Source organism: Cynocephalus volans, chromosome 11 (assembly GCF_027409185.1).
Source record: "Cynocephalus volans isolate mCynVol1 chromosome 11, mCynVol1.pri, whole genome shotgun sequence".
Taxonomy (NCBI): Eukaryota; Metazoa; Chordata; class Mammalia; order Dermoptera; family Cynocephalidae; genus Cynocephalus; species Cynocephalus volans.
The window spans coordinates 103,665,384-103,737,472 of NC_084470.1; the positions used below are offsets into that span (position 1 = coordinate 103,665,384).

At 38.7% G+C, this 72,089-nt stretch overlaps 2 pseudogenes; both read right to left on the reverse strand.

The window, feature by feature from the left end:
• Positions 1 to 11,115: 11,115 nt before the first annotated feature.
• LOC134390201 (mortality factor 4-like protein 2) lies at positions 11,116 to 11,922 on the reverse strand (annotated as a pseudogene).
• A 15,296-nt stretch (positions 11,923 to 27,218) lies between these two features.
• Positions 27,219 to 47,652, reverse strand: LOC134390203 (transport and Golgi organization protein 1 homolog; annotated as a pseudogene).
• Positions 47,653 to 72,089: the final 24,437 nt, after the last annotated feature.

The window sequence follows — 72,089 nt, forward strand, 5'->3', positions numbered from 1 at the left end:
ACCAGGAAAACTGTCCTGACAGTAGTAAAAATAACCAGCTGCCCTGAAAGAGCACCCAAAAACACAGGCTCTTTGCCTTCTCCATAAAGACATTTTTTATGTTGCTACCAGTATTCAAAGTGCAAATGTCACAGTGCTCTTTCTTTCTGAGTTGACCCCAAAGCCATTTGGCCCTTCATCTTGGTAACAGATGAGGGAGGTCTGTTTGGTGGTGCTCGAGCCCCACCTGGGGCAGCCTCAGGCGCGGGAGGCTCTGCCTCTCCTGTTGTCGGTGCTGCTGCTGGCCTCCCCGCTCTGTCCTGCCTGGTGCTGGGTCCTGGGAAGTGTGCCTGGGCAGAGTCTCTGTTCTCTGGTCCCACGTACTGCTTGGCATGTCCCTCTGCAGCTGGCGCCTGGGACCTCAGCAGAAAGGGGGCACTCCTTCCAGGGTCCTTGGGAGCCCAGGGCCAGGGACAGGTGGTGCGGATCCCGTCCTCGCTCTTCTGCCTGTGGTGGTGACAAAGCCCCAGCCCTGCTTCCTCTCATGAACTTGAGCCCTTGGATGCCCATGACCCCAGTCCTCAGGATGGCCTCTTCAGTGGCTGAGTGGGGTGACACAAGTGTGGGGTCCCCAGGTTGGGTGACTGGCAAGCAGACTGCGAGAATATCCAGGGGGAAGTGACAAATCCATGGTGAGATTGCAGGTCCTGGTTGGGGCTTGGCCAGAACCATGGGCTCTCTTGGCTTGCATTAGCGAATCTTGCCCGTGTGGAGGGCCAGGACCCCTGCCGCTGGTCCGTGGAGGCCATGGCCTGCCTGGTGCTGCATGGTCAGGGGCTGCAGTGGGCTCACTATGCCTCACTGACCACACCAGTGCGTTTTGCCATGACACTGAGGCTCCTGAAGTCGGGTTTCTAGGCACTGCTGGCGCCTCGTGCACATGTGGTCACTGGCTGGTTGTGGTTGGGATGCTGCCTTACCTGACCCTCAGCCCACACTCTGGGAGAAAGCCTGTCAGAATCTTGGGCTGGCACCATGGGCTCTGGCCCCTGGTCTCAGTGGCTGCCATGTTCCCTACATGCCACAGCGAGCACCTTTGCACATGCGTGAATCTGATCAGGCTGCGTCCCTGACGTGGGCTTGGGGTCAAGTTGGTGCATGTGCAGGTGGGTAGGGGGCATCCACCTGCACCAGGCAGCATCACCTCTAGAAGATGCCTGTAGAGGTCAAGGGTTTGGACCCCAGTACCCACCAGGCACAGCTCTTCCAAACACTGTTAGTGTTGTGCTAATTAGGTGACTAATGGTGTCATTCGCTGGAGCTTGTGGGCTGGGCATGTTCCATCTTCCAAGGCCGGCCATCTTCTCCTGGCTGTGGCCTCTCCATGTGACAGTGACAGCGAGTGAAACTTGTGTCTGTGAATGGAAGGGAAAAGTAAGAGGACTGTCAAAGGTTATCAATGGAGATGACTCCTGATTAATAAAGAAGCCACACCACACACACTGTGATGTCCCTCTAAGGCAGTCACTCCCTCCATTCACCACAGTAGCTCTTTATTTCCATATTTAAAATGCAGAGAATAAAAAGGAATGAAAAATTCATTCTTACTGTGTTTACTTCAAACAAAAATGACTGGTTAATGTGCTGAGAAGCTGTCATTACTGCTTTTGTGAAGTTTAGTTGTGAAGTAACGACTCCACAGAGATTTCTCAGCCTACAAATTGTGACTGTACATTTCTGAAATTGTCTGCCAAATAAACAGGGCATTTAGCAAAAAAAAAAAAAAAAGAAGAAGAAATACTTCTCATGAGTTAGATCGTTTAATTTTCCCAGGCCACTATAAACAGTGATCATACATCTGACAGGGAAGGGAAGACTGCTAGAGCATAATGCACAAGAGACAAGAGAAATAACAGGTAATGTCTTTCTAAAAGGGCAAAAACTAAATCACCCCCTGAAGACAGCTGAAAATTTACAGCATAATAAAATCCAAGCAGTAACTAATCAAAAAAAAAAAAAAAATACTACTACATTTCTTTAGAACTCCAAATACATTTCCCCTTTCAAATGTTATAAATGGTGATGGGATTTTCAGACCAGTCCACAAAATCATCGATAGTATCTCATTATTACTACAGTATCTAAACACCACTTACAATAATGCTGTTCCAGGAAAATGCATTCAGAAAATTCCAACATGGAAAGAAATGACTATTTCTCTACTGTCACAGCCTAGCTAATGAGAGAGTAAGCTTCCTTTGTTCCCTTTCACCCAAACTAAAAGTCACATAGGGACCAGGCTTCAAAAAGGCAAATGCTAAGGCTGAGAAGCAACAGGATAAAGAGACTACATAACATTGTGCAAATCAAAACAGGTGTTAGGGTTTTTATAAATGGGAGAGAGAAAAGTAGGAAATATAAAATGTTTTCACCTTTTCCCCTTCTGTTCACACTTTTATTCTCCCCTTTTCCTTTTATCTAAGGAAAAACCTCATGAGGCTAGAGAATCCAGGCAAAAGAAATCCTTCTTTTAGGAGTGATTTTACAATCAATTAGGCAAGGAGAGGAAACTTATTAATAATAATATGTCCAATGTAATATAATTAAGAAATTAATAAAACAATACAGTACCCAGTTTTAGAAAGAATTGCATTCAGTGCTTTTGGCCACATTAACTGTTAAGTTTCAAATGAAAGCTTTTCATTTGCACAGTTCATTTACACAGAATAATTTCCCCCAATTATGTGAAACAAGTGTGAAGCAGAACGACATACAGTATGAGAAAATGTATGTAGGAGTATACACACATATACATACATATATATGTCTGAAAGTTAAATTCTGTATAGAAAAAAAAGGATAAAAAAATTTAATAGTGTCTGAAAATTATATAACCTGTATTTCCAAATAAGATATTTTCTGAGCACGTGATCAAATCAGAAAATCTGGCAAACACTTGTATATGTCAGGGGAAAAAACTGAAAAATTACTTCATCTCGTAGATATGAGAATTTTTATCCTTCTATTGTATTTCCTTGCAGCATTTTTTCTGTGTGTGTGTGTGTGTATACATATGTGTTTTATATAACACACAGCTTACCTGTACTTTAAAGTTTTGGTTTCTGCTTTTTTCCACTTCACGTTAAATTGAGAGCACTTTCTGTGCTCCAGTGTCTTTGAAATATGTAAAGCCACCTTATATCCCATTATATGGATATACAATAATTTAACAATTCCCCTACCATAGGGATCATTTAGGTTGTGACAGGTTTTCAGTCTAATAAGTACTTTTCCACTGAATGCCCTTGTATTTGATCTTTAATATATGATTGGTAATTTCTTTAGGACAGATAATTAGACATGATATTATACTATATAAAAGGATATGACCATTTGTAAGGCTTCTTATACATATCACTAAACGACTTTTCAGAGTGGCTGTATGAATTCCCAATTCTAATAGTGCATACGTGCACCCTCCTCATTCTTAATCTTTAGGTTTTGATATAAGGGATTCATAAATTGAACTTTTCCTATTGAGTTTATACATGTTATCTTATTCACTTAAGTCTAAAAGACAAATTTTAGAACACTATTTTATAAGGTTAGATTGAAGTATAATCATTAATTTGCACTTATGTTACTGAAAAAGAAGCAAATAAAAGGGCCAGTGATTATAAAACATCCCTTGCATTTATGAGTTAAAGTATAAATTAATTTACTCACAACAAGGACAGTTCTCCAGAATAATACACCAAATGAAACAATTCCCAGGAAGGCTGTTATAAGTACAGGTTCCCATGGCAGTCCATAGAAATCCGACCCAGGCTGAACATCATCAGGCAATGTATGAACAAACTGAAATAGACATATTAGAAATAATGGGAAGCCTTAAAGAAATTTGCAATAATGCACTCACAAAGAGTCAGCCATAGAAATTCTATGCCAAACTCCACCAGATAACTACCCCCTAAAAAGCTTCAATAGCTCTTACTGCTTCAAGAAAGACAGGATGTTGGCAGTCTCCTTTCTTGTTTGACTCATAGTGTTTTTAAATATTACCAGTCTAAACATCTTTAAGTTGGGCATATATTTCCAGTTAACAGAGACCCTTCCACATCATTTCGTCCAACACATAGCTAGAGTCCCTCTGGATCATACTTTTCTCTTGGTAAATTGGTTCTTATTACTTTAAAAAAAAAACCACATAAGACAAAAAATTTAAATATAGTATAAGTAAGCAAGTTTCATGGCTGCAAATAAAACCAATATGATGGTAATGGATGTCTTATTCCTCTAAAAATTTAAACTTTAATTTTGGTCTACTCTTATGTAAACAAGGGCACATGCTAAATCAGATAGCTCATGGTAACTGGTCTAGATAATCCCTGAATTTAACTGTCTTCTATAAAACTTGGTGCCTTAATTTTAAATGTTTCCTGGGTTGTAGTCCATTGAACACCTGCCAGCTGCACACTGTTTTTGCTGCCCTCTACAAGTACCCGAGTTAACTACCATACTGACTCCATCCCTCAACAGTGCCAGGGGCCACTGGGAAAAGACACGCTGGCTCTCAGTGTTTGGATAGTGGCTTTAAAGATAACACAGCACCTGTCACTTCTAACTGTTCTGTAAGAAATGAGCAAGTGATGACACTTCAAATACACTCCCACTAGCCTCCCTAAACAGCACAGCAACATCCTGCGTGCCTCGGGCCTGACACGCTCCATTTCCTTGGCCAGGTCGGTCAGGGCATCCACTCCGCTCAGAACTCATCCACTTTCCTGCCAGAACTAGGGTCCCTCTGTGGGAACGGGGATCGTCATCTCCAGCAGCTTGGCTGTGAGGGCTGTGTACAGCACCGACAGGGGTCCCCAAAGCGCCCTGTCCGACGTGGCAACAGAAGGCACAATGGCAGCGACTGCCAACATCACGTATGGACAGGTAGGGGGTGAGACGCTTCCCTGCTGAACGGCACAGGACTTGTCTCCTTCACTGCTTCTTCTCACGGTGACTGTCTCGCTCAAGGCACAGAACTCTTCTTTTTCATCATCTCCTCTCATGAACAATATCCTTCTTACAGCATAGGACTCATCTCCTTCACCTTCTCCTCTCACAGAGATCATCCAGCCCAAGGCACAGGACTTGTCTCATTCACCATCTCCTTTAATGGAGACCGTCTGTCTCATGGCAAAGGACTCGTCTCCTTCACCATCTCCTCTAATGGAGACCGTCCGGCTCACGGAGTAGACTGAAATCCGTCTGTCCCGTGGCCGGCTCTTCGGCCACCGAACACTGAGAACACTGTAATCAATGAGATGATAGTGAACACTGTGCACAAGTCAGACGGCGCTGCGTGGACGGGGCCTGCGTGGGCAGCGGAGCAGAAGCATCCAAGCAGGGGGAGGTGAAGAATGGGGCTCACTCACCGTAGGAGCTAAGAGAAAGGATGACACAAGGGGCTGGAGTGAGGCGGCCAGTTGGCTACTGGGAGAGAACCATGGGCCAGGGACGGGGGACAGGAGGAAGGCAGGCCTCTTCAGCTGCTCAGAGCTGGCCCCGTATGTCACAAAGTGCTGAGACCCCTGGCCGCCCTCCCATCTGGACAGGAAAGGAGTGGCCCCGTGCCCTCCATCCTCTGCTTACTCCGCCCCGCCCAAGCTCCAGCTGCTCACGCGGCCTCCCATTCTGGTGACACCCCTCTAAAAAACCTTATCCTGCGCAGTCATGCCATCATCACCCCTATGCCAGTGGGTCCAGTTCTAGGTCCCACATGTTAAGGTTACTTGACTCATGGAAATAAACAGGGAGAATGAATGGTCTGGAAATCACTTTCCAAAAGTTGAGGAAACTGGGAACATTACTGAACTGCAGAAAGAAAAAGAAAGCATTTGTAGAACTTTAAAGAGATGTCTTTGAGTTGAATCTAAAGTCAATTCAGAAGAACAATCAAGCATGAAGCAGGGAAAGCTTAAGGAGAAGAGCAATGAAGGGCGCAGTGAGAGGGCAGGGCAGGCCCTGTCATTACTCAGTAGGGTACCAGCCCAAGGACACAGACCAACCACAGGATGGGACAGAAATCCAGATTCAGACCCCAGTGCAGTGGATATCGGGGATACAATAAAAGGCAGCTGAAGAAAAAGACTTTTTTTTTTTTTTTTTGCCCGGTAAGGAGATCGCGACCCTCAGCACGGTGTTGTTGGCAACACGCTCAGCCAGCGAACGCCCCAGCCATCCATGTATAGGATCTGAACCCGCGGCCTCGGCGCTACCAGCACCGCACTCTCCCGAGTGAGCCAAGGGGCTGGCCTGAAAAACAGCCTTTTTAATACGTGGTATTGGCATATCTAGATAACTATATGGAAAACGATAAAATTGATCTTTTTCTCATTGTTCACAAGGATAAGTTCCAAATGGACCAGAAACCTGAATGGAAAAAATGAAAATGAAAAAGCGGTGTACTAGAAAATAATTTCTATGTCTCATGCATTGAGAAATCCTAATTATGTCTCAAAATCTAGGAGCAACAAGGGAAGAGATTTGTAAACTTGATTACTTAAATATAAAAAAAACTTGCCCAGTCCCCCACCCCAAAAATTGCAAAATAAGCAAAATTTGACGGTGACAACCTGAGAAAATATATTTGTAACAAATTAAAAGGGATTAATATTTCTAAAATATAAAAAGCTTCACAAATAGAGAAGAAAGTGGCCAGCAAACCTATGGAAAAATGGGCTGAAAGAATGAACGGATCTGGGTAAAGAAATATAAATAGCTTGTAGACATAAGGAAACACACTCTGCCCTGTTCATAATAAAAGAAATACAAATAAAGCCTACACTGAGATGCCATTTCTCACTTACCTTGGCCAGATCCAAATCTGTGACCACATATGAGGATACTTCAAAAAGTCTGTGGAAAAACAGAATTAAAAGATAATACGAATCTTTCCATAAGCTTTTTGAAATACCTTGTACTCTGCTGGTGAGTGAATGTGGTGAAAATAGCCACTCTCATGCATTGCTGATCACTATGCAAAATGATACAACCCCTAAGAATGGGAATTTTGCAACATCGCCCAAAGTTAAGTGTGTATTTACCCATTGACTCAACAATCCCACTTCTAAAGCTCTATCTCAAAGATATTGGAGAACAACGAATGTTGAAAATATATATGCACAAAACTATGTTAATCCAGTATTATTTATAGTAACAAGAGTGGAAATAAAATGTCCATCAATAAAAGAGACATTGAATAAACCAAAGAATACTGTGCAGCTATAAAAAAGAAACAAAATAATTTTTATACTGTTATATATAAAATATGGTTTCCAGAATATTAAACAACAAAACAAAACGTGGCACTTGGTATAATCAGTCTTTCAAATTTTAGCTATTCTAATAAATGTGTAGTGGTAACTCATTGTGGTTTAAATTGGACAATTAATGATGCTGAGCATTTTAAAATGTGCTTCTTTGCTACCCACAAATCTTTGGTAAAGTGTTTATTTTACTGTTATGTTTTTCTGGGCTTTTTTCTCAAATGAGCTTTAAGAGTTCTTTATATATTTTGGATACAAGCCCTTTATTAAACAGATGCTCTGTAGTGAATTTTTCCCAGTCTGTGGTTTGTATTTATCATTTAGTTTGAAAAGTGTTTGTTTTGATAAAGTCCAAATTATCAACTTTCACTTTCATGAATCATGCTTCTGATGTCAAATCTAAGAAATCTTTGCCTAACCCAAGTTCAACAGAAATTTTCTCTTGTTTTGCCTACAACTTTTATAGTTTTAGGTTTTACATTAAAGTCTATAACCCATTTTGAATGAGTTTATGAATATGACACGAGGTATCGGTGATTGTTTGCACAGAAATAGCCAATAGTTCCATTTGTTGAAAAGACATTCTTTTCTCCATTTAATTTTCTTTCCACCTTTGTCAGAAGTTTATTGCCAGATATGTGTGGATCTATTTCTGGATTCTCTGTTCTGTTTCATTGATCTATTTGTCAGCTGTCCTGATTACTTATAAAGTCTTGAAATTATGTAATGTTTGGTCTACTCTAGGACCTTTCTATTTTCCATAAGAACTGTAGAATCAGCTTCACATTTTTTTTTTTCTGTCTTTTTTGTGACCAGTCCTCAGCCAGTGAGTGCACCGGCCATTCCTATATAAGATCCAAACCAGCGGCAGGAGTGTCGCTGCGCTCCCTGCGCCGCACTCTCCCGAGTGCGCCACAGGCTCGGCCCCACATTTTCTATAAAAAAAAAAAAAATCCTGCGGGGAATTTGAATGTAATTATGTTGATTCTAGTGATCAAACTGGATAACTGACAACTTAACAATATATTTAGTCTTCTGAATTATAAACAAGATATATTTCTCTATAAATTTCGGTCTTCCTTAATTTCAGCAGTATTTTATAGTTTTCAATGTATATGTCTTACACATTTTTTGACATACTTATCTTTAGGTACTGCATTCTTTTTATACTGTTGTACTTGGAAATTTCTTAAAATTTCAATTCCCAATTATTTATTGCTAGTATGTAGAAATAAAATTGCTTTAGATGTAAATCTTTTTCTGGCAACTTTACAAAACTCCTTTATTAGCTCTAGTAGCTTTTTTGTAGGTCACACCATATTTTATGCATAGATGTTCATGTTTTCTGCAAATAAACAATTTTACTTCTTCCTCCCCAATCTGGGTGCATTTTATTTCTTTTTCTTACCTTAATGTACTGGCTCTTGCCTTACTGAACCTCAGCATGATGTCTAATAGATGTGATGAGAGTAGACATCCATGTTTTGCTTTCTGATTGTGGGAAAAAGCATTCAATCATTCACCATTAAATATGATATTATCATAAGATTTTCATAGAGCCTATTTAAGTTCTCTTCTATTCCTAGTTTGTTGACTTTCTTTTTCCAGCAGTAATGCATGTTGGATTATTTTTTCAAATTCTTTTTCTGTGTCTATTGAGCTGTACATATGGATTGTCTTTTCTAAGTTTGTCATCATGGTGAATTACACTGATTTTGTTTTGTCTTTTTTTTTTTTTTTTTTTTTTTTTTTTTTGCAGCTGCTTGGTACAGGGCTCTGAACCCTTGACCTCAGTGTTATAACAACATGCTTTATCCAACTGAACTAACTGGCTAGCCAGTTTAATTAATTTATTTTTAATTTAGACACATTTGTACATATTTATGGAGCACAGTGTGATGTTTTAATACATGTATAAAGTATGTAGTAATTAAATTATGGTAATTAGCACCTCAGACATTTATCATTTCCTTGAGGTGAGAGCATTCAAATTCTAGCTATTTTGAAATATATAATATATTACTGTTAACTAGAGTCACCCTACTGTGTAATGGAACAGTAAAACTTATTCCTCCTACTTAACTGTAACTTTTCAAATGTTAGATGAAACTTGCATTCTTGGGATAAAACCTATGTGATCATAATGTATTTTCCTTTTTATATACTGTTAAATTTGATCTGCTAAAATTTTGTTTAGACTTTTTGTTCCTATGTTCATGAGAGATACTGGTCTGTGTTTTTTTTTTCTTGTTTGTCTTGTTTTCATATCATAACACTGGTTTCACTTAGATAGGAAGTATTTTCTGTTCTTCAATTTTCTAGAAGAGTTTGTGTAGAATTAGTATTATTTCTTCCTTATAGGTTTAATAGAATTTACCAGTGAAGCCATATGCGCTGGAGTTTTCTTTGTGGAAAAGTTTTTAAGTATGAATTCAATTTCTTTTATACTTACAAGGTTATTGAGGTCGCCTATTTCTTCATGAGTGAGCGTTTCCAATTTGTGTATTAGATGGAATTCCTTCATCTAAATTGTCAAGTTAATTGGCCTAAGTTGTTCGTAGCGTTCCCTTGTTATCATTGAATATCGGTAGAACCTAGGGTGATGCTCCTCAGTGACTGCTGATATTGGTAATCTGTGTCGCCTCTCCTTTTCCTGATCACTTTGGCTAGAAGTTGATCAATTTTATTACTCTCAAAGAACCAGCTTTTGGTTTCATTGATTTTCTCTATGTTCCTTTTGTTTTCTATTCCATTGACTTATGCTCTTATCTGTATTATTTCTTTTCTTCTCCTTACTTGGGAATCACTTTATGCTTCTTTTTCTAGTCTGCTTTGGTGAAAACTGAGGTCACTGATTTGAGATTTTCTTTTTACCTAATATAGGTAGTGCTATAAATTTCCAAGCAGTGCTTTAGTGGCATTGTACAAATTTGACATGTTGTGATTTCACTCTCATTCAGCTCAAAATACTAATTTCCCCATTGACTTTAACTCATAAGTTATTTAAAGTGTATCATTTAGTTTCCAAATATTTGAGGATTTTCCAGATTTTTTCATTGATTCCTAATTTAATTTTGTTATGGTCACAGAACGTACTTAGTATGCTTTGAATCCTTTCACATTTATTGAGACCTGTTTTATGGCCAGAATAGGGTTTATTTTGGTAAAAGCTCCATGTACACTAAAAAGAATATGCTTTTCACTCTTCTGTAAATGTCAATAGTAATAAGATGGTTGATGATGTTCACACCTTCTAGATTCTTACTGTTCTATTAATTATTGAGAGGTGAGTATTGAAATCTCTAATTATAATTGTAAATTCATTTTTTCCTGGTAGTTCTATCAATTTTTACTTCATGTATATTAGTTTTTTGCTGCTTTGAAATTTAGAAACAAATTTTATTGAAGATCTGAAATACAATTCCTAAAATATCAACTTTTCCCCAAAAGCTTGGTTACACAATAATGCATTGCCTCTATCATGTTAGAATGTGCATTAGAATCAAATACAAAAACCATTAAACAAACCACCATCCTTCAGCAACTTAAAGATAGTATACCTAAGAAACAGCATAGATGGACTAGCAGACAGGATGGGCTGTTTCACTTCAAGCACCATTTAAAAAAAAGAGCACAAATGCATGGGTTTTCAAGTATGTACATTAAGTTGAATCATTTGGCACTAGGAATCAGGGTAGTAACTGGGATTAATCGTGCATTAATAAGCATGATTGATCAGGACATTAAGTCAGTAGCATTAACACATATAGAAAATTGTGTAGTGTCAAAGGGATAGAACCACCAAGGAATATGGTCAACTAGTGTAGGCAACAAAATGTTTTACTGAATGTTTATTCTTTGGCATATTACTGCATATACTAGCAGCAACTTTGAAATGAGAAAAAAAGCTTGCAATCCTTGTGGAATTCCTTGCCAGATATTTTTGGAAATCATGTAAATAGCCCAACAATAACAGAAGGCTCTTCTCACCAAGGGGTGTATATGCCAACATTGCTCCGATTCTTGTAAATAATCTCAGTAGGTGTAGCGCTCTGTAAAACTATGACATTGGTGCATCAGGGTGAGCTGAGAGGATTGCAGCATACTAGAGCCTCTCAAATTTGTCAAGCAGCTGAGTGCCCAACACCATGTTGAAATATTCTTTTATTCCTGCAGCAATTTCATTAACTGGGTATTCATTACTATTGATGTTTCTCTGTGATTTCTTGCAATTCACATACTCCTCCAGAATGGCATATATGTTTCTCTTAGGAGTTGAAAGAGCTGCTTCTGCCTTGTAACTAAGTCCCAGTCCTCAGCAAGCCATGGTTTTAATTCTACAAGAATCTTCACTTTAACTTCCATCCTGTTCTTAAATACCACTTCACTTTCAACAGTATGGTCTGCATGGGCCCTTTTCTTCCGAGGGGGCTGAAGTGCTTTGCTGGCACTGCCACCATCTCCATTTCCAGGAGTCTTCTGTTTGTTTGTTTTTTTGTGTTCCTAATGGATTCTGAAGGGAGGTTGTCTGCTGAGCGACCCCCCAACATCCTGGGAGAGCTGGTTCAAGATTCTTCTGCTGTGGACCAGCTGTCTTCTTTCCTGAACAGGACCCTCTCATCTTACTTCTCTGAGTGTTGCTTCTAGTTGGTTTTTTGAAGTTGAATTGTTGTCCATGAGTTTGAGAACCCTGCTTTCTGGAACTCATTCAACCCTGTATTTATTCCAACCAACAATCTTCCTTTTTTTCCTCCCAAGAACGCCTAGTGAGTTCCCAGATGGACTCTTATAGATCTTCTGGGATGGTCTCAAAGGGTGAAGTAGGAGACATAACCTGGAAAGGAAAGCAGGTTCTGCAAAGTTGAAGAACTTTTGTGAAATCATCCAAGATTCTGCAATCAGGGACGGTTCTGCAATCAAGATCCAATCTGATCCTTACTGTACAGCAAACTTAGCTTTTCTGATGGTGACCTGAAATCCAGTTCTTCCCAGCAGCTGATGTGTGATCTCTGCTGTTCCTACAACTGCCATAGCCTGCTTCATGTATTTTGAAGGTCTATTATTAGGAGCACAAGTATTTAGAATTGTTATATTGTCTTAATTCACTGACTCCTTAAAGAAATAACTTTCTTTATCCCTGGTAATATACTTTGCTCTGGAATCTCCTTTGTCTGGTTTAATATAGTCACTCCAGCTTTCAATGGACTAGGATGAGTGTGGGATATGTTTTTTTATTTGAAGGGTGATCCTGGTAGACATGTAGTTGAGTCATGCTTCTTTACCCAACCTGACAATCTCTGCCTTTTAATTGGGGTATTTAGACAATTTCCACTTACTGTGATTATTGATATGGTTAAGTTTAAACTCAGCATCACCTTTTCTTCCATTTATCCCATTTGTTCTCTGTTCCCTTTTCCCTCTTATTCTGCCTTCCTTTGGATCAGTTGAGTCTTTTTAAAGACTCTAACTTATTTCCTTTGTGGGCTTAGTAGCTATAACTTCCTGTATTGTTATTTTGTGGTTGTTTTAGGGTTTATAGTATATACATCTTTAACTTAATCATAGGCCTCCTTCAAATGACACTGCACTACTTCATGTCTATAATAAGAACTTGATTGTGGAATATACTATATAGAGTATATATACTTCACAGGGCCTGGTTTTCCAAAGCCTTGCAGTTTCAAATATTGACCTTGCAAGGACAGGAAATTTTCCTCAGGGTATAATTCTCTGTTGCAAAATAGGGATTGTGGCACAGCAGTTTGCTGGCTCAAAAGACAGACTAGTTACTGATGGTTATGTAAGGATACTGAGAGATTGCTGTTAAGAAGGAATGTTTGCTAAGATCAAACTTGTTGCTAGGACCATTTACTTGTCTACTGGAATGTCATCTGGCTTGTTTCACTGAAAGTTACCAGCCTATACTGTTAAACTATAACCCCACCTATGTCTCTTCCTGTAACTTCCTGGTCTGGAAAATAAATGCAGGAAGAGAACCCCATGTCAGTGTTAATTTCCCAAGGAAGGGATGCCTCTCTCTTGAGGGTCCCAAAGGGAGATTAACCACTTTGGGGCCTCTCGCTGCACAGTAGAGATGGGCTTTGAGTAATCCTTTGCATCTCCGTCACCCAGGGGAAGTGGGGTGAGAATTCTGTGGGGGCGAAGCAACGCAAAGCAACACTTGATGATAGTTAATACCATTTTCCCCCCTTCTGACCTTTATACTATGGGCATATGTTTTACTTTTATGTATTTTCTAAATCCCATTTACACTGATATTTAAATAATATGAAAACGGTTTTATATATTTACCCATGTGGTCCTCATTTCCGGCATTCTTCACTCCTTTGTGTAGCTCCATAACTTCCATCTGTTGTTATTTCCCTTATGCCTAAAGAACTTCCTTTAACATTTCTTTTTTCTTGGTGACTGCCCCATATGTCCTTTAACATTTCTTATGGCAAGTGTGCTACGGAATTCTTTCCACTATTAGATGTTGTAATATTCTTTGTCTCAACTTTGGTTTTGAAAGATATTTCGCTGGGTATGATACTTTAGGTCAATAATATCGTTCTTCAAATATACTAAAGATATTACTCCACTGTATTCTCTCATGCCTTGTTTATGACGAGAAACCCAAAGTAATCCTTATCTTAGTTCCTCTCTATGTAAAATGTCTTTCTTCTTTGGCTGTTTTTGAGATTGCTCTTTATCACTTGTTTTGAGCAATTTGATTATGATAAACCTTGGTGTAGTTTTCTTCATGCGTCTTGTGCTTGGGTTTCATTGAGCTTCTTAGATCTATGGGTTTATAGTTTTCATAAATTTTGGAAGTCTTTCAGCCATTTTTCCTTCAAATATTTTTCTGAATACCTCTTGTCTCCTCTTCTACAGGGATCCCAGTTACATGTAGGTTGGATTCCATATCCAGCCACGATAGCTTTATAGGTACTGTCTCTACTCTCCAGTTACATTTAGTTGCTTAAAAGTGTCCCACAGCTCGGACTTCCAGTAGTTTTGTCATACTCTTGAGCTGATCAGTACTGTGATGAATGAAGGGGACTCTTAATGGATCTCCAGAGTTTTCTCGGCATGTAGCTCTCTCCTCCTGGTTCTCCATCCTGTGAATTCCAGCTGCCCTCTTCTCTATGGACTCTGACCACTCTCTCAGCTCAGGGTGTCCACTGGCTCCACTTGGTTCTTCCCTTCTGTGCCACAGCCTGGGAACTTTCTTAACACTGTAAGCTGGGACAACTGTACTCACAGCATTTTTTCCTTATCATTCAGACATTACTGTCCTTTGTTGCCTGATGTCCAGTGGCTGAAAAAATGTTATGTTATTTATTTTGCCTGGTATTTTCTTTTTAGTAGTTTCATTTGGGAGGGTAAAGCCAGTAGTTGTAAAGCTATCATGGCTGGATATGGAAATCATTTGCTTATTTTAAAATTAATTTTAAAAGTTACCTATAGAGAAGGGTTAGAACAGACTGAATGGGACTGGGACAAAAGCTAGAGTTCTCCAAATACACCTTGTTTTACAAACTGACTTTGGATCCTGTAAACATCTTAGATAATTATTAAACAAACAAACAAAAACCTTTAAAAGTAGGCTCTAAAACTTGAAAGAAAAATGAAACCACCTATGTATCAAGTTGGTAGCAAGACCACATAAAAGAGTGTTTTTCAAAGTCACCCTAGTGGGATATACCTTAAAGACAAAGGAACTGCTAAACAGTCTTAAAATATTTTCAATCAATTACTGTTTGTGGTAGTGCTGATATGTGTATTTTTAATGCTCATATGACTATTGTAAAATAAGGTAAATATATGTTGATGTCATTGAAAACTGGGATTTCCATCATCAGAGGAAAAACAAATGTTAGATGAAAGAAAAATCTCTCTGGCATCCTGAATTTTGATTGGGAGTAACCATATGACATTCTGATGAATATTCACATAAAAAATCCCACATATTTCCTAGCTTTGTCCTCTGAAAAGGCCTAGAAATGATGGCCAACTCAAAAGCAATAAGCAATCTCAGCACCAGAATGTAGTCTCTAAATACAATTATCCATTAAAAGGAACAAGGGCTGTTTAGAGAAACAGTTCCTTCAAGATCTTGGTAGGAAATGTACAAGATGAGCTGTGATCACTTTGTCATGCTAGGAGGCAAGGAAGGTTACAATGACCAGTAGATGGTGACAAAAAAGGTCGCAAGAGCCAAGCTGAGGAGTCTCGCAGTAGCCAAAGATGAGAGAAATTGAGCATCACTCAGAATGATCAATATCCTTGATTGGACTGAAACACACCAAAGATTTTTAAATCCATAACGACAAAATAAACATAAGAAAAAACAAACAAAACCACCTTTTGGGCATCACTGGATAATGCTGGAAAGACAACTCATTGTTTTGAAAACCGTTTAAGTTAAGAAAAAAAAAAAATTACCCTGCCTTAACTATACATACCAAATCTCAGTGTAAAGAATAGTTGATCGTAGTTTCTCTTTGTAGAATTGTCCCAGACTTTAAATGAAGAAGGAACAATACAATGAGACTATCATCATTTTGCAGCCTGTAATATAGTGACAGGTCTAGTTAATGTCACCGATGATGATTGACATCAGAAAAAAAAAAAAGTAAAAGAGTAACACCCAGATGTTAAATGTTTCCTGATTCTTGCCAAACAAAATTGAATTTGCATCTAACTACTTTCAATCCTCCGACTGAAAGTGACTAGAAAACTTGATAAAATATATGAAAACAACTGTTTTTCAGATAGAGAACAGGCAGCACACCTGTGATCCCTGAGATAAAGAAAACAAATTGGCAAGCCCTGGGACCACCCAGCTTTCTCCCTGGAGGCACTTTCTAGACCTCAGTGCAGGGAGGGAAAACGCAGGCAGAATACATCAATCCCACTGTGGAGGCAGCAATCGGAGTTTGGGGAGACTAAGGTACCTGAAATACACAGGGAAAGGCAACAGAAAGATAGGACTACAAAGGAACAGAGTTTCAGACTTCTGCAAGGGGTTCTTCAGTTCTGGGCTGAATTTTAAGCAATACCTGTGTAGGGTAATTACTTATATCAATAGGTACATTTTAATTATATGTAATTTATATGTGATTAAAGTTGAGTTAAGATACATATCAATCTATTACAACACCAGGACCTCAGAAGGATCCTAATTTGAACAAGAACAATTTTTAAAAGGAGAGCATGATGGTTACCAATATTATGAATATATTTAATACCACTTAGCTGCACACTTCAAAATGGTTAAGAGAGTAAATTTTATGTTATGTATATTTTACCAAAGTTAAAAAAAATGGAGGCAGGAAAAAAAGGAGGAAAAGGGATTTTAAATATGCCAAATATTGGGTGATATTAAGGAATTATTGTTAAGTTGGATGATGGGCCCATGGCTTCTCTGCTTTAGCATGTTTGAAATGTCCCATGATAAGATGCTAAAAAAATTAAGACATAACTTCAAATGTTTAAGGGTTCACTATGTAAAAAGGGAATTAGATTCTAAAGAGGAAATCATGTGGAAGAAAATTTGGAGTCAATATAAGAATGAACTAGCCAGCAGAGGAGTGCGTAGCCTTGGAATGTAGGTGGCTCTACCAGGAACTGATGATGCACAGAACTAAAAATCACTTGTCAGGGCTGGAGTAGAAGAAATAACTGCAACTAGTGAGAAGTTGGGCTAGTAGCCTTCTGAGACCTCTTACATAAGGTTTTACTAAATATTGATCAATGAATCTGACCTCTGGTGCAGGTTTCCCAATCACATCAGCATCCCATTACTCCCTAAGCCCTGTCGAGTAATTATCTACATGATCTATTGGACATTTAAGATAAACTATTTCCCATATTCTTCACATTTCCCGGTTTTTGTAGATATTTGCTAAGACATTTTCTTAAGCCTTTCAAAAATCAGAACTATGCTTTATACCTCTTGGAATCTTTTGTTACTAGCACAATGTCTTGTACATATTGGGCCATCAAAATCCTTTTTTGACAATCCCTTTCACATCAGCATCTGTAACACGGAGCCAGCACTTCTATCTTACGATTCATGGCTGTGTCTTCCCTTGTCACAACCAATCACAGACGTGTCCTACAACGCATCATGTCACACAGGCCTACAAGAGGGCACTGTTCATATCTAGACATACAATAAAAAAGAATCTTCCCCACATCTGGAGGTGGATAACTTTTTCAAGTGATGACGATTCATTCTGATAATTAAATTCTGAGTTCTGAGACTGCCTCCATCACTGAAGATTTCATCATGCTAACTGCATGGATCACACACACCTTCATCCAGGCAGCTGCTACCACCACGACCATGGAGAAAATTGAAAAATGGTTTGATTATTTTCTCCATCTTTCCCATCTTGGTGGTCTTTCTCCTGAATTCCCCAGGTATTCAATGTTTTTACACTGCCCTCTAGCCCTGCAAGTGGGAATCAGGTGGAGAACGGGATCCTATGAAATTCCAGGCACTGCACCACACTTAACATTGTCTAATCATTGAGTTTGCACAACAACTGCTGTAGGGTTTGTCTTCATTTATCAGATGAGGAAGCTGAGATTCAAAGTTTCGTGATTTGACCAAACTTCTAAATGATGGCTTTGGGATTGGAAACCAGATCATCCTGGTTCAAAACCCATGCATTTTATAGAACGATAACAGCAACTACAAAAAACAAAAACCCTCTTCCCTATAGATATCTTGCAATAATAAAACCTAGAGGAAAATACTGTACATTTGTTGAAAAGGATACTTTCTCCACAGCCCTAAAGGCAACTTAGCCTTCAACTTCTGAAAGCTTGTACATTTCCATAATTTTCTAAAGAAATGTCCAATTTCCGCAAATACCACAAGGGGGAGCTAAATCCTAAAAAGCTTAGATAAACTTCTAAACAGATTAAATGCCTCATTTGGGTCATGACTCTCTTCAGAAAGATCAATCTGAATAAACATTCTGCCAAAATGACTATTTCTAAGAAACACATCTGACCAATCCCTTTCCCACTTAAAATGAGTGGCCTAATGCCACTCTTCACGGCACACATGACTCACCCTGCCTCCCTTCACAGACCATCCCCCTCTGGTCCCACACACTACCACCACCAACCACCCACGTTCCCCTGGCTTCATCAAGTAACCTCGTCTTCAGGCCTCCATTTCTCTGAACATGTAATTTCCTGTCTGGCTGAATGCTGCCCCCGTCTCCCCCCCCCCCAGCCCTTCTATTCAACCACAAACTACATGTCAAACTGCCATTTGACTCTGCTTCAAGCCTGTCTCAGCATCGTCCCACCACAATGATCCAATTTATTCAATATACTGTTCTACCTTCAGGTAAATACTTCTTTCTGCCTGTATCATATTATGTTTCAAGTGATTGTCTTTATCTCCCAGCGAGACCGAAAGATCCCTGAGGGGAAGAACCATTTCTTACACGTGTGCCCAGCCCTGGCAAGCAGCAAATCCTCCTCTTGTGCTGAACTAGGAACCCATCAAAGCCATACACCTATGGCTCATTTCAGGGGCTATCTTCAAAGGATCAGTAGCATTTTCATAAAGATATTTTAAGGTCTTCAGCTCATGCTCAAAATCAACTTAAAAACTGTAAGAATCAACATTCTACTGTGTTTATAAGAAACTGTATGTATCAAACTTGCTCTCTTAGTTAAATAAATCCATGTATGAAAATAGTGAAAGAATTGTGTTTTTCAAAGGATTAACACTTGCTGGCTCTTCAGCATTTGTCTCTAGTTGCTTTCTTGCATCAACAGCAGTGACAGGAGTGCCTTCTATTGTTAGTGCCTTCTATTGTTTTTCCCCTAAATTGAGGGGAAAACAAGTATTTTATTTTACACTTTAGAATAAGGATTCTCTTCAGTTTAAATATTTACTGAGTATGCAGTAAGTATTAGTCACTATGCCTTGAGTAAGTGTTTCTCCTAAAGACAATTGCACAGAGGAAAAATCTTTAGAATCCCCATTGGAGCCTTCGAACCCTTTAATTATAAAATGAACATATCTCCGTTGGGAAAATATAGGAAAATGTTCAGGGCCCCTCAAATGTTCAGAATCTTGCTGAGCATTTGATGTAAATATGCACGTGCACCCAGGTATTCCTTGGTTATTGTCCAATGTAATTGCATATGTGCATCCAGGTGTCCTGGGTTATGGACATAAGTATAAAGGACAAGAGGCTCTGATCCACGGGGGCCCCCAACCCGGAATGCCCCTGCGGGGCCAGGGGGAGGCCGCTACTGCTGCTGGAGGCTGTTGCTGCCAGTGCCCCTGGGATGCCCTGAGAGGCGACCGCCGCTGCTGCTGTAAGCTGCTACTGCTACTGCTGAGGACTGAGCACGTGTCATCTGCCAATGGCTCCTGGCATCTTTCCCAATTACCTAGCATGGACCTGCATGTGAGGGGTCTATGATCCAGTCTGTACAATGGGTTTGAATGGTCTGAGCCCTAGCCTTGACAATACAAAATGGAAACTTAGTATAACTAAAATAATGAAATGTTTTTGCTTTAATTAGGAAATGCCTAGCCATACAATTAGTGTAGCTATTGCCTTAACCCAACAACTGGCATAGTTGTGTAGCTTTACAATCTCCAACCCACCCTACACCCACCAGTCCCCCATCACCTCCCTGGCAACACAACCACTACGGGAACAATAGGAGTATTTACTCATGGGAATTGAGAAAAACAAGAATTTTAAGCTTTCTCCATATAGACAGTCACATTCAACAAACATTTGTTTAGTGCTGGTGAAGCAAATTAGTAAAAACTTCAGAAAAACGAGGAGTGAAAAAGAGTGCGTCCTGGCTTGCAGATGTAGGCAGAATGCACTCGTGCTCACCACAGGGTCTGGCACCCGGCAGGTGTGCAGTAAGTATCCTCTCTGTGAATGAATGGCAGCTCCATAAAGAGAAGAGGGTAAATACCAAGAGAGACCAAAGGGAATCGCTTACAGGGCAGAGAACTGCCTCAGGCCTCTGAGGAAGTGGTAGATACTTACACCTGAAAGTATCTCCACGTGAGGAGGCGGTGGGGGTGTGGGATTCAGTATGTGTTATATGAGCCTGGGGCATGTCTTACAAACAGCTAGGAGTCCAAAATGCTGATCAATTAGTGAGGGGTAGGACTAGTTGCCTCTAAGGTCCCTCCCAACCTGAAGGTTCCACCCACTATGGATCTATGAAACCTCTGGTGAAGTTTTCCCAATCAAGTCAGCACCTCAGTGCCTGCAATGCACGGAGACGCATTTAGGAAGACTTGCCTGTGAAGGTTAATGATGTTATTTTGTGGTGGGACATAAAAGATAGGGCAAAGTATTTGTTAACTCTGGAAGCAGAACTTTGCGTAATCCTGAAAGTTTCGGAGCAAGAGAGTAACAAGTTTTAATGTGCATAGCTCATCTTCAGCAGCAGAACATTTTGAGTTAAACAAGTTTAGAAGTAGAGAGTATTATATATGAATGCAATGTTCTCTGGAACATGGGGGGGCCTCTGTGATGTCATTCCTTTGCAAATTAGCTTTATTCCTTTCCCTGCTGTGACCTCCTATACTTTGTGTGTGTGCCAGGGGTGGGCAGGTGTCAGCCCAGTGCTTCCCAGCCCTGCAGTGTCACTGGGTAATGCTGCACCTGTGCTCAGAGATCAGAAACTCTAAAAACACAAAAAACAGTAACAATGTCATCATGCCCCCGTACTGGACAGACAAAATAACACAATCAGCTGTTCTCTGATTCACTGGTTAAATGTGAGCTATGCAAGCATTAGAAAGCTGTTGATACCATTATTGAGTTTTTAAAAAAATATTTTAAACTTTCTCATCTCCCACTGGAAGTTTACTGTGTGCTGCAATGACAAATGACAGCCTACAACGGACTGTCACATGCTGCAAAGTTCTGACTACTTCCTATGAGCACATAGTATACAGATACCTGGACCCTTCCCTGTATTTTAAAGTTTGTCCTGTTTTTTTTTTTTTTTTTTTTTTTTGGTTTTACCATGTCTAGGTAGCAAATCAGAAAAAGAACTGTACTACATTGTATCCTATTTATGGAAAAGGGGGTTAAGGTGGGAAAAAAACCACAGAATTCTTGAGGTTTAGAGCAGTGGTTCTCAAACTCTAACTAGCATCAGGCAAGAACTTGCTGAAGGGCTTGTTAGACACAGACTGCTGGTTGCCATCACCAGAGTTTCTGATGCTATTGTTTTGGTTGAAAACTACTATTTGAGAGTATAAGTCCTTTTAAGAATAATACTTTAGATTAAAATGATCTACACAGGTTAGTGATAGCCAAACATTGGTTTGTAGGTTAGTTATGGCCCCTGGCCTCTCCTATTTTTTATTTCCACCTGCTAGACTGAGTCACAGATCCTTCAAACCCATCCTGTGCAGACAGGGCACAGACCCCTCATATGCAGGTCATGAGCTAGGTAATTGGAAAGATCCTGGGAGCCATTGGCAAGGATGACATGCTTTATTCAGATGCGAGCTCAGCCCCTCATGGATCAGAGCCATTGTCTTTTATACTAGAGTCAGATAGCCAAGTAACACATGGGTGCGAGTCAGATAGCCAAGGAACACTTTGGCGCACATGTGCAGTTAACGTATTTACAACAGACATGCTCTTGTGGTCAGCCAGGTACGAGGTGAGGGAGCCCAACCAGTCTGTCTTGACTTTCCTCACACCATATTTTTAAACTCCTGCCTTTCTCTCAATTAGCTCTGGGATCTCTTAAAAAAAAAAAAAAACACACACACACCTCTTATGTATCTGCATTATCTTCCCGTCTATTTCCCACCTTTGACTACAAATCTCCTAGAACATTTTCTCTATGACGTGCCTCTGCTTCGTGTAGAAAAATGAGCATGTTTTACCTGGGTCTAAGTTGTTCTCAGTATCTGGCTTCTGTGATACCTCTGAGGCTCCTGTGTCATCAGTTGTGGGCTGATCCAAGTTGCTGAGCGCTGCAGTTCCCTGAATACTAAGGTCTTCTTTACTCTCTTGTGGGAGATCTTCACGTGGTGGTTGCTTCTCTACAGGGAGGGAAGAGGAGAGTGCACCAGGCTGGCACAGCTTGACACCACCTGTGCAGCCAATCTGCACCTCAAGCCCACCCCCATCTCAGCATTCTCTCCTGCACGCCCACCATGCAGGGCCATCACATGGAGCCCAGCTGGGCGGGAAATAGGAGTTTCAGTTTCTTTTATTCCACTTCAAGAATGACTAATCTACATAATACAACTTACAAAGAAGCCTGTATTCCCTAGTATTACATAAATAAATAGATTTATAGTAGGGACTTCAATAATTTAACTCCCCTTGGAAAACCAACATATATGCACACAAAGAAATGTGTAGAAGGGAACTTCAATCAAGAGCAAAAGTGTGAAATGCCTCTTCTATAAAGAGTAATACAGAATTTCATGCACAGTCACGCTTGTCTCACAGAGCTAGTACAGAGGAAGGCATTCCACACGAAGCAGGTGGCTGAAGTGTCTTTCAAATATTCTCAAAGTATCTCAAGGAGCCAAAAGAGTACACCCATCCCTTTCCCTAAGACACTCAAGGCATGGTGCAATGTGATCCATGGCAAAGACAAATTTCTTTGCCGCCTCACAATTTACCCTGAAAACTCATTTGAATTTTTTATTCCCACCCAAAATATATCTGCTTTGATTAAATGCAAAAACGTTTTCCTCCCCTAATTCTCAGGAATAACTGGCATCCTGGGGAGATATGTTATTCTGAGGCTTTATGTCCTCCTGTTACTCTAAATTATATCTTCAGTTCAAATACCTCCATTTGAAAAGCCTGGATACAAAGAACAGTGCATGGAACCAGGAATCAGAAAGTTTATATCAGGATACTGGCTTGGGATCAATTCAGCAAATACTTACTGAATGACTTCTATGTGTCAAGGGCTGTGTTAGGGGCTCCTCATACTGGTTCCACCCTTGATTAATCGGATGCAGGAGCCCTAGTTTAACTGGAGAAAGTGACTGCTGCCAAGAGGCACAAAAGAACATGACATCCACAAAAGACGAACTTTGGGGGAAATGCAGGAACACAGGCAAGGATCAGTTAGAGTGCAGGTAACTCGAATAAGAAATTGTACTCAGTAAAGCCCTTTCAGAATTTTACATGATATCTGTACTTCGTTAACAAGTGCAACTCGTATATCATTTTCTTATTTATGTCTTTCTCTTTAGCTTTCTATAAAGTTTCATATTGAAATGTTAATCAGTCTCAACTGTCCAGGAAAAGTAAGAAATTCTTCTCCATACTCCAGCCTAAACAAAAGATGGCAGGAAGGAACATGTGGTCCCTTGTGTTGTCTCTGTCCTTCACGCACCCTGGATATGTGAACAGAGCTTTATGGAGAAGGTATGAGGCACTTCAGCGACCCCTTTCCCCACCTTCTTCTCCAGGCCTGCTCTACGAGGCCACAGGCAGGTACTTTACCTTCCATGGGTCTGCACCAGCCCTCCTCTAGGGGTGGTGCCATTACCAGTGGGGCAGTCTCGTCCACTGTAGAGTGCTGGTACCTGACAAAATAGATCAGGTCTTGAATGTCATCTAGCACCGCAGCCTCTTCAAATATATTATCTCCCTTCATTCCCACATCACTGTTCTTGGACACACATGTATCGAGCATGTTCTCTGCTACGTTCAGAATTTGCGACTCAGAAGCACGGAAGATTTTATCTAGGACTTTTTCTACATTGTCGGGCAGGCTCTCCCACTGTGCTGACTTCAGCTTTAATGACATTTCTTGTAGTATGGCTTCCAGCTCACGGACATCGAAGTACTTCTGGAACCACTGCAAGCACTGCTCTTCTTTTAAAGAAGCTGCTTATTATACGCAAGTCCTCCCTATGGTCACTGTGCTGATGTATGTGTACATCTACAGGTGTATGTGGAGTCCAGTGGGACAGGTCATCTTCAAGTTCTTCAGAAACAGACCCCTGGTATTCTGTGTCCATGAATTTCTCTATATCCTCGTGGTCCTCTTTTAAGAGTTCTCCCCCAGGATTCTCTGCAACCCCGAGGGGTTCCTGTGGGTTGTCTTTCTTCAGATCATCTCTATTCTGAAATGCTTTGCCTTGCTCTGGAGTCCTAGTTTTCTCCTTGTTCGGGAAATCAGTTATGTCAGATGGATTCTGTGCTTTCTTATCTACCAGAGGGCTCTCTTCTTTTCCCACCACCATACCGCCTGGGTCCCTGCCTATTGTGTCTACTCCTTCGGCCATGGGTTCACCTTTTTCTTTTAGTAACCCAAATCATACTGGTTTCTTGTTTGTTTTCTTCAGTTTCCAGCTCAGGATTAATGGTTCCTAAAATTGCTCTTTCGGTGACTTGCACATTTATGTCTGCCTGCCTGTCTTGAGTCCCAGGGCTCTTCTCTCTAGACTGTTTTGCAGTGACAGCATTTTCATTTTCCAGTAGCTCTTCAGGGGGATAGTCATCCTCTGCTGCTTCTGGATTTTCCGCATGGGAACCTGGCCCTCGTGTGCTGTCAGTCTGGTCTGCCTCCCGCGTGCCGGAGGAGTCCTCGCTGACCTCTGCCGCAGCGGGCCTCGTCTTCTCACTCACTCGCTCGCTGCCTGCAGCGGCCACAGCTCTTCCTCGTTGCTCGGAAAGACTTCTTCCCGGAGAGGGAGCCTCTGCTTTTTGTTCTCTCGGCAAACCGATTTTATTTGAAGAGGAGAATCTAGGCTGATTTTAAGTTTTATGAAATACTTGCTCTTTAAATTCCTCATGTTAATGCTCCATTGAAGGCATGTGTTGTTCTGGTTCACTTACCAAAACATTCACTTCTGCCACACTGTCTCTGGATGCATTATGTGGACTATCTCCCAAAAGTGGCACAATGTCCAAGGATTCCCATTTAATCTTTCCTTCACTCATTTGATTCCCTGCAGCGTTATGTACAGATCCACTCTCTGAGCCATCTTCCAAAATCTGCTCCCCAGGCTTTTCTCCGTGGAGTGTGCCTTCTGAGACATGAATAGCTGCTCCTTTCTGGTCATTTTCTCTGTCACCAGAGGTGGATTTTAATGTGTCTTTATGCTTTTCAGCAGCTAATAAAGAGTCAGGGTTACTGTCTGGAGTAGAGCTGTGCACAGCCATCTCCTCCTGCCTCTCACCGTGTAATTCACTCTCACTTTGTACCAGGCCCCTCTCAGGTTCTTGAACTTCCCTCCTTTTGCCTCTAATGTGAAAATTCTGTGTCCACTTCTGGGTCTTCCCATTATTTCTTTCAGGGACTTCTACAATCAAAAGACAGTCTTCTACATTTTCAGTGTCAGTATACTCTATGGCTGATCTTGGTGTCTCCTGTTTGATATTTGGGATGAATGAATCATCACCTTCCTTTTCTTCCTCTGAAGAAGGACTCTAAATCCATCACACCTGTTTTCTCTTCACCTCCCGTGACAATAGAGAATATAGTATCCCCCAAGTTGTTAGTATAGTTTTATCACCCTTTTTGATGGCAGGAGGCAAAGTTATCTCAACCTTATCCTCTCCATTTGAATTCTGCTCTTTCTCTGTTGAATATTTCTCAACTCCAGACGTCATTGGAGTTTTCATATCTTCTTCACTTGTAAAGATTAGTAATGGTAGCTCGTCAAAGTTTTCTTTATTCTCCTCTTCTTTTTCAAATGTGTAATACTCAGCATCCAATTCCTCATCAAAATTATCTTCTAAACAAGTAAAAAGTCTGCTTGTCTCATCGTCAGATACAAGTGCATCAGCAGTTGAGCCAAATGTGGTTTTCAACTCCAGAGTCATGTCCTTTTGCAAAAGTTTATAAACATCAATCTTCTCCTGTTCACTGGAAATCTGAGAGCTATTGCTGGTTTTGTTGTTTTCACTTTGTTTAAATTTAATTGATCTTGCAGCATTTCTTCAAGAAGTTGAAACAAAGACTACTCTCCCTTAGCATCTCCCATTTGACTGTTTGCATGTTTCTCCTCAGCTATAAACCATTCCTTGAGATCATTAGTGTTTTCTAGAAACACACTTGTTTTCCCCTGAGTCAGGTTCTTCTGGTTTAGGTTCAGGTTCATTTTCCTTAGATACTTCAGGAGTGTTTTCCACATGCACATGCAGAGAAGTTTTTTCTATAGCTTTCTCAGAAACTCCAGTTGCAGAATTGTATAATTCCAAAAACCCTAAAAGTTCTTCTACATTATAATTCTCAAAATCGTCTCTTTTGCCATCAAAACAAACAAAATCTGTCTCCTGTAAGGGAAGAAAAAGATTAATGTGTCTCTAACCAAGTGGCACAAGAGCAAACTCTTACCATGCTACTGACAGACATAACTCCAAGTTCATTTTGGGTCTAGAGAGGCTCCTGTGTCAACCTCGAGTGATGACTACTCTCAGGCAGTGGGGGCCAGGAGGCTGGAGTCCACTTTCCCACCCAAGTAGTACTCCTGGCTTCGCTTCATTCTCTCTACCCCAGGGAAGGAATGATTCATGTGGCTGGTGAGGTTGCTCGGCCCCATCCCTGTGTTGTGTTTTGGACCTGCCAGAGGGAATTCACAGGTGACTTATAGGTTGAATCCTTAGCAGTAAGCAACAGGGAGTGTGCTGCCAAGTCACCATCTTTAGTTCTGAAGAGTTTGATTTACATGTTCCCCAAATGTCACAAGTATCATGATAATCAAGTGAAACAGACACTTGGGAAATATTAATAAAACAAATCTTTATTAACTATTACTACAGAGAACTTCAGCAAGAGGGGAGATAAAGTTTACTGATCTTTTACTAAACATTTTTAGCATAACAGTCTTATAAACACCATTGTTATGTATTTATCTGGTGCATACTAAAAACAAGATAATGGAAATACATGTTCTTAAATGCTGCTTTGAGAGGCAGGTAAAGGCTCCTCTCTCGAGACTGAAGGTAGTAAGTCTCTTGCAGCAGGGGGTGGTGGGTAATCCTGGGGGCCATGGGTTGGGGGTGGTAATCGGCTACCAGGAATAAAGTACTCTCTCGGGCCAAGAGAGCCAAAAGGTCTAAATGGTGTATGTCCTGGTCCAAATCCCCAAGGGTCAAAAGGCAGGTCCCATCTTCCAGGTGGAACGCCTGGTGCATATTCTCTTCAGTCTAGTGGTGGACGCATACCAGGACCTGGAAAACAAACATTCAGTCATGTAAAGATACCTACGAACATATCTAAGTTAAGATGATTCCATGTACATTAACATATTCTCTAATTTCTCACAACCCTAGAACGTCAAGTGGTGGCATCCCGGTTTTATAGATGAGGCAAAATGAGACTCAGCATTTTTAAGTTACATGCCTTTGGCCGGCCAGCCACGAAAGAGCATGGGCAGGATTTAAACATGGCTGTACCTAGCTCCACACCTGCATTCTTTCCACTATACAGTCTTGCCTTCTTTTTCTCATAAGAGCTCAATTTGTACTTGGACATACCATAATGCCATACCAAAAGTGACAGATTATGAAATAGGTCTTCCCTGCAACAAAGAAATTTAGAGAAATGAAACCCCATTGTGTACTACTGTAAAAATTCATGCAATAGCTCAGCATAGAACTAACGTACACCATCAAATTCAAGGTGCTTGCTCTCCTGGAGAAGACATTCTAGCTTCATCCAATTAAAATCAGCAACATTCACTGGATAGCTATTACATCCTACCTTCTCTTTCAAAACTCCTCATCTATTCCCAAGTGAGGAGTGAGGCTTTAACCTTTCCTTCTTTTGTGTTCTGTGACCCATTTCTTATGCTTCTGTTATGGGTGATCACAAGCTTTATGTTGTAGAATCTATGTTTCTGTGACCAACAGGACACCTTGAGTTCAGGGATGTGTCTTAACCACCTTTCTATCCATTGCAGAGCCTGGTACATAGCCATGAGTGTTTAATAAACAGCTGCAGAAATAATATATCTGTCCATCAAGAGCTCCTTTTCTTGTCTAGAAGAGATAGTTACTGCCATCTTAGTACAGGGAGACTGTGTAGCACTCCATGTGTCTTAAGAACTTGAGCCAAAATTAAAATCTACACAGTCAGCTTTATCCTTGTATTGCAAAGCCCTGCAATAGCAACTGTTTTAGCGAGGAACAGAGAGAAAAGATGAATATGCTTTACAAGTCAGTTACTACTATTGAAATCATCATACCGAATGGTGGAGGAAATGGCCGAGGCCAGAAAGGCCCGCAGAGGAGAGGAGGTGGTCCATATCGAATGGGTGGTGGGATGGGGCCTCCAACGAGGGAGCTCATGGGTGGCACCCCCGGAAAAGGAGGTGGGGGGCCTTTAGGAGCCATATTAACCTGCAGAATAGAAGCAATTCAAGTTTTGAAAATACTTCGGTTTGACAGACAAAAGCACCAACACCAGTAAAAGGTAAAACCCAAAGAAGCAGATGTCAGACACCTGTCCAAAGAACAGAATCAGTGCAACAAAATTCTGTCCCTCCCCTGTTTGTTCTCAATGACAGCTTAGAGAGGTTATAGGGATGCCACAGGAGTGAACGGTCTCACTGTAAGCATATTACTGTTTGTGTCTGCGAATGGAAGGGAAAACCTGGAGGACTGTCAAAGGTTATCAGTGGAGATGACTCCTGATTAATGAAGAAGCCACACCACACACACTGTGATGTCCCTCTAAGGCAGTCACTCTCTCCATTCACCACAATAGCTCTTTATTTTCATATTAAGAATGCAGAGAATAAAAAGGAATAAAAATTCCATTCTCTACACATGTCCTAATAGCTGCTAGTCAGAGTACTTTCAGAAGGGCTTTTGTATATCTTGAATTCTCAGATCTCTAAATCTCTAAGTATGAACATCTTATTTTCATTATGGGAGAACAGAGTTTTAGATAATTTGCTGAAGGTCCCCCAGCATGGAAGAGGCCAAGCTACAATTCAATACCAGGTTTGCCTCCAAGCCCTTGCTCTTTCCACCTCTGCTTCTCATCTATAACAAAGGGGTCTCTACTCTCTCTAAAGTCTTCCACCTCAAAGGGCTTTTGGGTCTAACCCAAGCTTCCCTTCAATAAAGAGATCTCTCAAGAGATATGTGTTCCTGGAGTCCTGCCCTGGAACTCAGAAGTATCTTCCAACAGAAACAATGTTATATATACAATTAGGCAGGCACAGCTCTAATATTTACCTTCATTCATTAGAAATTCTATATATTATAAGATACTGACTAATCATTTCCTATGTTAAACTGGCTTGGAAACTCTAAATATTTAAACTTACTTTGATTTCAACATAGAGAAGCCCTATGAGGTATGATCAGAAGACTTACCAGCTATAACAGCAACAGAAGTAACAAGAGAATACAGTTATGTGAACATAATTTAAAGCCATTGCTGGGAATGGAATCAACAGGTAATTACAGATTTTCACTACTATTTCACTTGCAGCAAAGGTTCTTCTGTTATCAATCTGTAATTTCAGATCATTCAAAGTAGGCTTTCCCAGGGCCAGCCTGTGGTTCAATTAGGAGAGTGTGGTGCTGATAACACCAAGGCCATGGGTTCGGATCCCTATGTAGGGATGGCCGGTTAGCTCACTTGGAGAGCATGGTGCTGACAACAACAAGTAAAGTGTTAAGATCCCCTTACCGGTCATCTTTTAAAAAAAAAACCCCAAAACATAGTGGGCTTTGGTTAGTGTACAAGTGGAGAAATTTTTAAATAGCAGTCTTCCAAATGAAAATATAAGAACTATGGGTCTTGCAACTTAAAATGAATTTACTTTCCCTAAGAGCATTCAACACTGAATCACACAATATAGTTGAAATGATGACTTTTCACATTTTTAAGAGTAATTACAATTATAGCAGATGCTCTGAACAGGTTAATTGTCTAACCAAAACAGGCAAGAGGAGAAAAAAACAGCCAACCAACTAGTCAGATTTCAGCAACATTCCCAAATCAAGGACAAGAGTGAGATCAGTACTGCAGTGCAATTTAAAGCCAAGTACACTAGTACTCCTCATATCCTTTCCAGAAATACACCAAGTACAAGCTCAGTCCAGTCCTCGAACTCTATGTACTTACTGCTCCTAGATGCTCAGCCAATGAAGTAATGCTGGGAACTGAAGGGCCTTCAGGCTCTTGGGGAACAGTTTGATTTAAAAAAAAAAAAAACAATCGAACACTCAAAGAGGAGATGAGGCAAAGAGAGAGTGCTGTAGGAAAAGCTGAATGCTCCTGAAATACCTAATTGTAATTCACAACAGCTGCAGCATTTACCTTGTCCCCGTCCATCACCTTAGAAGGGGAAGAGCTTCTTGAGTTGCTGTTCATCATGGCAGCTGCACCAGATCCTGGGTCTGTGAAAGGCCAGAGTATTTATTTAGACTGATTTTGACTTGTACACTGTGAAAAAATCCTCCACTCACCTTCCACCATGACTTTAGACTCTTTGAACACACTTAGGTCTCTTTCCAGAGGCAGAGGTTTTCCCAGACACCTCAGAAGACCATTGAGAATGAGACAGAGGCCTGTCCACTGACCCTTGAGAAAGAGATAACTGAGCCCTTGAATGTATTTTTTCAGAAGAAATAAACCAATTGTGGACAGACCTGGGTTCAACTCTAGCTAAAAAGCGGCATTAGAAACGGGACTCCCAATACAATTAAGGGAAATCACTTGTAATTTATGCACGGGCTTAAAGAATTAAAATAAGAACTGTTGTGGATTGAAATAACAGCAATAAACCCTGCACATTAGTAGCACTGGTCCTGTAATTCATTTAAGCTTGATATAAATTCTATAGGCTGATTTGTTTCACTATATGATCGGACTTCAATATTTTACCTAGCATTATAGACATATTTAGGATTTTTAAAACAAACTTATAGTATTTCAGATTATAGTGGTGATATATAGAAGTATATATACTGCATAAACTATAAAGTTTTAAGGCTAGTTTTATAATATTCAGGAGAGGAACCTCAAATTTAAAGATGTAGGGTGATACTTCCCAGTAAAAAGTTAAAAGAAACCAAAAACAAGAAAAGGACCTCCACAGAAATAATAAATAAATGCTTTCTGTTCTAAAGTAGATCTTCAGTAGACTATCCACCAACACAAATGAAGAAATTTGCTTCATTTGGGTCTACTGGATCGACCCAAAATTCTAAAATGTTATTTGCATTAGAAATCTTGAATAAGAGGGAAAGAGCACTCTTGAAAAGTTTATTTCAAGGTCACATGTGAATGCTCACCAAATTCTCTTCTAGGCATATCTCTTGGGTTGAGAGTATCGGAGAGAGGCCTCCCGGGTGGCTGTGCTGCCAGTGGAGGGGAGCATTGTCCACCACTCACAGGGGATGGGCCAAACGAGCCGTTGTGGCTCAAAGGACCTGAAGAAGACAGCGTCTTGTTACCACTTTAAGACCTTAATTTTCTTCGGTAAGTTCTTGGAATTATTTCTAGGGCATCATAACTATTACACACAAAATAAAAAGTAATTTATATACGCTTTACACCAAAAAACAGAATGCTGCGTTTTACGAAATGTTTCCCACCTCTCCGTGGAGGGTTTTGTGTGTTTGGTCTTCCTGGCATTGGTTTTACAGTCACAGGCTCTTCTTTCAGCAGTGCCACCTTCTGAGTTATTTCCAATAATCTTGAATATAGAGAAAGCATGGACTTAAATATGAAATAGAAATCAATTCCTTATTAGAGACCACATAGTTCAGCCTTTAAAAAATTAAACTGCATTGAAAATAGAGATATCAAAATCACTGACTTGTATCTCAGGTCAGCGGCTTCCCTTTTCTCTTCAGCTAAAGCCCTTTCTGCATTGTGAATTCTTATCTGTTGGAGAAAATATATTTAAATTCAGTTGTGGTAGATTACACACAAAGTAAAGGAAAGAAAGAAAAGCTTACCCAGTTAGCATGCACTTTTTTTTCCTGAGCAGCAATCTGAAAAGATACATCAAAAAATATGTTTTGGAACTCATTATAATAGCCATTAGAACAGTCTGTACTCAATACCAAAAAATTCTGCAACTGTAGGGCAGTATAATTATTACCTGATCTTTAAATGAGCGCTCTGATTTCTGCAATTCTTCCTCCATTTCTTCAATTCTGCGCCTAAGAATTACACTTGTTTTTACCAGTTAAAGCACAACTGGATAAAAATTCAAACAACCTGGCCACATTCCCAATACTCTTAACAACTGTACCCTAAAAGAATTCATCCATACATATAAAAACATATTTACATGGTTATATAAATAGAGTACAAGAATGTTGAAAGCTAATGCTACATAATTTCCTTATTATTTAATGGCTAGAAATTCTGAGTCGATGGAGATTATGAGTTGATAAATTATAGTTTCCTTATATGTTCTTCAATATGTTCCCAAATAATCCTTTTAATATCTTCCTTGGTAAAGCTTTTTTACCCTCATTATCAGAAAACGTCCGAAAATTATGACTACTGCATCTATCAAATGGCACAGTAACTTTAATGGCTTTTGATACATCCTATAACAAATTGGTCTCTTAAAGAATCACTGCAATATATACTCCCCTCTCTCCCAAACTGTTTGCATTAACCAAGTTCCCTTACATACAGTCTTGCCAGCACTGGGTATAAAATTTACTTTTTCTCTTGTGAGATCTGAAGGTATTCATGCCCACTGATATTTATGCTTCTGTTCAATTATTTTCTTCTACACAATGTAAAGATGGTTATAAAAAAACTAACACTAGTTTCATTAGCCATTGACACCACCTTTAGAAGCTGAACTCACTTGTAAGTTTTTACTTCCTCTGCGGCCAAAACCACCTTCTCATCTGCAGTTGACAGCTGCTGCTCTCTTTCTTTCCGCTCATACTCTTCTTCACTCAATTTCCTAAGATAAAATGGGTTGTCAAGTGAAAGTGTTTCTCTTTCTTCCCAGCAGTCTAGCTGAAATCTCTAATCAAATGTCACTTCCCATCCTACTCCCAAAAATACACAGACATACAGAGTCTAAGAAGGAATTCAAACCTGCCATTTAGGGATAAAAATCAAACTATGGCCTGTTTGAGAATCACCTGCATTTTCTAACTCATAATTCTCTGCTCAGTAATGAACGAAACAGATGTAAAAACACAGTGGGCAATCTCTTGTGCTGGACATGAAGAAAGCTCACGTTACTTCAGTGTGGAGACCCAGCTGAATCAACCGAGCATAGCTAAGCTTATTTGGGATAAGCAAGGGAGAATTACTTCTCTTACTTCTACCATGGAAAGACCACTAGTTACTTTTCTTATTTTGTTATGGATGAACTGTTTCTGAAACCAAGACATGATAAAGGTAGTCAGCGAAAGAGCCCTTGGAACATGTCATGTAACTGTGCAATTAACGGGAGAACATTTTCACATGTCAGGTGTGGAACTCCTACTACCTACTTCGATGGAATCATGATTAAGGAAAGAGGCCAATCTGAGTATTGGCAATGTTTATTGAACAGAAAAAAAATCCAAATGGTCAGGGTGATATCTACTAGAAACTGGTTTCAACCTAATAACCTTCAAGTTCATGATTTCAATCTAGTATAACATAGATTGTAAAGGGAGCAACATTTAATGATTTAAAAATGCCCTTTTATAGTAACCCTTGTACTTCTTTACCCATAGTTCTGATTCATGATACTTAAATTGAAACTTAACTTTCTATGAATCAGAAGCAAAATTAGAAGAGCTATAGTAAAAAAAGTTTCCTAACACCAAAGAAAAAGGTTTACGTATTTTTTTATAACTGCTCATTCAGTACTTTAGGAAATATTTTACGTGTGGCTATAATACAGCAGTCACCTTGTAAGGTGCTTAGATAAAAGTATGGGTGAAGTACTATACCCACATTAAAAAAAAGGAGCTCACAGTTTAATATGTAAAAGATATATATAAGAACTGAACAATCCCTCCCTAACTCTGGTTTAGTAAGAAATGTGAAAAAACTGAGACTTGAAGAAAGACCAGAGAGAATTTTGCTTCCAATAGTGGATGAGTTAGTCTGAGAACAATGAGAAAATCTTGACAAAAATAGAAAGAATGTGCTTGAAGGCATCAGAGAGCTGATAAGGCATGAAAGATACATGTGTATGGCCAAGATCCTGTAGGAAAAAGAATCTCACAATTACAAGTAAGACTGGCATTTTAAGCCACTCTTCCCCTAGGTTCATCCACACATTGAAGACAGTGCAGAGAGATAAGGAGGCTGAACAAAGCTTCCAACAGGTCTCTGGTTCAAATAAAAAAGAGGTGGAGTTCTGGGCTGCTGGAGATGGAGGAACTCTATTAAAAGCCCTGGGCTTTGAGCTGAGAGTAGAAAGTGCTGGATATGTGGAATATTAAACTGGTAATACACTGTCCTTTGAAGAAACTATGACATTTCTGAATGACCTTAACTGCTGACTGGATTATTTGATGATGACTTGCTAGAAATAACCTCAAATATTTCCGGTGGGAAGATCACACCCTCCTAGGCCTCAAATTTCCTTTATCATTATCATAATTGTCACTCAATCTAAACTGAGCAGGCACTCCACAAGACAAGACAATGTGATCAAAATCTAAAATACAAGAGAAATGGACTCAATGGCTTCTCATAATGGAATTAGTTTTACACAGATTTTTTAAATTATTGTGCCTTACATATTCAAGGAAGTGAAAATGAAGATCAAGAATTTCAGCAGTGGATTAGAAATTATAAAATGAATAATAGTAATTGAAATTAAGAACTCAATGACTGACTTTAGCAGCAGGTTTCATAACTGAAGTGATATTTTAGTACATTGGAAGACAGGTCTAAAGAAAACATCCAGAAAGAAGCAAATTGAGAATGCAGGAGATAGAGGAAATAATTTTTACAAAGCCTGACATGTTTAATTGGTATCTCAGGAGAAGACAAACTGAGGCAAAATTAATACAGAAAAAAAAAAAAAACCTCCAAATTCAAGAGGTGTTCATCATCCAAGCAGCATAAATGGAAAAGAGAGACAGAGAAAGGGGAAAAATGAAAACCCCACTCTTGGGCACCTCCCCATAAAACTGCTGAAAACCAAAAAGAAATATGACTGAAGGTGCTAGGACAGGGGTGAAACATTTGAAAGAGGGGAAATAAGAATGATAACAGATTCCTCAGGGAAACTTTAAAACCAGAAAATAAGCAATTGGTTATCTTTAAAGTGCTGAAATTCAATAACTGAAAAATTCTAGAGGCAGCAGAAAGATATTTAAAAATGGAATCAAAATAAAGACATCTGATACAAAGGTAAACTCATCGAATCTGTTACTAAAGGATGTTCCAGTAGAATGAAAGTGATCCCAAATGTAAGACCAAAGATGTAGGTGAATAAAGAACTACAGGGACAATAAATATGTGTGTAAATTGAATGAACACTGCAGGACAGCACTGTGAAAGACAATAAAAAGTCTTGTGGAGTTTGAGGTATACAGAATATTAATATACACTAGCACAAAAGCACCTAAGTCGGGAAGGAAATAAAGCCCAGAAAGAGGTAAATCTATTAATTTATGTCAGACTTTTTGATAAGTCTGGGATATAATTTTGTGGTCTTTTAAGCTATGGTCACGTGTCAGTTAATGGGGATACATTCTGATAAATGCATTGCTAAGTGATTTCATCACTGTGTAAACACCAGACTGTGTACGTACACAAACCTAAATGCTATAGCCTACTACACATCTATAATCTGTGGGCCTACCATCATATATGTGGTGCATCATTGACCAAAATGTCATTACAAGATGAGCAAGATGACCTGTAACTAACTACCAAGCTTAAACAAGGGAAGAGAATAATTTAAAATGTTCAAACAATTCAAGAGGAAGAAGAAAAGAAACACAGTACAAACCAACAAACGGAAAGCAAATACCAATATGTAGATTTAAACTTAAACACATATTTAGCAGTTACATTATAAGAAAAAAATGAGTACTCACCCAGTGTCTATGGCTATTTATGCCACCACTCCCTCCAGAAAAGATTTTAAGGAGCATAAACATTTGAGTAAGCAGGAGATTGGCAGGTGGAAATAGTGTTAGAGGACAGTTTTGCTACGGAGAAAACCACACACATGATGACAAGGAGGCATGGAGTGGTATGAAGGGACTGTACTGTGTGTGGCTGTAGGTCAGGAAGCATCCGAAGGAGCTACAGGAAATGGACCTGGAGAGGCAGCTCGGGGCCATGTAAGGGGAGCAACCTCTATACCTGCTGAGGAGTCCAACATGGATACTGAAGAGAATGGGGTATCCTTGACAGAGTTTAGGCACATAATGAAATGGACCCACTTGTATTTTAGAATATTCACTCTTGGAGCTTCAAGAAAATTGATCAGAGTGTGGAGGAAGTTGCATAAGAAAGGGAGACTGAAGACAGGTGATTAGTTAGGGGACTGGCAGAAAAGATGACATGTGCCTGAACTAACATAGTGGCTTTGGGAGAGGACAGTAGAATACAGACCAGACATGGTGACTGAAAGGAGGCTGGAGGAGCTGAATAAAATAGAGCCACAGTGCCCGAGTCCTGAAGAAAAACTGTCACTTACATGATTCACCCTACTATTAGGGCAGAGACATGCTTATTCTTAGAAAAGGTAATAAAAAGAGGAATGTTTCTCTCAAGTGGGCCCAGTGGTTAGATCTCGCCTGAACAAAATTCGGAAATCTAAATTGGTTGCTTGATGAGCGCAGAATTAGAGAAAGTTAACGGTGTGCTTTCAGTGTTTAATGGCATCAGGCAGTACAAGCACTTTTTAAGAAGTTACCTTTATTCAGCAATACAGGCCTTCTCCCAGACTGAGTAAAGTGTAAGAGTAAACACAAATAGCAATGCCACAGACAAGCTATTTTTAGGAATTCAAATACTTTTGTGGAGAAAAACCTCAAAATTGACTACAAAAATACATCTTTTGAGAGATACTTAGCTCCAAATTTGAGATGTATATTTCAAAAGATTAATACCTAAATATACACACCAAACAGATATTTCTGTATTCAAAACTCCTAACATCCTTACCATAATTACATCATGATTAGTCTGAATATTTGATTTTATTAAGTCCTATACTTTCAGTAACTATATATTCCTTTTGAAGTTCTTGTTCTACTAAAAAACATGTCGTAAAAATCACCTGGAATTTGAAAAGACTATATCAAGCACTAGTAAAACAAATGTAAGACTAATCCGAATTACATAAATGACCACAAAGAAAGGCCAATGGAGTAAGTGGTGGACTACAGACAGGGTGTGCATCTGCAGAAAAGAAGCACGTGTGCAGCAGCAGCCGCTGCTACCAGTAAACCACTCCCCTCACATGAATTACAGGCAACAATTCCTGATGGCTGGTCAGAACAGAAAGAAAAATGCAAGTTCTGGGGAAAAAAATGCAAAGAAGTAAAGACAACACATACCCATCAAAGATGGAAAAAACCTTAAATAATCTTTAAGATAAAATTATCTACATTAGTATACGTATTTAGTCATGACAATTGTGTTAACAACTAACAATGAAAATCTTACTTTTGCAGAGCCATCTCATTCTGCTGGTATATTTCACTCAAAATCTCCACTTTCTGCCTCAGCGTTTTACATTCATCCTCCAGTCCAGCTTTGGCAGACTGCAGTGAACTGCAGTCCTTTTCTAATTGCTTTATTCCATCTGTAAAGGATAAAACAGTTGAGCTCTATGTGTGTGCACAAGGACTTCAGAACGTGGTTGAGAAGGTGGTGCCGACAGGAATGAGAAGGGCAAAGCAATAAGCCATTCCTCATCTTCCCAATGATATTTTGTATCTTTCCAATATGTGGTGCTTTCTTTTGAAGAAGCAACCTACCTTGCAGGTTCCATTTTGTGGACATGGAGGCTCTTAGCTTAAATTGTAAGAGTTTTAGATCTTCTTCAACTACTGATATTGTAGTTTGTGTCTAAAAAGTGCAGAAGAGAGAAGTATTCTTAAAAGTGAGTCATCGTTAGTATTCACAAGCACTTATGGGACTCTATAAAAAGGATTATACCTGAGAGATGCCCATCATCTGCTTAATTCGAGTTTTCATTTTCCCATTTTGGTTACCTATAAAACAGAAGGTTTTAATTGCTTTTTCTTCCCTTGCTTTTTTAAGTATATATTTTCTTGACTTCCTCAAAACTACAAAATTATCGTGTTCAAATACTAAAAGAAAAAAGCAAATTAACCAACAGAACTAAGGAGACTAATTGACTTTTAAGAGAATTAGAAATATAATTTAAAAAGTAAATTCCTAGTATGTACAATAAAAATGTTATCCATGCTGTTTTTGAGCAAGAAGAAATATCTGAGACGAAGCTCTGTCTTCTCTCTCAGATCTCTGCTTGGGTAAGTGTCTTATTTTAGAAAGAGTCACTCCTCTGTTCTCCCCCAGAATCTGTTATCAGGTGTGGTTTAAAACAACCACTAATGCAAGCAATAGCCAACTTGGGAAACTGTGTTTAGAAACATTTTCTTCATCAGCAAACACTGCTACCCTATAGCCTCCACTGTCACAGCCTAAGTTAGTTTATAGCTCCAACCACCTCAGTACTCTTAAAACTGGTTGTAAGGCTTAAAACCGCACAGCTACAGAGACGAGTATTAAAACAATATGTCATCTCTGTGAAGCTGAGAAACAGGTTTCTCCTATTGCATGTGTTCAATACTTAGAGGTATAAAACATGACCCGTACCGTTCTAATGTATGTCAACTAGTTCTCAATGGGCTGGGAAAAAAAGTTCAGTGTTCTTTGCATTCCAATTGCTATATCACAACCCAGCAGACCACCTCTGCCCAATGCAGACAGACATATATAGAAATCGAATGATATCTTTCTATGACTGTAAAGCTTAAGAGGAAATTCTGCCAGCGGAGAAGCAGCATCAGTGTACTAAATTAAAGACAGGAAGGCAACAAGGGGTCCAACTTCCTGAGACTGATCTTACCTCCCACCTCTCCATTTGCTAATTCATCTGACTCCTTTCCTCCTTTATTTTGACTCTCAGATTCAGACTCATACTCTAACTGATTCAACTGTGTAATGCAATTAGTCAAAGCCTAGAAAAGAAGCAAAAGGGGATCCGTAAGAGCCTCTCAATTTTAATCCAGCAAATTTCATGAGAATTCATGAGAATTAAGCATGTATTCATGAGAATGAACTTACATTAATATTATCATCTTTGTGAGTAAGAGCTACTTGTAAATCTTTCTGAGACTTCTTAAAGGATTGGATTTGCTCACTGAGTTCATCATGTGATTTACTCCAGTCTCTGATTTCCTGCTGCAACTGAAAGGTCAAACATGTGAATTCCCACAGGTTAGGGCTTTTGCACTGAAGACATGAGAACTATGTGAATGAGACTGGGAAGTAAGAAACTAAGCCCCTCCCTGACCTGTGATTATGGGTTAAAACCCTTGCTAAAGGAAAGTGGAGAGTGGTCTTAACATTCAGAGCTATAGCATGAACACCAGATCTGTCAAGGAAGTTGATCCAGTTCACTGTATCCTTCAGAAAATTGGGGCCAATTCAAATAACTCACTTCCAGTAGGAATGGAAGAGCATGTCCTATCGTCTCCCAAGTCCAGACTCTTGATTATGTAACCTTCCCTTGGCCAATGAAGCAGTTAATTACTCGAAGAAGGGTTAAAAAATACCTACTTCTTTGGTCTAAAAAGCCAATCTATTAAACCTTTGAAGTTACTCAAGTTAGTAGTTGGTTAATGTTTGATAAGACAAAGTCTAAACACTCTGATCATAAATTGTACAGAAGAACAGGAGCTCTGGAACAGATAAGAATGTAGACATGCACTCAGTTCTGGAAGCAGAGTTTTAACTTTGCATATCCAGGTACAGAATTCTGCATGCTCATTTCATTACCTTAAAAACCAATCTGAGAAAAAATATTCATGAGGTAATGGTATTTGGTTGTCTAGATTACATGACCTTAGACATCCATTATTTTTTTTTTTACCTGCTCTTTCTTCTTCTTAAGCCTAGCATTTTCTTCTTGAACCCGGTGGCATTCAGACTTCATCTTCTCTTCACTAAGCTTATCTTCTTTAAGAGCAATTTGAACCTAATGTGAAAACATTCCTATCAGTGAATTAATTCGAAAGGACAAGCACGTTACAATTTCCCAACCAGAAATAATGTAGTTTTCATTTTCTGTATATTTTAGCACACATCACATTTTTGCTCCTCAACAAAACTAAAACATAGTATAACTATTCCGTAGGAATTGTAGTCAGCTTTACCTCTGCAAATTCTGAAGCGTTCATGGAGATAACATTGTTTAACTTCTCTATAGATTTCCTGTTTTCTAATATCTGCCATGTGGAAACAGAACACAAAACATATATTAGAATTTTGGTAGACACATCAGAATATGTGCCAAAAAGAAGAAACAATAACAAAACATATCCCCCTGCCATCCTGTATGTTTCATGTAAAAGCATGTGAACCAATTTTGGCATAGGGGAAAAATCAAGAACTTAAAGAGGAACCATAATTGAGTGCACAAATATTTCATGACATCCACAACCTTCCTGGTTAAGAGATAATGTACTAGATGACCAGACAGAAAGGTGAAAGCAAAGAAAATGAACAAACTTTCAAGTAAACCAATTCAAATCAGTAATTTTTTTCTAATGGCAGAGAAAACAAACAAACAAAGAAACAAACCCAAGAACACTTTAAAAATTCTGTTGCCTGAATTAAAAATGGCAGGATTTGAGGGAGATAAGATAAATTTCACATATAGAAGAAATTCCAAACAATTTATGAAGATACTGGCTCTTCAAGGAGGTGGGGCATAACTCTCCCCTCTTGGACTGTGGGTAACTTCCTTCCAAAGAGTCCAGTATATAAAAGGTGGAAAAAGAGTAATTTCATAACAGAAAAACTTGGCAAGACTACCTTTGCTAGGTGGTCAAGCTCAACTGGGTGTATGACATAGAGGAAGCCTCTCTACTGTCTTTGCAACTTTCATGTAATTCTAAAACTAAAGTAAAAATTTTATTGAAAAAGAACTTACAGAACCAAATGTAAGGACTGTTATGGTTATCACAGTTACAGTTTCTTGGTTGCTCTACATGCTTCAGAGGACAGAACCAAGTAATATGAAAATTACACAGAGCTGAGGACAAAAATAATTCCATAAAACCACTTTAAATTATATTAGTCCTTAAAATTCCTCAAAAATGGACAGAAGTAGGTTCAACTTCTCTGACTCCCACTCTTACTTTAGATAACAGCATGGAAAATATCGTGTTCAGCTCATGCAGTATACAAAATATTTAAAAGTGTTACACTACAGTGACACTTAGCAGCAAAACTCTTACCAAGTCCTGATTCCTGACGGTATGTTCTCTCTCATGTTCTAACATAACACGAAGACTTTTAGCTGTGTCATCCAGAATTTTCCTAGTTTTTTCAAGTGTCTTGATTTTATCCTACAAAAAAAGATATTAAGATTGGTAATAATTACTCATTACTTTTACTTCTGTTTTCAGAATGTAATCCCAAGAAGGGAATTTTACCTTATATTTAATCGCTTCGTTACGAAGAATCATATTTTGTTTCTTGGTTTCTTGAATATGTTTCTTCGATTCCTTGATCTATATAAAATAAAGCATTCAGAATTCAAAAATATAAATTATAGTTCTACCAAAACTTAATTCCAAATAAGTGACCCCTTCCAGAATGAAGCAGTGCTTTACACATATGATGACTGCTTAAGATCTGAATGGTTGGTAGCAAATAATAAGAAAATATGATTTAACAATACTATAATAACTAAATTTATAGTAACTGTAAAACAGGCAGAAATAATTCAAGCGGGAACAATGGGGAACAAAACTTAAAAAATCATTATACCTTCTGTTCATACTCTGACAACTTTTGAACAAGTTCTCTATTTTCTCTTGTGATGTTTTTCACCTTGTCAGAAATTTGCTGTTCAGTGACTAAAAAGGGGGCAAAAATCAATACGTCACTAAATAAAATTGTTACCCAATGTATTAGCAGCAAAGACATGTTATTTGGCACTATGAGGAAAAATTACTTCTTTTCAAAAGTTTTATGACTTAAAGAGCAATCTGTAGTTAACAGCAATAAGGATATAAAAATATTATTAAAATTTAAGAAAAATATTCTTATAATAGAATGGCTATTTAAATGAGATTCTAGTTTAAATATATTTCAAAAATGGGAAATATAGTAAAACGTTATAGCTTGATGTTCCTTTCTGCATGAAGCACATTTCTTCTCAGAAAATGGGATCCCTTCAAATACATGTTATTTACAAAAAGAAACAGAATGAAAATGCAAATATATTGATTGATATTTCTATTCCTCAAATTATCTAGTTGAATAAATGTTTCATGTATTGATTAAATCATTAGCACAGGAACGTTGTTCACCTGTAATAAATCTGCATTGCATCAACATTTAAAGTCAGGCTGCCCCAAATTAAACTAATCATCTTCTCTCTAGTCCCACAATTAACTCATCCTCATCTCCTCTCCATTGGTATCACCACCATCTACTCCATCATCCAACCTAGCAACTCAGGAAAACTAAAACTTTCGGGAGCTAGTAAGTCAATCAGACATAAGAAGTCATTATATCTACTTCTAGCTTATATAAAACTCATGACAAACACCAATACAGAGGAAACACTTCCATAGATAAAATAATTCTAAAATTTTACCTTGATAAACTCTACTCTTTACCTGGAAGAGAGAGAAATATAATTAAATTTGATGTTAAACATTTTATTAATAAAATTATATAGTTCGTAATATAACGGTGAAAAATCACAACCAAGTGAGAGTTTAATAATGGTTTGACTCAGCCTAATCAATTCATAGGATTAAAAAAAAGAAAAGGTTAGAAAGAATTTCAAATTTAATTGGTGGCGATACTTCATAAATAGTCTCGATAGACAAAAGCACTAAGCTAAATATACCTTGCAGCTAAAGATATTTTTATATATCTATGAAATGAGTACCAATCTAACAAAATGAACATCATTTTAACAACAGATATGGCTAATATTTCATAACATACTAATGCTTATTTACCTAAAATCATTTATTTAATAACCCAAAATAGCCAAGATGAGGTCTAGAAACAATGACTGTTCAAAAAGAGTCTGAGGAAACAAAATTAAAAGTATAATCCTTGTACTAAGATATGCCTATTTCATTCACCAGAAAACATCTTTGAAATCTTATTCAAAGTTGGATATTGGCTGAATTTAGAAATACTTCTGGGCGTGTGGTCCCTTTCAATCAGGTTTGGGTCTTTAAAAAATATGACCTAAAAATATTTCTGGAACTTCAAAAAGAGCTCTGGTCATCCTGGCTAAGGGAGCAGAGGAAATGGAGACAGTCATCCCTGTAGATGTCATGAGACACGTTGGGATTAAGGTCACCATTGCAGGTCTGGCTGGAAAAGACCCCGTACAGTGTAGCCATGATGTTGTCATTTGTCCTGATGCCAGTCTTGAAGGTGCAAAAAAAAACAAGGACCATATAATGTGGTGGTTCTCCACTAGGTAGTCTGGGTGCACAGAATTTATCTGAGTCTGCTGCTGTGAAAGAGACACTGAAGGAACAAGAAAAGAGGAAGGGCCTCATAGCTGCCATCTGTGCAGGTCCTACTGCTCTGTTGGCTCATCAAATAGGTTTTGAAAGCAAAGTTACAACATACCCACTTGCTAAAAACAAAATGATGAATGGAAGTCATTACAGCCATTCAGAATTGTGTGGAAAAGGACGGCCTGATTCTTACAAGCCGAGGTCCTGGGACCTGATTTGAGTTTATTCTTGCCATTGTTGAGGTGCTGAGCAGCAAGGAGGTGGCTGATCAAGTGAAGGCTCCACTTGTTCTTAAAGATTAGAGCAAAAGAAGTTGATGCTGAGTTAGAGCAATAGGCCTTATAATCCATTCTCTCTGTGTTCACTTCAAACAAAAAATGACTGGTTAATGTGCCGAGAAGCTGTCATTACTGCTTTTGTGAAGTGTAGTTGTGAAGTAACAACTCCACAGAGATTTCTCAGCCTATAAATTGTGTCTGTACATTTCTGAACATTGTCTGCCAAATAAACAGGGCATTTAGACAAAAAAAAAAAATCTCATGAGTTAGATCATTTAATTTTCCCAAGCCACTATAAACAGTGATCATATATCTGAAAGGGAAGGGAAGACTGCTAGAGGAAAATGCAGATGAGACAAGAGAAATAACTGCTAACATCTTTCTAAACGGGCAACAACAAAATCACCCCCTGAAGACGCTCTAAATATACAGGATAATAAAATCTAAGCAGTAACTAATTAAAAAAAATACTACTATATTTCTTTAGAACTCCAAATACGTTTCTCCTTTCAAATGTTATAAATGGTGATGGGATTTTCAGACCAGTCCACAAAATCATCCATGGTATCTCATTATTAGTACAGTATCTAAACACCACTTACAAGAATGCTGTTCAAGGAAAATGCATTCAGAAAATTCCAACTTGGAAAGAAATGACTATTTCTTTACTGTCACAGCCTAGCTAATGAGAGAGTAAGCTTCCTTTGCTCCCTTTCACCCAAACTAAAAGTCACATAGGGACCAGCCTTTGAAAAGGCAAATGCTACGGCTGAGAAGCAACAGGACAAAGAGACTACAAAACCTTGTGCAAATCAAAACAGGTGTTAGGGTTTTTATGAATGGGAGAGAGAAATGTAGGAAATATAAAATGTTTTCACCTTTTCCCCTTCTGTTCACACTTTTATTCTCCCCTTTTCCTTTTATCTAAGGAAAAACCTCATGAGGCTATAGAATCCAGTCAAAAGAAATCCTTCTTTTTGGAGTAATTTTACAATCAATTGGGCAAGGAGAGGAAACTTATTAACAATAATATGTCCAATGTAATATAGTTAAGAAATTCATAAAACAATACAGTACTCAGTTTTAGAAAGAATTGCATTCAATTCTTTTGACCACTTTAACTGTTAAGTTTCAAATGAAAGCTTTTCATTTGCACAGTTCATTTACAGAGAATAATCCCCCAATTTTGTGAAAAAAGTGTGAAGCAGAATGACCTACAGTACAATAAAAATATGTAGGAGTATACACACATATACATACATATATATGTCTGAAAGTCAAATTCTGTACAGAAAAAAAGGATAGAAAAGTTTAATAGTGTCTGAAAATTATATAACCTGTATTTCCAAATAAGATATTTTCTGAGCACATGATCTAATCAGAAAATCTGGCAAACACTTGTATATGTAAGGGGAAAAAGCTGAAAAATTACTTCATCTCATAGATATAAGAATTTTTATCATTCTATTTTATTTCCTTGCATTATTTTTTCTGGGTGGGTGCGAGTGTACATATGTGTTTTATATAATGCACAGTTTACCTATACTTTGAAGTCTTGGTTTCTGCTTTTTTCCACTTTATATTAAATTGTGAGCACTTTCGGTTCCCCAATGTCTTTGAAATATGTAAAGCCACCTTATATCCCATTATATGGATATACAATTATATAACAATTCCCCTACCATAGGGATCATTTAAGTTGTGACAAGTTTTCACTCTAATAAGTACTGTTCCAATGAATACCCTTGTATTTGATCTTTAATGCATGATTGGTAATTTCTTTAGGATAGATAATTAGACATGATATTATACTATATAAAAGGGTATGACCATTTGTAAGGCTTCTTATACATATCACTAAACGACTTTTCAGAGTGGCTGTATCAATTCCCAATTCTACTAACAGTGCATATGTGCACCCTCCTCATGCTTAATCTTTAGGTTTTGATATAAGGGATTCATAAATTGAACTTTGCACTTGAATTTATACATGTTATCTTGTTCACTTAAGTCTAAAACAGAAAGATTACACTATTTTAGAAGGTTATCTTGAACTATAAACATTAATTAGCATTTATGTTACTGAAAAAGAAGCAAATAAAAGGGTCAGTGATTATAAAACATCCCTTGCATTTATGAGTTAAAGTATAAATTAATTTACTCACAACAAGGACAGTTCTCCAGAAGAATACACCAAATGAAACAATTCCCAAGAAGGCTGTTACAAGTACAGGTTCCCATGGCAGTCCATAGAAATCTGGCCCAGGCTGAACGTCATCAGGCAATGTAGCAACAAACTGAAATAGACATATTAGAAATAATGGGAAGCCTTAAAGAAATTTGCAATAATGCACTCACAAAGAGTCAGCCATAGAAATTCTATGCCAAACTCCACCAGATAACAACCCCCTCAAAAAGCTTCAATAGCTCTTACTGCTTCAAGAAAGACAGGATGTTGGCCATCTCATTTCTTGTTTTGACTAGTAGTGTTTTTAAGTATTACAAGTCTAAATGTCTTTAAGTTGAGCATATATTTCCAGTTAGCAGAGACCCTGCCACATCATTTTGTCCAACACATGGCTAGAGTCCCTCTGGATCACACTTTTCTCTTGCTTAAGTGGATTTTATTACTTAAAAAAACAAAAAGAAAAACCCCTCACATAAGACAAAAAATTTAAATCCAGTAAAAGTAATCAAATTTCATGGCTGCAAATAAAACCAATATGATGGTAATGGATGTGTTATTCCTCTCAAAATTTAAACTTTAATTTTATTCTACTCTTACATAAAGAAGGACACATGCTAAGTCAGATAGCTCCTGGTAACTGGTCTAGATCAATCCTGAATTTAACTGTCTTCTATAAAACTCGGCACCTTAATTTCAAATGTTTCCTGGGAGATAGTCCATTAAACACCTGCCTGCTCCACACAGTTTTTGCTGCCCTGTACAAGTACCTGAGTTAACTGCCATACTGACCCCATCCCCCAACAGTGCCAGCAGTTACTGGGAAAAGACCCACTGGCTCTCAGTGTTTGGATAGTGGCTTTAAACACAACACAGTGTCTGTCACTTCGAACTGTTCAGTAAGAAATGAGCAAGGGATGAAACTTCAAATACACTCCCAGTAGCCTCCCTAAACAGCACAGCAATATCCTGCACGCCCCAGGCCTGACACGCTCCATTTCCTTGTCCAGGTCGGTCAGGGCACCCACTCCGTTCAGTACTCATCCACCCGCCTGCAAAAATTGGGGTCCCTCCATGGGAACGGAGATGGTCACCTCCAGCAGCTTGGCTGTGAGGGCTGTGTACAGCACTGACAGGGGTCCCCAAAGCGCCCTGTCCGACATGGCAACTGGAGGCACAATGGCAGGGACTGCCTCCATTGCGTATTAAAAGGCAGCGGGTGAGACGCTTCGCTGCGGAACAGCACACGACTCGTCTCTTCTAATGAAGACCGGCTCACAGAGGAGACTGAACTAAGTCTATTCCTCGGCCGGCTCTTCGGCTGTGGAACACTGAGAACCCTGTTACCATGGTGACGATAGTGAACACTGTGAACACCGCGAGGGCGGGACCTGCGTGGAAAGCACCAACCACCGAGCGGCGCGGGGGTGAGCGCGGCAGCCAAGCGGAAGCAACCAACCGGGGGAAGCGATGAATGGGGTCTCCTGCTGTAGCAGCTGAGAGAATGGGCCACGCAAGGGGCCGGAGTGAGGCGGCCAGTGCGCTACCGGGAGAGGACCATGGGCTGGGGCCGGGGTACAGGGAGAAGGTAGGCCTCTCCAGCTGCTCAGAGCTGGCCCCTATGTCACAAAGTGCCGAGACCCCTGGCTACCCTCCCGTCCATACAGAAAAGGAGCTTCCCCGTGCCCTCCATCCTCTCCTAACTCTGGCCAAGCTCCAGCTGCTCACGCGGCCTCCCATTCTGGTGACACCCCTTTAAAAAGCCTATCCTGCCACAGTCATGCCATCATCACCCCTATGCTAGTGGGTCCAGTTCTGGGTCCCACATTTTAAGGTTACTTGACTCATGGAAAAAGACAGGGAGAATGAATGGCCTGGAAATCACTCCAAAAGTTGACAAAACTGGGGACATTTACACTGCAGAAAGAAAAAAAGTATTTGTAGATCTTTGAAGAGATGTCTTCAAGGTGAATATAAAGTTAATTCAGAAGAATGAGCATGAAGCAGGGAAATCCTAAGGAGAAGAGCAATGAAGGGCACAGTGAGAGTGCAGGGCAGGTCCTGTCATTAGTCAGTAGGGTACCAGCCCAAGGACACAGACCAACCACGGGTTGGGACAGAAATCAAGAAACAGACCCCGCTGCAGTGGACATCTGTGATACAGTAAAAATCAGCTGAAGAAAAATAGGCTTTTTCTTTTTTTGACTGGTAAGAGGATTGTGACCCTTCGCACGGTTTTTTCTGCACCACGCTCAGCTAGCAAGTGGACCAGCCATCCCGGTATAAGATCTGAACCCATAGCCTCGGTGCGTCCAGTGCCGCACTGTCCCAAATGAGCCATGGGGCCGCTCAAAGAACAGACTTTTTAATATGTGGTATTGGCATATCTAGATAACCATATGGAAGTGATAAAATAGTTTTCTTCACTTGTAGAGTCAGAAACTCAACAGCAGGATGGGAGGGTCAGCAGGCGTTTGTTATGTAAAAATATTGAGGAAACTGCTGTAGGAAAACACAGTATTTGCTAAGACCAAGCTTTTGTTGGTGGATCAACTTAACCTTTTGCAAATTGCATTATGGAATGTCACTTTGTTGTTACACCTATGTTACCAGCTTCTATTGTTAAACTATACTTAACCATTACTCCACCTATGTTCCTTTTATGTAACTTTCTGGCTTCGAGAATAAATACCAAGGCACAACCCCAGTTCAGGGTTAATTTCCCAAAGGAGGAATGCCTCTCTCTTGAGGTTTCCAGGAAATGAACCCCTTTGGGGTGTCTCACTGCTCAGAAGAGATGGGCTTTGAGTTATCCTTTTTGTATCTCCATCACCCTTTGTGAGGCAAAGCAACACTGAAAATGTCCTTGTCAAGTAGGAAGATGTGTACAGGGAATAAAAGCAGCATCTCTCATGAGTCTGTAATTTCAGAAACGAAGAAATGGACTTGAGACTATGAGAAGAGGAGCAGCTAAAAGATGTTGACCATGAGAAGGAGTGGAACTCCACTGCCTTTTCTCCTTTCCTTCTCTAACTTGGCATCAGTAAAGAAAAGTGGATAAAAGTTCCATTTCTCCTTTTTTTAAAAAAAAAGTCCTCATCTTTCTTTTTTTCCCTCCATGTAGCAACTTGCTCTGTAATCCAGAAGTCAAGCTGTTTTTCTGCAGCTGTAGTTTCTTAGTGACTGCATAGCCTCTGAAGGTCTACTCATGGGCCTGTATTGGGTTGAATTGCGTCCTGCCAGGATTCATATGCTGTAGTCTGTCTCAGTCATTTTATGTTGCTATGACAGAATATCATACACTGGGTAATGTATGAAGTAGAGACATTTATTTCTCACAGTTATGGAGGCTGGGAAGTCCAAGATCCAGGTGCTGGTATCTTGCGAGGGCCTTCTTGCTGTGTCATACTGTGGTAGGAGAGAGAAAGGACAAAAGAGCATGTATAAAACAAAGAAAGAGATTGGACTCACAGCCTCAGGCTATTTTATAATTTGCATTAATCCATTCATGTGGGTGGAGCCCTCATGACCTAAACACCTTTTAACAGTCCCACCTCCTTATACAATTTTAATGACAGTTAAATTTCAACATGAGTTTTGGTGGGGCATTCAAATCATAGCATAGTGCGAGCCTGCAGCAACTCAGAATGTGAGCTTATTTAGAAATGGGGTCATTGAATATGTAATTAGTTAAGTTAGGATAAGTTCATATTGGGGTAGGTTGGGCCCCTAATCCAATATGCCTGGGAACTAAGACCATATAATGGGGATAATGATAGCACCTATGTTGTAGAGTATTTGGGAGGATTCAAAGAGTACTTAGTATTTATTTATGGCAATTATTATTCTGTAGTGCTGGAGCCATTCAAAACCATGATGCTCTACACCTGGACAAAACTTGGTTAATTTGCCTTGCAAAGATTTCAACTCACATGGGTTCAGAAAAGTAAAAGCCCATCTAATTCATCACTTTGCCAGATCCCTCCAAACAGCAATTGTGATATGCTAATAGCTCCTTACTACGAGCTCACATTTATGAAAGAACAAATCCATGGATAAAGAACAGAAGCGTTAATGTATTTTTAAAGTCTGCTAGTTTGATGAACATTTAGGGCCATTAATAAATACATGGATTTCCATGGGAACATGCATGTACTTTGTCCTCTGATATCCAAGCACTTAGCTGACACCATAGCAGGTGGTTACCGAAGCAGGAGAGTAGACAAGATTACAGGTGCTGAGGTTGACTGGTGATAACTTATTCAGGGGCTCTTCATAGGATTTTAAATACCATCTGCCATTTTGTATGTACTTTATTATATGCTGGAATATATTTGAAGGTGTTCTAAATCGATTGCTGTTTTTCAGAAAGTTGTAGCAATTTCAGCTTCTTTTCTTATTTATTAGCAGGTTCTGATATGCAGGCCTGCAGATGCTGCAGGATTTTGCTGAATATAGTTAAGAAGTATTGATTCAGTCCTGGGCAGAGTTGGAGATGAAGTTCCCATTTTTGGAAGAACCTGGATTTGGAAGAGAAACTGGCTCTTGCTGCATCAAATGGAAGATTGTTAGAGAGGACTGGCTATTTGACAATAGGGGTGTGTGTGTTTGTGTGTGTGTGTGTGTGTGTGTGTGTGTGTGTGTGTGTGTGTGTGTGTGTGTGTGTTGGTTTAAGTTTCCAAACTGAGAAAATGACAGTGAAGTTACAGCAGACTGGGTGACTTTTTGGAAACGGTCCCTATTCCTGCAGCCTCAGGACTGGGCCTGGCCTTCTGTGGTGCTAGCAAGCCTGTCTTGTGGCTTTCTCACTCTTTTCTGTGTTCTTTTACTCCCATATTCTATAATGAGCGTTTATTATTCTCCTTCCGTCTTCTCTGTCCTTACAACCTTTTCTCCTGGACCTCAGCTGAATTCTAGAGGCAAAGGACCTTAGGTTTTTCTCTCTCATTCCAAAACTTGCTCACCCTTAGTGTGAATTTTGAGCCAGCCAATGTGCTTCCTCTCCTCAGAGTCATGTTGTTGAAGTGTGGTCTCTGATGGTTTACTCATGGGACCTGTTATGGTCCCATGAATGATGTCGCCCCCAAATTTATATGTTGTAGTCATAACGTGCAGTAATTCAGAATGTAACCTATTTTTGAAATAGGATTATTGAAGATGTAACCCTAATCCAATACGACTGGTGGTTTTATAAAAGTGGGAAATTTGGACACAGGCACACACAGAGGCAGAACATCATGTGAATATGAAGGTAAAGATTGGGTGCTACATTTAAAAACCAAGGCCTGCAGGCAGATATCAGAAGCCAGGAGAGACATGGAACAGATTCTCCCTCCCAGCCTTCAGGAGGAGCCAACCCTGCTGACACATTGACCTCGGACTTTTAGCCTCCAGAACTGGGAGACAATTACGCTGTTGTTCTAAGCCACCCATTTGAGGAACATTGCCATGATAACTGTAGCAAGCTAATACAGATAGTATTTGCTATTGAAGCTGTCTTGGGGAGTTGGGTGGTGGGACAGGTATATGGAAGGGGGGTGGAGCCCCCACGTAAAAGCCGACAGTGAAGCTTAGATCTACTCATGCAATCTGGAAGCAGAATTCATCTTGGAATTTGCTCCAGCTCAGCTCCAGCTAAGCTAACACCATTTTGTGAGGTTCCTTAAGCCAGCTGGAGATTCTTCATCTGTCTCTGTCTGCCCCTGAGTGACAGGATTGCTAGGGGCTAGAGGACCATCGGATAGTAATTGTTTTTATCATCATGAGATGTCATTTCTCACATAACCTCTTGACATGGCACAGATGGGGGCTGTCTTGTTGATTCCTGTGCTACACCAAGTATTTTAATTTTATGAAAAGTGTTCTTAGAGAGCACATAGTTTGTGGGGCCCAGTGCAAAATGAAAATGTGGGGCTAGGGAAGGTGTGGTGGTGAAATCAGTTCTTTCTTCCTGCATGCTAACTGTCCTAACCTGTGCCTGGATGTGCTTGGTACCTGGATTGAGGTGGACAAGATAACTTTCCCTCAAGTCGCCCACTTCCTTTGATGGGAAGAGTGTTTCTGCTACTTTTATCTGTATACACAGGGCTCTCCAGCAGCCCATAGGCTTGTTACTCACCCCTGTCCCCCTGATGAAGGAGACCCTGGTAGAGAGCAGGAGGTTGGGAATGGCTTCTTCTGATTCAGTATAATTTGATCTATTATATTTCTTCAGCGAATGTTTGAAAGAGTTAGGAGGGAAGCAGATTAGAGCAGTTTAAAGAAAAATGATAGAAATTGTAAAAACAAAACATAACATCCTTAGATTTTCAGCTTTAGGATCTAGGAGGTCAAGGGTTTTCTATGCTTCCTTGTGGGTCATGAGCCCCAGCTGGCACTTGGGGGTCCCCTGGCTCCTTGCTTCTCTGCTTTCTCACCCACTGGGAGGCCTGTTTGGGTTCCTCTCACCCAACCTGGGAGTGTTTTCTTTGCTTAAACAGGGATGGGCAGTGCACCAGGAGGTGAGAGCTTTGGGAAAGGAGAGGCACTCGCAGTTCTTCAGAGAGACCTTATTACTGTCAAAGCGGAACATTAGGACTGGGCTCCTCTGAACACTGGGTTTTCATTTAAGGGAGGGAGGGAGCTCTCTCGATTTGTGATTTTTTTCCAAGTTGCCTGGAAAGTGGGCTGAACTTTCCCCAATGTCATTGTTTTTGTTTCATTGGATGAGTTGCTCTCAGGGAGCTCTGCCCTGTCCGAGGTGTGGGTTGTGCACCTCAGAGTCTCCTCTGCAGGACTCAGCCAGGGCTGCTCCCTTCTGACTCCCTCATCTGGGAAGAAGGTGGGGATGGGCAGGCCACTGGAAAAACACCCCAACACCCTTGTTGGGAAGAGTGGAGTGGGATGCGAAGAAGCCAGTGCCCAGCAGGATGGGGAACAGTGAGTGTTGTCTTTTCTGCTCAGTGTCTGGCTGACCTGGCACAGTCTGAGGGTCCAGCAGGGCCCGTGGAAGAGGCGGGCCCTGCAGAATCTGTCGCAGTGCCTTATGGCTCCTGGGGTTAGGTCAGGCCTTCATGTCTTGGATTTTTTTTCTTGAAAAGATTGAGTGACCACGCAGAAGGAACTATGGCTGTAAATGGAAAGGAGCTACTTTTTTTTCAGTGCTGCTTTTATTTTCACAGTTAATTATTTATTCATAAATCTTGCCTCAGAGATTTCATTTTGGCTCCCAAGTGATAAAAGCTCAAGGTCACAGGGGAAGTGTTTTCAAATGCTAAGTGTTCCTCCTGCAGTAAAATTTTTATTTCAGTACTAGTGTTGCTCACTGGAAGGGGGATAACTTAATTCTAGCTCCCAGATGAAATGTTGACTTTGTGCTGATGAGGGGACGGAAGACGGTGTGAATCACCCTAATGAGGGCAGCTGAGCTGTCTTCACCCTGACATGGCAACCCCTTCATTGTGGAATGACGTTTACAAAATGATGATGATGATGTGTATGTGCGTGTGTGTGTGTGTATGTGTGTGTGTGTGTGTGTGTGTGTGTGTGTGTCTGTGTGTGTGGTGGGCGGTGGTTGCGGGGGGAGGGCAGAAGCTTCCAAGATGCTAAGCTGCTTCTGTTTCCTGCGTCCATTGGAAACAAGCAAAAAACATACCAGGGAAAACTCCTTTTTTTTTTTGTATTCTGTTAGAAAGCTGCACATGCACGTCCAAGAGGAATTTTGCTGCCACATCCATTGATAACAATGGCTTCAAGAAATGCTGCATTTCCCCCTCATTTCACCACGTGGGCCACAGTCAATCAAAAAGGGTGAAACTCACTTCTATGAGAGGAAGAGGTAACAGGTGAGATCCAAGCCATCTCTAACAATTAATTTTAGAATGGTTGATTTTTAAGTCTTATATGTTATTATTTTTGAATTGTTGCACATGAAATAACATTCCAAAGGCACCAAAAGTGAATCCTTTTCCTCTGCACCATGTCACCTCTCCATTTCCCACTTCCAGAGGCAGCCACTCAACAGTTGCATTGGTATTCTTCCACAAATACTCTATGCTCGTAGACCTTGCCTACATATAGATCTTATAAAAATTAACTAACGATAACATATTAGCAATTTTTAATTTTTTTTTTTTTTTGTCGTTTTCGTGATGGGCACTCAGCCAGTGAGTGCACCGGTCGTTTCTATATAGGATCCAAACCCGCGGCGGGAGCGTCGCCGGAGCGCCGCACTCTACTGAGTGCGCCACGGGCTCGGCCCCATATTAGCAATTTTTAAAGGTTGTTCCACGTTGGTACAAATATCAATTCTAACATTTTATGATGTTAGGAGCCCAGCATTCTGTGGCAGGATTGGATCTGCCACAGATCCAAAGGATTGGCTTTGCCACAGGATTGGCAAAGCCCTTCATTTCTCCTCTCCTCCCTTCCTGCAGCCCCAGGTTATTTCCCTTTGCTCCTGAAGTACTCAGTGGAAAGAAAGACATTCTAAGTGTACCAGAAGGGGTATTGGCAGGATGCTGTGACAAAGGAGCCCCAAGGTAGAATGGCTTAAATGATAGAGAAGTTTATTTCTCTCTTACATCACAGTCCAGAGGAAAGTGGTCTAGGGCAGGTAGGGAGGGAATAATGTCCTCCATATACAGCTTCCACCTCAGAGTCCAAGGCAGATGGTCAATTTTTGTCATTGCCCCAGCAAGAGGGAAAATAACGGGAAAGGGTTGGGGAAGTACAAGCACATTTCTCTCTAGGGGCAGGACCTATAGGTGGCACACATCACTCTGCTCACATCCTGTTGACCACAGTTTATTCACACAGCTTCCCAGGATGCCCACCTGAGATGTGGGAGTTCTGTTATTCATGGAGGGAGAATGGGTGTTATGAACCACAGCCTTCGTTACAGCTGGATGTTCCCAGATGGAGTTGGCTGTGGGAACCTTGCACTCCACAGGAAGATGTCTCCAGTCTTCCCCAAAAAGGAGAGGATGGTGTTTTGTTCTACAGCCTGGCTGCAGGACTAGGTCTCACCACAAATGGAAAAAGGAACATTTAAAAAAACGTAGAGGGCCTTTTTTGATGAGGAACCTTATAAGGCTTTGTGCCCAGGTGACATGGTTCCAGGCAGACACGACCAAAGGTGCAGATTGAGATGGGTGTTGTATATCCAAGTGATATAATTTGAAACCCCAGATTTAGCTGTGCCTTTAGTCAGATATATCTCTTAAATTTTCCAGTTCTATGAGCCAATATAATCGTTTTTCTGGCTTTTATTTTTCTTTTGCCTTAACTACTGTAGGCAAAATTCCTGGTTTGTTCGCTGTCTTATCTATTGATCGACTGCCTCTTTTTCGTGTCTGTCCTATAGAAGTTCACGTGACCATCCATGTCTCTCTGTATTGTCTGTGTGTGTGAGAGAGATAAAATGTTCTGAGGCAAACCATTAATGAATTATTTTTGATGATGATTCAATTTAAAAGACATTTATTGAATGTTCAATAAGACAGTGACTGCTTTCATGAGCAAGGAAGAAAGCTACATTAACAAATAGCTGTAATGCAATCTGACATGAAACATAATAGGAGTATGAGAATACAGATCTGAGGAAAATTAATCTGAGTGTAGAAATTTTGACCTTTCTGTCATTATGCTAGGAGAAGTGGTGGGAGAAAGCATCAAATTTGGAGACTACCATTCGGGTCTTGGTCTCGCTATGAGCTGTGTATCCTTGACAAACATTTGACTTCTCTGAGATGAATATTGTATATCCAAGTGATATAATTTGAAAATATGGATTTAGCTGTGCCTTTAGTGAGATACACATCTTGCATTTGCCAGTTCTTTGAATCCATAGAACTCTCCTGGGCCTCATCTACTAAATGGGCACAATAATCTCTGCACGGCCTATCCCATGGACTGCAGTGAGAATTAAGTGTTATGATAATTGTGAAGGTGCTTTATTATCTGCACAAGGCCAAGAAGATAGAGATTTTTATTATAACCAAAGGATTTCTGTGAAATACCCAAATTTCTTGAATTGTAGGATTTTTTTTCAAACAATAGACAATAAAAAACTCCACATGGGAAATAAGATGGACTATGACTTCCTTCCCAGGGACCCTCTATTTTAACCCCTCAAGTAGTAGTACATTGAAGGCATGAAAGCCCAAAGACCAAGTCTAGTGACAAATGTGATTGTCTACAAATGGTCTGAGAAATGTGGCTGCTGTTGGTTGCCCTTTATCCTAAAGTGGTTAAAGAGCTGTGAATTGTACTTAGTGCCTGCTCAGAGTCTGGGAGGTCAAGGGAGAAGAAAGAAGGTGTGTACGAGGTGTGCTTATGGCTTAGTGAGTCATATTTACAGAACTTGGGTTGTATTCTTGCATCCACAATGTCAACAGAAGAGGAGGTTAGAAGTCAGTCTTCTTGCTAGGTTTCTTTTTCTCTAAAACAGCATAAATGAGTCATGTTTTATTTCTAAAAGTTGAAAAATAGGTATGTTACGGGTTGAATGAACCTGGCAAAAGTTAATGTATTGGAAACTTGACCACCATTGTAACTGTACTAAAGGGTGGAAAATCCATTTTGGCATTTTAAAGGTAGGCCCTGAAGAGGTGATTAGGTTGTAAGGACTGTACCCTTGTGAATGGATCGATCCATTCATGGAGTAATGGGTGTGGTTCTGATGCTTAAAAAGGAGATCCAGTGAGAAGGTTAGCTCTGTTTTGCTCAACTCATTCTTGTCATGTGACACCCTGGTTGCCATGGGACTCTGCAGAGCTCCCACTCAGAAGAAGGCTTTCACCAGATGTGTTCCCTGTACTGTGAACTTCCCAGCCTTGGAAACTGTCAGAAATAAATTCTATTTCTTTATAAATTACCCAGTTTCAGATATTCTGTTATAAGCAACAGAAATGGACTAATGTAATGTACCTGAACAATTGACCCCACAGATTCCTGAAGCAGCTGACCTGGGGTGTCCTAATGAGGGTGGCTGAGCCTGAATAATCTGGAGAGTCAGTCAGGGCTTCTCTGCTCTGGTTTGGAGTTCAAGAATATAAGAATATCTTTGAAGGTGGGAGGCAGGGTGCGGAGGATAAATGTGAAGGATGGGCCTCAAGAGGCCTAATGAGGCAGAGTTGAGTTTTGTAAAGAAATAATTTATACACACAAAAATGTATAAAAAATACAAAATGATCACATTTACTCACTGAGGTGTTTTTTGAAGGCAGGTTTTCAATATTTTTGAAATTAATGCTTGCATTTTTATCTTGGTGATGCTTATCTTCTTAGACATAGAAACTTAAAGATGTAAAATTTACAGAAGGATTATCTTAGTCTGCAAAGCATGGGAGTAATTTGAGGCTAAGCTAATAGAGAAATTGGCAAGGACCGAATGTGATAAAGCATGTAAAAAGCAAGATCAGACTATTATTGACTTTGGACCTTACTAACTCTTTTTATTTCCTCCTTTTCGTAACACTTAATGTGCAATTAAGATGATGTGGGGTATTTCTAGCATATATTTGGATTTTGACTTGGGTCCAGCTTAATGGTCCAACTTTTGGGTGTCATAGATTAATAAAATATTAGGGCTGGAAGTTATCCCTCATTTTCTTGCTACTTTTGTCATCCTCACTTGGCCTCTGCTAGCACCTACAGTCTACGAAATTGTTCCTTAAAATGTGCTGCATGGACACTAGTTCTATAGGATATTAATAGTTATCTGGGTAAAGGGGCTTGGGTCAAAACAAAGTTGAGTAAGTTTGATTCCTCAGGACGGGTGGAGTCTTGTGCATGCTAACAAACATGGAGAATGTCCAAATGAGGTGAGGGTAGAGAGCAAAAGAGTTTCCCCAAGTTATTTATATTTGTTAACAAAGATATGCTTACACTTTTCTCTGCTTTATGCTGTCTCAGTGAAATTTTGTGTTCTGAAACACTCTGGTCTTAAATGGCGGTTGTGGTGGTTTTTTTTGTCTTGTTTTGTTTGTTTCTTTGTTTGTTTTATTAATTTGCTTTAAATTAAAAAAATTGTTTCATTGTTTTGAAACGAAGTAAAAATGATAACCTGCCCTATTTTTTAAAAAGCTGTATTGAGGTATGGTTGGTATCATTTAAGTGCACGTATTTGATGTTTTGACATATGTATACACTTGGGAACCCACCATCACAATCCTGATGATGAACATCTCCACTCCCAAAAGTTTCCTTGTGCCCCTTCCCTTCTCCCTATCCTCCCCTGCCAGCCCCCACCCCACCCCCAGGCCAATGCTGATGTGCTTTCTATCATGACATATCAGTTTCTATCACCACAGATTAGTTTTTATCACTACAGATGAGTTTCTATCACTAAAGATTTTTGTGTGGAATTATACAGTATGCACTTCTTCTATTTTGTTTTGGTGTCTTTCACATAGCACAGATATTTAGAGATTTGTTGTTTTGTGTTATTGTGTTTTCAACAGTTAATTCTTTTTTACTGCCAAGTAGTGTTGTATCATATTTTTATACCACAATTTGTTTATCCATTAACCTCATGATAGATATTTGATTTGCTTCCAGTTTTTGGCTATTACAAATAAAACTGCTGTAAACATTCAGGTAAAAGTCTTTATATAAACACCTGCTTTCATTTCTCTTGGAAATACCTACCAGTGGAATGGCTTGACCACATGACAGATATATTTTTATACATTTCAAAAACTGCCAATCTGATTTTGAAGTGGTTCTGCCATTTTACATTGCCAACTGCAGAGTATGAGCGTTCCAACGCTTGGTATGATCAGTCTTTTACATTTTAGTCATTCTAATAGGTATGTAGTAATATCTCCCTGTGGTTTTAATTCACATTTATTTAATGACTAATGATGCTGTGCCTCTTTTCATGCATAATGTACCATTTTTATGTCATCTTTAGTGAAGTGTCTGCTCAAATCTTTTGCCCATTTTAAACATATTAGGCTGTTTTTCTCATTATTGAGTTCTGAGTTATTTACCTATTCTAGATACAAGTCATTTATAAGACATATGATTTGCAAAATTTTCCAGGTTTTGACTTGTCTTTTAATCTCTTAACAATGACTTTCAAGAGAAGACATTTTAAATTTAGATGAAATTCAATTTATCAATTTTTTCGTTATGAATCTTGCTTTAGTGTCATATCTAAGAAATTCTTTGACAAACTGAAGGTCACAATTTTATGTTTTCTTCTAGAAGTTATATAGTCTTAGGTTTTATATTTAGATTTTTGATTCATTTTGAGTTAACTTTCACATATATTGCACACGAGGTTTAGATCAAGGTTCACTTTTTTGCATTTGGTATCCCATCGTTCCAGGACTGTTTGTTGATGAGACTATCATTCGTCCACTGGATTGCCTTGCACTGCACTGTCTTGGTTACTGTAGCTCAGGGGTCAGCAAACTTTTTCTGTAATGGGTCAGATAGTAAATATTTTAGGCTTTGTGGGACACATATGTTTTTTGTAGCATTTTTTAAAACAACCAGTTAAAAATATATGACTGGAGTTCCGGTCAAGATGGCAGAATAGATGGTCTCCAGCATCACTCTCTCCCACAAATCAACCAATTTACAACTATAAAAATGTAGCAACAGTCAAGCTGGGGCCACTGGGGCTCAGGAGAAGAGGAAGAGAGACCTACAGAGTTCATGAAGTGGGAGAAGCCACGATGAGAGAAATAAAAAACTTCTGAGCATTTTGGGCTCTGGCCACTTTAAGGCTGGAACTGCTGAGTGCATGGAGCAGGAACCAGCAGAAGCTGCAGCTGTGCCCTTCAAATGGAGTTGCTTGGAGATGGCAGAGGAGAAGAGGGCCTTGGACAGCAAGACCACTAACAGGGTTGCCATGGATCCATGCAGGAGTGAGGAGCCAGAACAGCTGAAAATGGGGAGCCATTCAGAGGCCAGTGAGTCATTGCAAGGGACTGTCCCAGGGCCTGTCTATGGGAAATGTTTGGAGCACGGGTGGTGGGGGAGAAAGGCCCACTGGGAGAACACTGGTACCCACGAAGGACAGCCGATCTGCCCCCCAAACAGTGCAGGACCACTCAGAGGAGACTGGTTGGGAATGCAGAATTGCATGGGGTGCAGTTTGATGAAAAACCTCAGGCCCAGATCAGAGTTTCTGCACAACCCAGGTGAACTGAGTCTCTGGAGAGCTGGAAGCATATATAAGGTCAATCATTAAACCCTGAGCGACACAAAAAGCCTTCCCTAAGGAAACAGCAGCAAAGCAGCAATTTAGTTCAACCACACAGCTCAAGTACTGGTTCCCACAGGAAGTTCCCCTGTTTTGGAAGTAAGCAAAGGATAAAAAATTAGTTCCAGTACAGGCACACCACCAGTGCCTCAGAGCCTACCAGGGGACCTAAGGCTTGGATCCGGGGACTGGATCCCTCCCCATAATCACTCACACCACCAGCATCTCGGGGACTGCCTGGTGACCCAAGGTATGGAGAAGGGGACCGGACCCTGCTCCTACAAACAGGAACTGTGCCAGTACCTTGTGGCCTGCCTGGGGACCCGAGGCATGGACCTGGAGAACAGAACACTCTCTTACAACCAGGCAAACCACACCAGTGCCTTGGGGCCTGCCCAGGGACCCGAGGCATGGATAAGGGAACTAGGCCCCCCTCCCAGAATCAGGCACACTGCCAGCACCTCAGAGAATTCTAACCATGATGTTAGCATTTTATCCAAGTACATTTATCAAAGTTAATAAATTAACATTGGTACAACAATATTAACTAAGCTAAAGACTTTATTGAGATTTTACAAGTTTTTCCAATATTGTCTTTTTCTGTTCCAGGGTCCAGTCAGGGATATTACATTACATTTACTCATCAGGTTTCCTTAGTCTCTTATCTGTGAGTTTTTCACGGTTTTCTTGTTTTTCATGACCTTGACACTTTTGAAGAGTACTAGCCGAGTATTTTATAGAATGCCCATTGATTTAGATTTGTGGTATGTTTTCTCATTATTAGATTGAGGTCATGGATTTTGGGAAAGAATACCGCAGGGGTGAAGTGCCTTTATCATACCATATCATACCATATCAGAAGGTACATGCTACAATATATGTGCTTCATCATATCAGCAAGTGCGTGCTATCAACAAGACCTAGTACTGTCGATGTTAACCTTGGTCACTTGATACATTGGTGTCTGTCAGGACTCTGCTTTGAATACCTTTCCCTTTCCATATTCTGTTTGTCAAAAGTGAGCCCCTACATCCAGCCTGCACTCCAGGGGTGGAAAATGAAGTGTTACCTACTGCAGGGAGCAATCTCAAAGAATTCATGGAAATGCACTAGAACGACCACATGATTAATAAATATTTTGGGGAAGATACTTTGAGGCCATGCAAACATCCTGTTTCTGCTTGAAGTTTTTCCCACTAATTTTCACATTTCTCAGCCAATCTTGCCTGCTACAATTATTTATTGCATGTTCTAATAATGTTCTATTTCTTTTGTTCTGTCTACATTTTTTTGTTTGGAATTTTTCTTCAAGGAAAATTCATTTCTTTCCCCCCACTTATTTATTTATTCAAACATTAATTAATATCAGTACAGACTAATGGATATTTATTTTATTCTTTAGATTACAATCTAAAACTATCATTTTTATTTTAGTGCACATTAACCTCATATTTTAACACATGCAAATACCGTGGGATAAAAATAAAATAAAAAGGCTTAATGTTCTTTTTGTAAAATATTGAAAATTAATGGAAAGTTTTATACTGAAATATTTAGAAAATGCTTCTCAAATTTAATGCATAATGGAATCAGCTGAGCAACTAGACAAATGCAGATTCTTGCCCTTCCCTCCCTATATTATGATTAGAAAGCCTGTGGTAGGATATAAATTGGCATTTTAACAAATATGTCAGATAATTTTGATAAATGTACATAAAAGTGTTTGATATATATTGCTTGGAATAATCATCAATAATATCCGTCATCATTATTATTTGTGGAAACCCGATCATAGAACATTGAGGAAAAATGCTTAAAAATACTTGCACATGAAGTAATGATTTTCAGAATGTCACAGTTTGGTTACACGTACTATTATTTCATGTTTTCATTATGTAAGTAAAAGAATAAAAATCATATCTATCAATTTGAAAATGTTATAATACTGAAGAGTTCTAGAAACACAACTTCAGTAAGAATAACTACACGAAAAAGAAGATTCATGATAAATAGCTAGCATGAGGAAAATTTTCATCTTTTTGAATATTTTGATTGTCTTCCATTTATTTTATCGATCTCTTTGTGGTATTTGTTACATCCAAGGGGTGGTTGCAAGGGACAGTCTTATGAAAAATAAATGTATGTTAATTATCTGTTCACTATATTTAATAAGGAAATTTAAAAAGAGGCATGCAGCTTAATAGTGCTTTATTTTCCTACTATTTTTATCTTTCCAAAAAGTTCAGATGAGCCTTTACTGTTGTAATTCCTGAAATCAAATGCCCTTAGACCTGAAAAGACAGATGGTAGTGGCTCTTTTAAATGACACCGCGATGTGGAGAGAAACTAACCACCTGGTAGAAGATGCTGAAATAACAAAAATTCACGACTCCATCTAATGTAGCTATTAATAGTGTGTATTTTCAAAAGTTCTCAGGAGGCAGAATATTTCCTCTGTCTATGCAAATTTCACTTAGGTGCTAATAATGTCTCTTAGCTATGCAAAGATCTGAAATAAAAGCCACCTGCATTTTCAGAGTAAAATCAGATTCTTTTATCCTAAGAAACGTAGAGGTTGAAAGAAGAGTTCTTAGAAAATGGACCCAGAGGAATGACGAATCTGGACCTTGTAACTGCAGTGCTAGTATAAATTTTTCACCCTTTTATAACCCAGATGAACACAATCTAAACCCAAACTGCTGAGGTCTGGGGATGGAGGTAGGGAAATGTATTCTCCGGCAGCTGTGGAATGAGAAGTAAGAGAAGTAAAACGTGGAGCTACATTCTCAGCAGAGGCATGAGAGTTAAAAGTAGAATTCCTGTAGCTGTTAGGGGACCTGGCTGATGGGGTTGTTAGCATGCAAGGAATAGAATTAAGGGGCAGTATTTATGTCAGGAAGAGTTTCTCATTCAACATCTCCCAGCAATGAATACATTTATCATGTTTTCAGTCTCCTTTAATATATTTATGAAAAAAGAATGAGAAAATTACTCATTTATTGACTCTTCCTAGGTTTAGCACGGAAGTCTATGCTAACAATGAATTCAGAATAAGAATGTAAAAACTCCATCGCCTTAAGAGCTCCAAGAGCACAATAAAGAAAATAATATGATGGGAGGATATTTATTCACTACCTGAATTAAGGCATAAAAGAATGTGTTTTCTTCTTCTCGCTGAAATGTACCATACCTGATTTAGAAACTTACGACACATATGTGGATATATAGCTATCATTATACATTTTAAATGCTGCTATTACATTTATTCCATTACAGATTAGTTTCTATCATAATATAACCCATGTAAAAGCCACACACATATAGTATTATTGAAATCCAAAAGAATATTACAGTGAAATTATTTTGAGGGCTATGGCATCATTTAAAGTTAATTACATATAAGACTCATAACATCTTAGAAATTTTTGTGCTCTGGATATCATACATATTCATATTAGCTTTTCAGAATAATTTGTCAATCAAAAATGTTTTTCTGCTAGAATATGGCATCATACCACTTCAAAACTACCTCTGATTGACAAGGGTGGGTATTAAAGGACTGCAGAATGAGAGCTGAGGCTCTGCTTCCTGAAGACAGTAAAATCTACTAACCCAGTCGTCTCTCCTCAACTCCTTTGAACCAGCATAACTTTTCCAACTTAATTTTGCATCTTCAGTTTGTTTCCTTCTTCTGATTTCTTTCTGATTATCTACAGACAAATTAGGTTTCCAGTATCCTAATAATTACTCTGTATTCCATCCTGCCACACCTCTTTTCTACCACCATTCCTAAACTTCTGGAAAGCATTCCATGCAGTCTGCTTCCATCACCCACTGGTCCCTAATGGCTTCCAATCCACCTCTTTGCCCGTCCTGCTCCAGTAGAAACTGTCCTGCCTTTAAGTGCTAATGTCCCTCAAACTGCTCAAACAATATCTGTTTAGGAGACTTTTTTTTTTTCTGCTGGAAACCAAAAGAGAAAAAGAAATGGATGTGGTGCTTAAACCATGATGTCACCTTTTTTCTAATGTTAAAATAATAAAATATTGCTTTCACTTGCTGCTTCATAAAGATAAGATCAATGAAAAGAATTTTCGCTTTCATTCTTGTAATTGGCGATGCCTTTGAATTACCAACATATCATTAAAACAAAACTATTTAAATGTCTCATAAAGTCTCTTACAAAGGAATTTATTCTCTACATTAGTCTTTACATTATTTTGTTTGGAAAAAAAATCCTTATAACAAAATGTAAAGAAAATGGCATCTAATTTTTATTAAACAGAATATTTAGAATCTGCTAAGAATTGAATGGCCAGCTTAATTTTGCTTCAGTGTCTTGTAAATATAATTAATGTTTACTCTTTTGCTCTTCTGAATGACATATCCAAAATATAATCCATGGAGATATATCTTTATGTTCAACAAATACTTGCAGATTTTCATTATCTAATTTTTGCAATGCATACGTCACATTTTCTATCTGTAAATTTGTATTAAAATATAGATATAATTCTTTCATAATGACATAAGTAAATCCCCATCACATGTATACCTAAATTCTAACTACTTAATTGGTGTCATCTTCTAAAGCACATGGTATGCAATTAAAGCATTTCAATAGCTATTTTAACCAAAGAGTAAAACATAATCAGTCAATCCTGATTTAGATGCAATTTTCTATATATGGAAATTGGAATTAAACATTAAGAACCATGACACTTAAAAAATACATATTGCAATGTACATACTGGTATTTCATAAGGTGCTTGTCAGTTTTAGGGGAGAGTGAGACTGACTAGGAGCCCAGACAGGAAATAAAAGTATAGGAGGAAGTGTGGAGAAATGTAAAAGCACTGGCCTGAAAATTAAGAGCATCAATCTCTGACAGACTCTGGCTCTATCGCTTTGTAGCTTTTTGACCTTAATCACAGAAAAACACTGAAATTTCTCTAAACCCCCTCTCAAAATGATACCTTCTTCCCAGAGTCCGGGGAGAACTGAACGCAATGCCATATCTAAACAAATTAACCAAGTAGCAGTTGTTAAGTAAATTTTAGTTTTTCTTCCTTTCTATGCATACCTAACTTATTTTTTTCATCTAAAAGACAAAAAAAAAGTCATTGCTAAATGCACTGTAGAAATAAACAGGTAAATATATTATTTCAATCTAGAGATGCAAGTTGCCATGGCAATGCACTTATCATCCTACTATTTTGTCCAGTTAGCTAGTAATAGGAATATACACATATTTCACATACTGAAAACAACATTTAGGAAAGTCCTGAGTGTTACTGTCATTGGTGGATTTATAAAATTACTTGCTAGGGACCAGATCCAGCCCAAGGCCTGTAATTTTTCCTGCTAGCTGGAGGAAAAGATAGGGACCTCAAAGGAAGAATTTCTTAATCTGCAAGTGATTTCCCTTTACTATTCCTTGAAACACTACTCAGGATATTCCCTGACTTTGAAGATAAATCTAATTTTATTGATAGAATGAAAGAATAGTGTATAAAATGTTTCGTCATACTAAGTTCAATATTATATTTTCTTTCTCAGTCACTGTGGAAATAATTGTGTCATTTATGCAAACAATTGGAAACAGCCTCTGTGAGAGATCTGCTTAAGGAAAACCCTGGTAGTACATTTTAACAGCTGACAAGTAAACTGAGTAGCAGTTGTGGTGCAAAGTACTATGATTCAGATTGACATCAGTGTGTGAAATGCGTATTTGCTCTGTCCCTCCCCCACATTTTCTTTTTTTTTTTTTTTGCATTACTGAAAATACATATCACAGAAAAAGATATATTTTTGGATTGCTGAAAATAAATATAATAAAATATTATACATTTTCCTGGCTATATAATCCCTCTTTGCTGAATTTTCAAGTTTTGTTTTCTAAAATATTACTATTTCCTTAAGAAATTGCTTGAGCAAGTATATCATGTTCAACTATATTTTTATGTGAAAAAAATTGCTGGTTTTGGAAGATTCTTAACACATTAAATAATAAACTTGCAATGGCAAATAAAAAGGATAACACAAATTGAATACATAATAGGGGAGTAATTCTGTAAAAATTCACAAACATACACAAACACATGCACACATTGTCACAGATGAAAACAATAGAAGATGCATAACAACATTCACAGTGGTTACACTGAATTATAAGGGTCCTGGTGATTTTTATTCATTTCTGCATATTTCCTATATTTTTCCACATTTTCTAGGTTATACATATATTATGTCTATATTAAAGTATCTTGTATTTTCAAAGGTGAATAACTATTAGTAAGAATTCTATACATTTAATTGTAAAATATCCTAGTTTTTAGTTGATTCTGCAGAGATATGAGCCTCAGATTTATAACATGGGAGTTTTCAAAATCATTTATTGTGAGATAGAGCACAGGAACAGAAAATGTATAAAATAAATTTTTGCATTAAAAAACAATAAAACAAACATTTTTTATTCCACCACCAAAATTAATAGAATATTCTATCACTACTTTAGTTTTTCTTTTTTTTCTTTTTTTATTATTAGAATATTCATTATTACAAATCATGATTTTTCTTTATGCCCTTTACCCTACCTGTCCCTCCCCAAACCCCCTCCCTCTCTCCCCCCATCTCCAGTAACCTTAGGTTTGTTCTCTCCTGAAAGTTCAATGAATTGTTGAGATTCTTTCTTCCTTCCTTCCTTCCTTCCTTCCTTCCTTCCTTCCTTCCTTCCTTCCTTCCTCCTTCCTTCTTTTCTTCCTCTACCAATATTTTAAATACTTCCCATCTTGTCCTTTTTCCAACCTATCTTGCCTATTCTTCACCTATTTTTATATACAAATTTTAGTCCCAGTTTATGAATTTTGGGAAAAATTTCTGTTGATTGGAATTGAGCTGTATCTGTAAATCAAATTCATAAAAATGCCAGTTTGTGAAATTTATTTTTCTATCCAAACATTGGGTCTTCTTTCATTGTCTTTCAATAATACTGCATTAGATGCTGCACACCCTTGGTTGGATTAATTCCCATACATTTTAATGATATTCTCTAACTAATTTTTACTTCTGTAGAAATGCAGTCTTGTTAAAGTGTTCACATTATGTTGTTTAGGTCTTTTGTAACTTTGTTTTCCCCCCTGACCTGTCATTTTCTGATAGAATTGCGTTAAACATTTTCTGTTATGAAGGGGATTTATCAATTACTCCAGGTAATTCTTTCAAGTTTTGAAAGGTATTTAATGCACATAAATCTGTAATTATCATATTCTCTTTGCAAATTTTTACCAGAATTTAGTCTGGCTTTATTTCTAGCAATAAATTTTAGCTTAAAGTCTAATTCATCTGCATATACTACAGCCACATCCGTTTGTTTTGCTCTCTTTCCCCAGGAGCAGGGGAAGGGTAGAGGAGTATTATTTGCTGCTTCTTCCTGTTCTTTGTCCTTTGACTTTCCTGTGTCCTCAACTTTAAAAAACAGCGTAACACTGTACAAGGTCCTTCAAAAAGTTTGTGAAATCATGGACTTAAAAGATGATACTTATCTCTCCATGAACTTTCTGAACGCCTTGTATTTTATTATTTTTTTCATACAATCTGGCAATATTTCTCTTTTAATATTTCTCTTTTAATAATTCTCTCTTAATTTCTCTTTTATATATTTCATTTATATCCACTCTGATACTTTGTATTTATTCCCATACTTTTGAGGGGCTTATACTGGATTGTTCCTTCTAACCTTTTATCTCCACTATTTTGGTAGTTATATTTGTTATGCTATTTTTAGTAATTATATAATTTTTACCTGCATAAGTATGTAGTATGTCAATATATTTACCCTTTTTCTGAATAATGGCCTGAGAATGCTTTAGATTTGATCATGTCACAATTTTTATGTTAATTTTATCTAATATGTCAGATCTACTTATTCTTAACTCCACAAACCATAGATATGGATATTATTTTAATTTTTCTCACTTCTCCTCCTTGTATCTCAGAACTTCTACTTAAGATTATTTTCTAACTATCAGCGGCATAACTCAGGATTTTCTTTTGTAATGGTCTGTTGGTAGTAAGCTCTGGTAAATTCCCAGTCTTTTATTTCTCTTTGTCTTTATTTTGTCTCTATTCTTGAGATGGAGTTCACATTTGCTGAGTTGTGTGTTTTAGAAAAATGTTTATGATATAAGGAGGATGTTTTTACACTGCCCTCAGGTTTCCATTCTTGCTATCAAGAAGTTGTTCATCCATTATAAGTGATCTCTCTTTTCTCTGCGGGTACTTTTAAAGTTCTTTCTCTCTTTGGTGTTATGTAGTTTCACGAGGATATGGGGTGTGTGTGTACGTGTGTGTGTGTGTGTGTGTGTTAATTCCATGTGAGACTATTTGGGCTTCCTGATATGAGACTGGTGTTTTTCAACAACTGTTGAACTTGCCAGATATTATCTCTTTAAATATTGCCACACCTCTTTTCTGTCTATTATTTCCTTCCAGAACTCAAACTGGATTTATGTTAGGCATTTTTACATTACTCTCAGTTTCGATTAATATCTCGTTTACAATCTCCATTTGTTTTTCTCTGTGCTATATTTTTTATTTGGCTTGAAACTCCAGTTCACTAACTTTCTTGAGCTACATTTATCTGTTCTTTAATTTTTCCATTGAGTTTTTAAGTTAAATTATTATTTTTTTGGTTTGATTTTAATTCGGTTTTTCCTAAGTCTGTTGGTGTTTTAAAAATTCCCATTTTACTTTTCCACAATTTGTATTTTCTTTTTTATTTATTTTAATGTATACCTATAGTTGTTCAATATTCTGGTGCCCAATAATTTCAAGTCTTTTTGTGTCTCAGGCTGCTGCCCTTTTCTCTTGTTTCTTGCTCACATTCATGTGAAAACTTGTGTGTTTGTGTTTGGTAATTTTCAACTCTGAGCTTGTATGTTTTAGAACTTTAATTAAGAAATTCTTAGAGGCCTTGGTTGAAGGTATATTCTTTGAGAGAAGATATGTATTTGTACTTAGGGAGTGCTATGTACCAAATTGTGTGTCTTTAAAATTTGTATATTGAAATCTTAATCCTTAATGTGGCTGTATTTGGAGTTATGACCTTTAGGTAGATAAATAAAGTCAAATGAGGTCATAAAGGTAAGTTCTTAATTCAATAGAATCAGCGACCTTATAAGAAGAGGAAGAGAGAGAAATTTCTCTTTTTCTCGCTTCCTGAGTGCACAGAAGAAAGGTCACGTGAGGATATAGCAAGAAGACAGCCATCGGTAAGCCAGGAAGAGAGCCCTCACTAAAAATCAGATACACTGGCACCCTGACCATGGATCTTCCAGCCTTTATAACAGAAAAATAAATTTCTGTTGTTTAAGCCACCCAGGCTATGGCATGTTGTTATGGCATTCCTAGCAGACTAAGACAAGGAGTATTACCAACATGATATCACTTTAAATTTAATTCTCATTTTGAAGGGTTTTTTGGACCACTGAGCTATGTGAGATCTGGGTTATAGTTACAGGTTATCAGGGAAGATTCATTTTCCCTCCACTTAGTGCCAAATTCTAATGAAGCAAGTTCATTCCTGGGTCATACATGCATTCAGGATAGAACATTGTAGAGAAGAAAATTGTTGAGTAGCCTTTCCAATCATGAAGGGAAGGAGAAAACTAAAGAGTAAAAAAGTAAAAGTAAAAATGGAAGTAAAATAATACAGTGAAGTGGATGGAAAGTTTAGTTAAACAAGGAGAGAGAGTGAGAGGAAGGGGGGAGAGACAGAGAGACAGAGAGTGAGAGAGAGAGAGAATTTCAGGAGAACATAAAGAGAGAACAGAAAAAAATCTGTAAAAAGTAATAGAATGGTTCAACAAATTTCTAGGAGTAGCAGTAATAGGTATGTATTGAACTACACAGGGAGAAAAAAAGTTAAGTTACTTATGTACAACTCTTGGTACATACTAGGCAGTGTCTGTGTATATTACCCATGCTACTCATTTAATCTTCTCAGTGGCGCTGCCATTGTTGTCTTCACAGTCACTCTCTACTTGATTTTTTATGAATCCTAAAGCTGCACTGTCCAATATGATAATGATTAGCCGCACATGGCTATTTAAGTTTAAATTAACAAAAATTAAATAAAAGTAAAAATTTAGTTTCTTAGCTAGCAGCTACCTTTTTGGATAGTGCAGATATAGAACATTTCCAACACCACAGAAGTTCTATAGGACAGCGCTCATGTAAGTAGCCCTTCAAAGAGATTCTTAAGAAATAATTTCTGATGATTCTGGCAAAGCATTGTCTCTGGATGTTTTTCAATTTCCAAGCTTTATTCATAAAATAATGCACATTTCACAGCATGCTTGCAAGTGTCCATCATACCATTCTAAAAGTGAATGTAATGTCTGAGAATACTTGAAAAGGCATGAATAATTTAAATAGATTTAATTCTTTGCTAAATCAGGAAAGTGTGCATTAGCATGTAAAAAGGCATATAAGCTTAAGTCGACTGAGACTTAATAATAAAAAAACAAATGTATGTACCTACAAATATTGGATGTTTCTCAACCAGGCTCTAGTGAAAAAATTTCTTTAAAACATGTAATATCTTTACAGAGCTTAAAAATAAGGCACTAGTCATTATTTGTTTCTTTAATGATGAAGAATTCAACTGAGTAATGTAATTGTCTTAATCTGAATTTTTATTATTTGTATTCTAAATTTTTAATTACATATTATTAGTCATTGTAAAATAGTATTTTCTCTCATTTAATTGGCACATATGCAATCTTTCCCATATCTTTTTCCTTTGCTACTCTGTTATTAAAACACTTAATATATAATTCCAGAAGGTTTTTTTCTCCTTACTGCAATATATTAAATAAAAAATTAATAGTCTTTAAAGGTCATATAACAGCTCTCTCCCATCTCCTCTCTGTATTCTTATATGCAGAGAATCCTGATGACAATAAAAATATACACAAATGTAATTCTAGGCTACATTCTGTGATGCAATATATTTACTTTCTTTTCATCTGGTATAGAGGCTTTGGAAAATTATGATGTCATGTTTTACTCTTTACACTGATTTTTCAAATAGAAAATCTACAGACTCTACAAAAGTGGAGAATCATTGCCAGAGAAAATTGCAAACCTTTTAAATGTGGATGTTCCATCAGGTAAAAGACATTGGGTAAGATGTTGTCAGCCTCTCTAAACTCCAGGGAAATAGGCCAGCTCTCACATCAGCAAACAAACAGATAACAACTGAGAAGTTCAAGGTGTCTCTGAAACCAATTATTTGCCTCTTAAATCCTGTAGACTATGTCTGTACCATCAACTGAGATACTCATGGGGAAAAACACCAGGTACTAAAACTGCTCATGTCTATAACAGGCACTCACAGCAGACTGTCCCTAACTTCCACATTCTTCCTCTTGCCAA